The sequence below is a fragment of the Heteronotia binoei genome, chromosome 2 (assembly GCF_032191835.1).
Source record: "Heteronotia binoei isolate CCM8104 ecotype False Entrance Well chromosome 2, APGP_CSIRO_Hbin_v1, whole genome shotgun sequence".
NCBI classification, from domain to species: Eukaryota; Metazoa; Chordata; class Lepidosauria; order Squamata; family Gekkonidae; genus Heteronotia; species Heteronotia binoei.
Window position 1 is genome coordinate 18,162,223 of NC_083224.1, and position 71,370 is coordinate 18,233,592.

The following is a 71,370-nucleotide window of genomic DNA, read 5'->3' on the forward strand; positions in this document are numbered from 1 at the left end:
AGAGGACTGTTCTACGACTCATGTCTTGAAAATAGCGAACTTGTTCGAGAACTGAATTGAAATCTCCAGAGTGCGTTGATTATTGATGAGTTACGAGTCCTCATGAAGGCCGAGGCTTGGACTAAAGATGCCTGGCAGCTGTATACATGATTAATATCCTTCTTGACGTCAAGAGTCTCATTCTTGGACTTTGCATCCATCTCCGAAATGCCCGGCAATGGCTCTGCCCCCAAAGCCACTTCCAGCTATGTCTCTCTAATGACATCATTGTTGTGACTGGAAACAGGGCTCTGGTTTTTGCTCTCCGGTGTCACTTCCTGAGCATCGTCTGGAACCTGGGAAATTTTGCCATACCTTCTGTCTCTTACTGATTTCTTACAGGCTGCAAAGGAGAAGAGAAATGTAAGTAGCGTCACACATGAAGCTGCCTTCTACAGAGTCAAATCATTAGTCTATCAAGGTCAGTATTGTTGACCCAGACTGGCGGCAGCCTTTTGTGCCTATTCAGCATCTATAATAAGAGAAGCCATGCTAGGTCAGGCCAATGGCCCATCCAGTCCAATATTCTGTGTCACACAATAGCCAAAAAACCCCAACAGGTGCCATCAGGAGGTCCATCAGTGGGGCCTCATTCATTCACCCATCTCTTCAGCTTCTACTGTTTCATCTACATACTTTCAAGGATATCTTTGTAATCATGAGGGCCAGAAACTTGATGTCCCCTGCCCCACAAAAAGGGCACAAATAAATGCAATCTATTTATTTAATTCAATTTCTAGATCTCATAAAAACATAAGAGAAGCCATGTTAGATCAGGTCAATGGCCCATCCAGTCCAACACTCTGTGTCACACAGTGGCCGAGTGCCATCAGGAGGTCCACCAGTGGGGCTAGAAGCCCTTCCACTGTTGCCCGCCCCCCCCCAAACACCAAGAATGTAGAGTATCACTGCCCCAGATAGAGAGTTCCATCTATACCCTGTGGCTAATAGCCACTGATGGACCTCTGATCCATATGTTTATCCAACCCCGTCTTGAAGCTGTCCATGTTTGTAGCTGCCACCACCTCCTGTGGCAGTGAATCCCATGTGTTAATCACCCTTTGGGTGAAGATGTACTTCCTTTTATCCATTCTAACGGGACTGCTTAGCAATTTCCTTGAGTGCCCCTGAGTTCTTGTATTGTGAGAAAGGGAGAAAAGTACTTATTTCTCTACCTTCTCTATCCCATACATAACCTTTTACCTCTATCATGTCACCTCTCAGTTGACGTTTCTCCAAGCTAAAGAGCCCCAAGCGTTTTAACCTTTCTTCATAGGAAAAGTGTTCCAACCCTTTAATCATTCTAGTTGAGTTTTAACCCCAAAGCATTTTAACCCCAAACGTTTCTCCAAGCTAAAGACCCCCAAGCGTTTTAACCTTTCTTGGAGAGTCACGTTTGGTGTCATGATTAAGTGTGCGGACTCTTATCCAGGACAACTGCATTTGATCCCCCACTCCTCCACTTGTAGCTGCTGGAATGGCCTTGGGTCAGCCACAGCTCTCGTAGGAGTTGTTCTTGAAAGGGCAGCTGGTATAAAGCTCTCTCAGCCCCACCTACCTCACAGGGTGTCTGTTGTGTGGCAGGGGAGAAGGTAAAGGAGATTATGACCGCTCTGAGACTCTGAGTATAGAGCGGGATATAAATCCAATATCTTCATCATGATCTTCTTCATAGGGAAAGTGTTCCAACCCTTTAATCCCTTTAAATTGCCCTTTTTTGCACTTTTTCCAATGCTATAATATCTTTTTTTGAAGTGCGGTGACCAGAATTGTACACAGTACTCCAAATGATGCCGCACCATCGATTTACACAGGGATGTTATAATACTGGCCTACTGTGGTGCACTGAATAGAGCATTGGACTAGGATCCTGGGGATCTGGGTTCAAAGCTCCATTCCACCATCAAGCTTGGGATAGTTGCTTTCCCTCAGCCTAACCGTCCTCACAGGGTTGCTGTGAGGAAAAACTGGGGAAAGGAGAACCAGAAGGAAAGGTGGGATAAGAATGGGCAAGAGAGAAATGACTCTCTTGCCACACTCAGCCCTTTAAAGCTGGGATATAGACAGGGTTGCCAACTTCCCCATGAGGCCTGGAGATCCCCTGAAACAGGGGTGGCCAAACTTGCTTAATGTAAGAGCCGCATAGAATAAATGTCATATGTTTGAGAGCTGCAAGATATGAATGTCAGATGTTGGAAGGAAGGAAGGAAGGAAGGAAGGAAGGAAGGAAGGAAGGAAGGAAGGAAGGAAGGAAGGAAGGAAGGACGGAAGGAAGGAAGGAAGGAAGATGGGGAGGGAAGAGGTAGAGGTAGAAAGAAAGCAGCTTAAACTTTAAATGCCTTCTCCAGGCTGGCCAACTGGGTGGTGGGGACTTTGAGAGCTGCATGGTTTGTGTGAAAGAGCCATATGTGGCTTCTGAGCTATGGTTTGGCCACCCCTGCCCTGGAATTACAACCAATTGCCGGATGACAGAGATCAGTTCCCCTGGAGAAAATGGCTACTTTGGAGGGTGGACTCTAGGGCATTGTACCAAGCTGAAGTCCTTCCCTTCAACCTAACTCCGCCCTCCCCTGGCTCCACCCCAATTTCCAGAAATTTCCCAGTTCGGAGTTATAGAACTGGGCTTCTGGAAAGGGCAGAATGGAGCTGGTGGGTTGGCTGGGGTTAACCCCTGCTTGTCCCCTGAACAGCCAATTGCATCTTGGCATAAACATCTCGGCATAAAGATAATGCATGGGATGGAGAAAGTAGAGAACTCGTGGGCATTCGATGAAATTGCTGAGCAGTCAGGTTAATACGGATAAAAGGAAGTGCTTCTTCACCCAAAGGGTGATTAACATGTGGAATTCACTGCCACAGGATATATATAATTGGCCTGATCCAACATGGCTTCTCTTATGTGACACAGAGTGTTGGACTGGATGGGCCATTGGCCTGATCCAACATGGCTTCTCTTATGTTCTTATGTGACACAGAGTGTTGGACTGGAGGGGCCATTGGCCTGATCCAACATGGCTTCTCTTATGTTCTTATGTGACACAGAGTGTTGGACTGGATGGGCCATTGGCCTGATCCAACATGGCTTCTCTTATGTTCTTATGTGACACAGAGTGTTGGACTGGAGGGGCCATTGGCCTGATCCAACATGGCTTCTCTTATGTTCTTAAGTGACACAGAGTGTTGGACTGGATGGGCCATTGGCCTGATCCAACATGGCTTCTCTTATGTTCTTATGTGACACAGAGTGTTGGACTGGAGGGGCCATTGGCCTGATCCAACATGGCTTCTCTTATGTTCTTAAGTGACACAGAGTGTTGGACTGGATGGGCCATTGGCCTGATCCAACATGGCTTCTCTTATGTTCTTATGTGACACAGAGTGTTGGACTGGATGGGCCATTGGCCTGATCCAACATGGCTTCTCTTATGTTCTTATGTGACACAGAGTGTTGGATTGGAGGAGCCATTGGCCTGATCCAACATGGCTTCTCTTATGTTCTTATGTGACACAGAGTGTTGGACTGGATGGGCCATTGGCCTGATCCAACATGGCTTCTCTTATGTTCTTATGTGACACAGGGTGTTGGACAGGATGGGCCATTGGCCTGATCCAACATGGCTTCTCTTATGTTCTTATGTTAACCAAGAATGCCCAATGGCACCGTTTTTTATTGTATCTTCCTTGACGCTGTCAGATTGACGCCTTCAAAGCCTGACCCTTGCAGGGCAGGGCTGAGGCTTTTGACAGCTCCATTTTCTTGTTCTGTCAACATTTCATTTCCGGATACATCAGGAAGGTAGAGCACTGGGAACAGGCGTTTGTTAAACAAGCCGCCTTTATACACTTTAGCGACACCCAAGGATATCTCTTACAGGGGGTCACACTGGTCTCGGTCTCTCTCTCTTACACACACACTTTTTTGGACTGGGCAAACAGAGCTGGGAGCAGTGCTCTTGGGGACGGAAGGATTGTTTAAACTGGGAGCAGGCAGGCTGCTTTTAGGCCCTGCCTTATCAGTTTCCTGGTGAGTCACCTGTAGGAAACAGCGGAACAAGACATTCCATTGTTCACAGGCTGCCACCTCAGACAGGCTTCAAAAGTAAACTCTTCTTGTGTGTGAAAAGCTTTTGCTGCCTGTCGATAGCTCTCGCTGGGAGTGTTTGACCTGCTTTCGCAGTCAACGTTTCTCGGGAATGGCTCAACAAACACTCCGATGAATACCTGGAACACTTATTCATGTTAAATAGGGTGAAGGGCACCCATCCCGAGTCAGGCCCAGGTTGGCACGGCTAACAGCAGAAAGCCCACAATTCATGAGTGCCAAACCCAACAACATTTCCATGGACAGACTGCTCTGGCTAGAGTAACCTTTTATTATTGGATTTGAAAGGGCTATGATTAAGGTGCTTGCCACTCAAAATGGCTACCTGCAAGCCACAACATAATACATGTAACTGGGACTTTTTTTGTAGCAGGAACTCCTTTGCATATTGGGCCACACCCCCATGATGTAGCCTATAATATAGTGGGTTCCAAGCATTGAAGAGGCGTGGTGGTAGTAAACAATAGCTCTTTATTAGGTACACAGCATTGTAAGTGGCTGCACTGTAAGTCTGGAGAACTGGCCCCACGGGCCCAACTATATACAACTCAGTTCTTTTGCAAGCATGTTATTGGGTCATTCAAACTGGCGGGGGCCTTGTGATTGGTGTAGGGCAGCTGAGATTTGGATCCTACGACCCATTGTTCCCAAGTCCCCAAGCTGATTCCAATGATTCCAATAAGCCAGGCAGGAATTCAGTCCTAATTCAGTCCTCTATTGAGTCCACATACACAACACAGCCAATCCTCCAAGAGCTTACAGGTCTCTTCGTACAGGGCCTACTGTAAGCTCCAGGAGAATTGGCTACATCAGGGGGGCGGGGCCTAATAGGCAAAGGAGGTCCTGCTAGAATTCCTTACAGGGCTCGTCGTACAGGGCCTGCTGTAAGCTCCAGGACAATTGGCTACATCAGGAGGGTGTAGCCTAATATGCAAAGGAGTTCCTGCTACAAAAAAAGCCCTTGTCTTACAGGAAGGAACCAGCAGATTAATTACCATAAATTAATTTGTGGGATTCCCTGGCAGAAGGTAGAGTGAGAGTCACATTTTGAGTTCACAGGGTTGCCACCAGCAGGACGATTGGGGACAGGGACATATGTGATGGCCACAGTAACAAACAGCTTTAAAAAGGGGATTAGATAGAATCATGGAGGAGAGGTCTATCAGTGGCTACTCGCCGTGGTGACTAAAGGGAACCTCCACATTCAGAGACACTAAACCTTTGACTCCTAAAGCCAGGAGGCAACATCAGAGGAAGCTCTTGGTCTCCCTGCCCTGTTCTCGGTTATCCGGAAGAACTGCTTGGTCACTGTTTGAGACAGGATGCTGGACTACATGGACTACTAATCTGATCCAGCAGGGCTCTTCTTATGTTTTTTTGTTATGCTGTTGTGTGATGATATCCCTTCTTGTGTAAGCCCAAAAGCAACAGCAGTAACTCTAGGAATCACTGGAAACTCTATGGGAAAACCATAGAATTTCCAGCGATGCCTAGAGCTACCACTGTTGATTTCCTCGGAAGTGAAGCTGTCATACTCACAACACTGGGGAGTTTTTCAAATCCCCCCCATTACTACTTGGAATGGCGGTGAGTAATGAGGTCACAGGGCAAGGAATCTCCCACCCTGACTGGTGGCTCAGCAGGCCTGCTTCAAAAGGGGACGAGACAAAACCATGGAGGAGAGGTCCACCTATGACTATTAGCCATGATGACCGAAGACCTCCTTCTTCTGAGGCAGGCAGTGGTTCTCTATCAGTGCTGGAGGAGGTGGGGCCATGGGAAATGAAATCCAGTTGTCAGTTGCAGGGTGAAACTAGCTGTTTAGCAATCATCTAAAAAAGGTGTTTGTTTTATTTCAGGGGAAGTGCATACTTAGTCTTTCCCACTCTCACAGGCTTGCCAGCTTTGGGTTGGGAAATACCCGGAGATTTTGGGGGTGGAGTGTGAGGAAGGCAGGGTTTGAACTGTAGAAGAAGACGAATAGCCGATTTATACCCCACCCTTCTCTCTGAATCAGTCTCAGAGTGGCTTACAATCTCCTTTATCTTCTTCCCCCACAACAGACATCCTGTGAGGTGGGTGGGGCTGAGAGAGCTCTCCCAGAAGCTGCCTTTGCAAGGACAGACTCTCAGAGCAGCTTAAAATCTCCTTTCCCTTCTACCCCCATAACAGACACCCTGTGAGGTGGGTGGGGCTGAGAGAGCTCTCCCAGAAGCTGCCCTTTCAAGGACAACTTCTGCAAGAGCTATGGCTGACCCAAGGCCATTCCAGCAGCTGCAAGTGGAGGCATGGGGAATCAAACCTGGTTCTCCCAGATAAGAGTCCGTGCACTTAACCTGGTTTGGGGAGTGGAGGGACTTCAATGGGTATAATGTCATAGAGACCACCTTCGAAAGCAGCCATTTTCTCCAGAGGAATTGATCTTTGTCATCTGGAGGTTGGCAGTAATCCCAGGAGTTCTCCAGCCACCACCTGGAGGTTGGCAGCCCTATCTCCACCACCTTTCCCCTACATTCCCCTTCGCTTTTCATCCAAAGATGGGGCCAGTTTGGGAATTCCAGCAGGGAACAATCAGCAGGGGAGTGGAGAGGAAGGGAGGGGAGAAATAGGGACATAAGAACATAAGAGAAGCCATGTTGGATCAGAAAAAAGGTTAAGTACTCCCCCCCGGTCCCCTACTCCGTCTGTTGCTTTCCCCCTCCAAACTGAGCCATCCCCATCTTCTTTTCTAGATGTTCAGCGGAGAACTGGATTCTCAGACAAATGTCTCTCTGGTGTCTCCCTGTCATTAATAAAGCAAGAACGGCAGGGTTTGTTGCGAGGATGAAAAAAGGGAATACATGAGCTAAGCTTCAGAGATATGGGTGCCATACACCTACTGAACAAATACTGAGATAATCCCATTCCCACCCCCCCGGCCACACGCAACTAGTTTAAATCTGGTTTATCAGGGTTACGCCATGATGGAAGGGCAGATCTGATTCAGTAAAGAGGTGCAACTTGCCAGCATTGAGTTCTGTTGCAAAACCAGAGGTTCTCTGGCGGCAAAACTGGGCACAATTTGCAATGCAGAATTAGTGGGGGAGGGAACCTTCCCCTTTGTACCTTTGTGCCACGAATCTTTTCCCCGCTTCCTCTTCTTTGCCAGTGCCTGGTGGTTCTCCTTTAGACTGCAATATTTTTCTTTCACGGAAGCACCTTGGAAGCTTTCGTCGTCCCCCATACCAGTCACCTACACAAACATATGGGAAGGGGGGATTAATTAATGAATTAATTAATTAAATTCACATCCCACATTTCTGCCCTCACAAGGTGTTCAGATGTTGTTCAGCTGTGTGGCTGTAAGTTGCCAACAAGTTTTGATTTATTGGCATTCATTACTGAAATTTCATGGTCAATGCTTTGCGCCTAAGACCCAGGGAAAACATGAAATGGCTGGGCATTGTGAGCTTTGGTACATCAGTTGCTTCATATGCTCGTCAGTCAATGGAGAAAAGAGAGACTCTGCTCCGTAGCTCCTGTGCGATTGAGCAAACCTGGCAAAGCGCGCTGTGATGCAGAAGGAAGAGCGAGAGAGAAAGAAGCAGATGACAGTCAGTTGCTCGTGGGCATGATAGGAGCCCTCTGGGGCCTGATCCAGCCCTCAAGCTGCACATTTGACACCCCTGTTCTAGTGAGAGCTGGTCGTAAGCTAAGTAGGTGGGACAGGCTAGGCAAGATATGAGCTAAGGGCCAGTGGAGGTTGAAGGATGGGATACTGAAAATAAGACAAACCTCACTGTCCGATGTGCTGGGTTCATCAGATTCTTCCTTCATGGATTCTGAATCGGCATCATCTAAAGAAAACAAAGAACAGTGAAAGATGTATTTATTTTAAACACTTATTACCTGCTTTTCTTCCTTATGGTGCTCAAGGTGATTTACAATAGAAATAGAATACATAAAACCGAGTACAGTACATAAAACCAAAATTTAAAATCATAGTTTAAAACTTCTTTAATCAAACACAGTCCTAAAATAATACTGTCTTCAGCTGCCTCCTGAAGATCAGAAGCGAGAGGGCCAGGCACACCTCCTTGGGGAGGCTGCTCCATTACTCTGGGGCTATCACTGAAAAGGCCCTTCCTTGCCTATTTCTTTGACTGATTTTAGTGCAACCAGGGGTGGAATTCTAGCAGGAGCTCCTTTGCATATTAGGCCACACCTCCTGATGTAGCCAATCCTCCAAGAGCTTACAAAAAAGAGCCTTGTAAACTCTTGGAGAATTGGCTAGATCAGATCTCAGAAGCTAAGAAGGGTCAGAAGTGGATGTAACCCTTGCAACAGATCAACACCTTTCTCATAATATCTCCCCAAGTCATTGCTCAAGTGGCTCGGCCCCACAACTGGCCCTGGCTAGAATGTAAGAGAAGCCATGTTAGATCAGGCCGATAACCCATTCAGTCCAACACTCTGTGTCACACAGTGGGCAATAAACCAGGTGCCATTAGGAGGTCCACCAGCGGGGCCAGGACACTAGAAGCCCTCCCACTGTTGCCCCCCCACAAGCACCAAGAATACAGAGCATCACTGCCCCAGACAGGGAGTTCCAACAATACCCTGGGGCTAATAGCCACTGATGGACTTCTGCTCCAGATGTTTCTCCAATCCCCTCTTGAAGCTGTCTATTCTTGCAGCTTAGGGCTACCAAGTCCCCAGTTCAGGTGGGGGTTCCCCCACCCTGGAGGTTTCCAACCCTCAGGCCCAAGGCGGAACCTCCCCCAACATTGCCGGCATGATGACATCATCCGGAAGTGATGTCATCATGCTGGCGACGTCATGCTGCGGCTGTTCTAGGTGTTTCTGGGAAAACTCTATAGTTTTCCTGGACGCTCTAGCCATTTGGGAGGGGGGAAACGCTGAGGGCTTCAAGGTACTTGGCAATCCTATTGCAGCTATCATCACCACCTGTGGCAGTGAATCCCATGTGTTAATCACCCTTTGGGTGAAGAAGTAGTTGGGTGAAGTAGTAGCCACCACCGCCATATCTTGCGACAGCCTATTCTGTAACAGCATCGTGTGTGGTATGCAGAAGGGCTAGGAATGCCTCACGGACCTGTCGAAGCAGGTTTTGTGGAAGCCTGCGATCTCTGGAATTTGACTGAGAAAACCAGTGAATCCAGGTGAGGCATGAGAACCAGATCAACGAGCACCCAAAAAACGCCAATTTGGAGATGACCCAAGGGCGACGGAAGAACAATGTGAGGCCGGCAAGGGAGGAGAAAGCAAAGAAGGTGGCGAACGGAAGCAAAGCCAAGATGCCAGCTGAGACATGGGCTGGCAGAGATCCTGGACCTTCTCGGCCAGCAGATAGCCACCAAACGAGACTGAGGCAATGGCTGAGCTCAAGTCTTTCAGCAGAAGTCTTCCTAGCAAGAAGAGACTTGTACAGGGCAGATAAGAGGCTACAAACAGCACTGAGTACTAACTGCCGCCCTGCAACCATTCAGTGTCCTTCCATTAGCACCATCACAGTGCTAATGAGCATGTGCTACAGAGCCCCAGCATGGTTCAGTGCAGGGGTGGCCAAACTTGCTCAATGTAAGAGCCACATAGAATAAATATTGTATGTCTGAGAGCACAGATATCTGAGAGCCACAAGACATGAATATCAGATGTTTGCGAGTCACAAGACAGAAAGAGAGGGAGGGAGGAAGGATGGAAAGGAAATAGATGGAGGAGGGGAGGGGGAGGTAGAAAGAAAGCAACTTTGACTTTAAATGCATTCTCCAAGCTTCCAGTTGACTTAGATTGGAGAACTGATTTAAAAAGACAAATGCCTTCTCCAACCCAACCAGTTGGGGCTTGGAGAGCCACAGTTTGGCCACCCCGGTACAGTGGCGGGATTCACATCCAAGAGATTCAGATTTAAATCTCCACTCCACTGTAGAAGCTTGCTGACTGACCTTGGGCCAGTCACACACTTTCAGCCTAACCTGCCTCACAGGGTCGTTGTGAGGATGATGATGATGATGATGATGATGATATTGGATTTATATCCCACCCTCCACTCCAAATCTCAGAGTGGCTCACAATCTCCTTTATCTTCCTCCCCCACAACAGACACCCTGTGAGGTGGGTGGGGCTGAGAGAGCTCTGACAGAAGCTGCCCTTTCAAGGACAACTCCTGCGATAGTTAAGGGTAACCCAAGGCCATTCCAGCAGGTGCAAGTGGAGGAGTGGCGAGTCAAACCCGGTTTTCCCTGATAAGAGTCCACGCAGGTAACCACTACACCAAACTGGTGGAGAGGGAAAACTGTAGGAGAGGGAAAAGATGTCAGCTGCTGGAGAGAAAGGCAGAGTAGAAATGAAGTGGATAAACAGGACTGCTCTGTGTTGCTATTCTCCAGTGTAGTATATATAGAATCCACCTCTTTAGTGGAACTCCCGCTCTTCACATGAATGGAGATGGATCAAGATGGGTAGATTGAAGAAATGAGCACTGACTCACGAAAACTCCTCCCCTGTCCAGGCCTGTAGCTACGGGGGGGCCCAGTGGCGGGCAGACCACTCTATTTAAACCCCCCTTCCCTCTGTAGGGCCCCTCCATTGGAGGGCCTCCGATATGTGCTAATTCAGCCAGCAGGACCCAAGAAAAAGGGAGGGAAAGAGAGCGTGTGAGAGAGCAACAAGCACAAGAGCGGCAGTGAAAGCTACAATGAGGAGGAGAGCGAGAGAGCGACATTGAGGGAGAGAGAGAGAAAGCGAGAGAGAGAGAGTGACAGTGAGAGAGAGAGAAAGCGAGAGAGAGAGCGTGACAGTGAGAGAGAGAGAGAGAGCGTGAGAGAGAGCTGGGGCCAGGCGGGCTGGTTGCTGGAGGGAAGAAGCAGCCAAGCCCCATGCTCCCCTCCCCCCATTTTAAAAAATCTCCTGGGCCCTTCCACCCAAAATTTTCTGGCTACAGGCCCCTGCCATAAATGGTGTTAGTCTTTTAAGGCGCGACTTGATTCTTGCTCTTCACACGAACGGGTGTATCTTCTGGAATACGTTATTTAGAACAGGGCTGTTGATCGTGGGGGGTCCAGCCCTTGCGAAGTTCTTTCCTGCCTGGCTGTTCTCCCCCTGGAAGCTGGCAGCCCTACAAAACAACTTGGTCTGTTGTATCCAGTTATAGTTGTGGCCCTCCCTCCCTCTTTTCCCCTCTCTTCCTGGTTTATTTAGATTTTTTTCCATAGAGGGCTTCTGGAGTTCTGGCCTTGCTAGTAGACCTCCTGATCATAGAATCATAGAGTTGGAAGGGACTTCCAGGGTCATCTAGTCCAACCCCCTACACATGCAGAAAACTCTAAAATACCTCCCCCTAAATTCACAGGATTGTCATTGCTGTCAGATGGCCATCTAGCCTCTGTTTAAAAACCTCCAAGGAAGGAGAGCCCACCACCTCCAGAGTGAGTCTGTTCCACTGAGGAACCGCTCTAATGGTCAGGAAGTTCTTCCTCATGTTGAGCCAGAAACTCTTTTGTCTTAATTTCAACCCATTGGTTCTGGCCCTACCTTCTGGGGCCAAAGAAAACAATTCCACGCCAACCTCTACATGACAGCCCTTCAAGTACTTGAAGATGGTGATCCTATCACCTCTCAGCCGCCTCCTCTCCAGGCTAAACATCCCCAGCTCCTTCAACCTTTCCTCATAGGACTTGGTCTCCAGACCCCTCACCATATTCGTCGCCCTCCTCTGGACCCGTTCCAGCTTGTCTATATCCTTCTTAAAATGTGGTGCCCAAAACTGAACACAATACTCCGGGTGAGGTCTTACCAGAGCAGAGTAAAGCGATACCATCACTTCACGTGATCTGGACACTATATCACAGTATTGACTCATGTTCAGCATATGGTCCACTAAGACCCCTAGATCCTTTTTGCACATACTACTGCTAAGACAAGTCTCCCCCATCCGATAAACATGCATTGGATTTTTCCTACCTAAATGCAGAACTTTACATTTATCCCTGTTAAAATTCATTTTATTGGTTTTAGCCCAGTTTTCCAGCCTGTCAAGGTCATCCTGTATCTGTTTTGTTTTTTTCCTCTGGTTGGAACATTGCCATCTCATGATGGTTTCATCTTTTATAATAGATACATAAATTATCATATGGTTTTGTTTTTGTTCTGTTTTGTTTCTGGTTCTTGTTTTTTGCATGTGTATAGATTTGATTTTTTTTTTCTAAAAAAGAACCACAACAAGAAAAGTCTGCTCTGGGTGTTCATCTGCTTTGCTGCTGAAATTGGAGACAACCCAGGAAACAGTTCTTGAAATATTCTGGTCTTAGAGCATGTCAGTCTTTATAGGCACTGTGTCTGAAGCAAATTTATAACCGGTGGAAATTTGGCTATCAGTTTGTTTCTTGGCACAGTGCCTACAACGACTTGACAGGCCGGCAAGATATGATACCTAGAGCTCATGCTTGATTGCATTTTTTTCAAGCTGTGATTTGGACCAACTGGGCTGCTTAGCTTCAGTAAAGTTGATCTATCAGAATCAGAGTGGGAAAGGACCTCCAAGGTCATCTAGTCCAACCCCCTGCATAATTCCTTCCTCCCACACCTCTAGTGACCCCACACCTCCATACCCAGAAGATGGCAAAAAACCTCCAGGATCCCTGGCCAAACTGGACTGGAGAAAAATTGCTGCCTGACCCCAAAGTGGTGACCAGCATTTCCCTGGGCGTGTAAGAAAGTAAGAACTGGAAGACTGACCAAGAGAGAGATCTTGGGGTTGCGGTAGATAACTCACTGAAAATGTCAAGACAGTGTGCGATTGCAATAAAAAAGGCCAACGCTATGCTGGGAATTATTAGGAAGGGAACTGAAAACAAATCAGCCAGTATCATAATGCCCCTGTATAAATCGATGGTGTGGCCTTATTTGGAGTACTGTGTAAAATTCTGGTCACTGCACCTCAAAAAGAATATTATAGCATTGGAAAAAGTCCAGAAAAGGGCAACTAGAATGATGAAAGGTTTGGAACCTTTCCCTATGAAGAAAGGTTAAAACGCTTGGGGCTCTTTAATTTGAAGAAACGTCAACTGTGGGGTGACATGATAGAAGTTTACAAGATTATGCATGGGATGGAGAAAGTAGAGAAAGAAGTACTTTTCTCCCTTTCTCACAATACAAGAACTCCTGGACATTCGATGAAAGTGCTGAGCAGTCGAGTTAAAACGGATAAAAGGAAGTCCTTCACCCAAAGGGTGATTACATGTGGAATTCTCTGCCACAGGAGGTGGCAGTGGCTACAAGCATAGCCAGCTTCAAGAGGGGGCTAGATAAAAATATGGAGCAGAGGTCCATCAGTGGCTATTAGCCACAGTGTGGATATCTATCTATCTATCTATCTATCTATCTATCTATCTATCTATCTATCTATCTATCTATCTATCTATCTATCTATCTATCTATCTATCTATCTACCTACCTACCTACCTATCTATACTTTTTTCTTTTTGGCCACTGTGTGACACAGAGTGTTGGACTGGATGGGCCATTGGCCTGATCAAACATGGCTTCTCTTATGTTCTTATGAACCTCCTGATGGCACCTGGTTTATTTGGTCACTGTGTGACACAGAGTGTTGGACTGGATGGGACATTGGCCTGATCCAACATGGCTTCTCTTATGTTCTTAAAGGACCACGAGAGCTAAGCACTGATGCAACCCTTCTTGCCTTCCTTCTCATGATCTGCCTAAGTTCACAGAATCAGCATTGCTGTCAGATAGTCATCTAGCCTCCTCCAAAGAAGGAGACCCCCACCAAGGTTCCTTTGGACCATTCCCTGGGGCTTTATTTGGTAGCAATGGGAGCTACAAACTTGGGGAAAAAATGAAACGGGGTCGTTTTGTAGAAAAATAGGTGGTGGAGCTCATTAGCTTAACTCATTAGCATATGCCACCCCCAGCCAAAAGCAACCCGATGCAAGAAAGGAGAGCCCCGGGCAAGCGAGGCGTACTTGGGCTGGCTAGAGATCCAGCCAGCCCAAGCAGGCCTCACTCACCTGGGGCTCTCCTTGGCTGCCACCCCACCACAGTCAAAAGGCCAGCAAGCCACCTGCCACCCAAAATCACATCAGAAGTGGAGAAAGGGTGGCATGGGCTTCTCCAGGGGTTAATGAGGGCTGCTGGGGATGTGACAAAAGCCTCTGGTGGCTGGCTGGCTGCCCGCTCTCCTAATCCAGGGATTGTTATACAGCTGCACCTACTATTCAATGGACAAGGTAGGTAGGTTTGGGGGGGGGGAAGAGGGGGAACCCTCAGAAAGGTTCAGGAGCTAATCTGAGGCCTGGCAGTATTTATTTACCTGGTTCATCTGTTCCTTGCTTCTCTGCACCAAAAGGTATCTTCATGTCTAGATCAGCAGCCATGTCACTCGATGCCGTCTTGGAAACGGGAAGTTCTTGTACCATAGAAATCTGCAGGACATCAAAATGGACTTATCTGTCTGAGGATGATTCCCAACAAAACATGTTGCACGTTCCCATCCTGTATAAATACGGTTGCCGGTTTGGGGCTAGGAAACACCTGGAGATTTTGGGGAACGGAGCCTGGAGAAGGCAGGGCATTGGGGAGGGAAGGGACTTCAACGGGGTATAATGCTATAGAACCCACCTTCCAAAGTAGCCATTTTCTCCAAGGGAACTGATCTTGGCTATCTGGAAATCAATTGTAATAGTGGGAGATCTCCAGGTCCTACTAGGAGGTTTGCAACCCTAGCTGGGCCAAGTGGGCGGCCAAGTGTGATAACTAAGCCTTCTGAGGAAACCCAAACATATCCTGAGGAATATGATAGTGACGCTCACTAGGAACTGTTTTAGGAAAATGGCATGCAGAAATGGCTGAAACCCCTTAAGAACTTAAGAGAAGCCATGTTGGATCAGCCCAATGTTCTATCTATCTATCTATCTATCTATCTATCTATCTATCTATCTATCTATCTATCTATCTATCTATCTATCTATCTATCTATCTATCTATCTATCTATCTATCATCTTTCCACACACATATATATGTGGCTAATAGCCACTGATGGACCTTTGCTCCATATTTTTATCTAACCCCCTCTTGAGGCTGGCAATGCTTGTAGCCGCCACCACCTCCTGTGGCAGCGAATTCCACATGTTAATCACCCTTTGGGTGAAGAAGGACTTCCTTTTATCCGTTCTAACCCAATTGCTCAGCAATTTCATCCAATGCCCACGAGTTCTTGTATCGTGAGAAAGGGAGAAAAGTACTTCTTTCTCTACTTTCTCCATCCCATGCATAATCTTGTAAACTTCTATCATGTCACCCCGCAGTCGACGTTTCTCCAAGCTTAATGAATGCATAAGAAAAATGCATGGTACCCAATTTGGATCAGGAGAACCATGGCATGTATGTAATTAATGCGAGGAATTCACAGTGGTGGCAGCTACAAGCATAGATAGCTTCAAGAGGGGATTGGATAAACATATGGAGCAGAGGCCCATCGGCTGTTAACAACAAGGAATAGAGGGAACACTCTGTTTGGGGCAGTGATGCTCTGTATTCTTTGTGCTTGGGGGGCATCAGTGGGAGGGCTTCTGGAGGTCTGGCCCTGGTGGTGAATATCCCAACAGTACCTGGGTTTTGGCCACTGTGTGACACAGAGTGCTGGACTGGATGGGCCATTGGCCTGCTCCAACATGGCTTCTCTTATGTTCTTACACTGGTCCCTCATTTTATACAATGATTACTTGTTCACTAGACATAATGAGATGATCACCTAGGGTGCCAGAAGTGGAAGGGCAGGGACCAGTTCTGTGGCCTCCACCTGACTACCCACTGGCCTCTCTACAGTAGCAAGTGGCAGCCCCCAGAGATGCCCCCAGCCCAAATGAGTGGTCAGTGGGGAGTCTCCTCTATCTCTCCCTTGTTCCATCACAGGCACCCAAAAGCCTTGGGCTAGTCCAGACTTCATAGATGTGATTGTTACCCCCAGGGCTGTTTTTTGTAGAAAAAGCCCAGCAGGAATTCATTTGCATAGTAGGCCACACCCCCTGACACCAAGCCAGCTGGAACTGCATTTCTGTGTGTCACTGCTCAAAAAAGCCTTTGTTACACCATCAATTGTGTCTGCCATACAGTGTGCGGGATTACCACTGGAGGTGCATTGCGTATCAGATTTTTATATCAGTCAAGCTGCAATGAATGTGACTCACATTCACTTGCAAACAGGAGGTTAGGCAGGAGCTGGGACTGGCTGTAGCTCCTGCTCAGTACCGGCCCAACCTCGCATGGCGCCCTAGGCAGACTCGCTGCCTGCTGCCCCCCTCCACAGTGCCCCCCCCGGTGCCTCCCCCCCGGCTCCACGCCCCCTGCGACTCCCCTCCGCGTGCCTCCTTCCCCCTCCCTTCCCCACCCCATGTCTATTTCAATGCCGGAATGGGGCTCCAACTCCACGTTCCCGGCTGTCTAAGGATCAGCTGATTGGTGGGTAAAACCGTGCTGTGTGGCCACGCTCACTGTCTGTCAGGACCAGCGTCCTGAAAGGGCGGCCCTGCTGCTGCTAACTCCTCCCCACTTCCCGGATGGGAAGGAAGTAGTGAGGAGTCAGCAGAGCGGGGCTACCCTTTCAGGACGCTGGTCCTGACAGACAGTGAGCGTGGCTGCACGGTGCGGTTTTACCTGCCGATCAGCTGATTGGCAGGGGGGGAGGGCACATGCGTTTAGATAGTCAGGAACATGGCGTTAAAGCCCTGTTCCGGCGTTGAAATAGACATGGGGTGGGGAAGGGAGGGAGGAGGAGGATGGGGAGTGGGCAAACTAGGTGTTTCCCTTGGGGAGGAAGGAGGAGGCTGAATTTGGCTCCCTGTCCTGCTGGCGCCCTAGGCAACCGCCTAGTTTGCCTAGTGGGTGAGCTGGCTGTGCTTCTGTTGAGCGTTTTTCAGCATTCTCATTTTCCTTGCTTGTAAATTCCTGTTTCTTTGGAGGGTTCCCCCCCCCTGTTTTGCACGGGTTTTGCTCTTTCTAGTGGTCAATTCAATATCACACTGATTTATTTCCAGCATAAAACCCTGCAGTTTAAATCTCCATGGAGGTATGTCAGACATAAACCTGTGTGATATCGAATCGATCACTAGAGGGAGCAAACCACATGCAGAACTAGGGGTGGCCAAATTCGCTTAACGTAGCAGCCACATAGAATAAACATCAGATGTTTGAGAGCAGGCAGGCAGGCAGGCAGGCAGGAAGGAAGGAAGGAAGGAAGGAAGGAAGGAAGGAAGGAAGGAAGGAAGGAAGGAAAATAGATGGGGAGAGAGATGTGGAAAGAAAGCAACTTTAACTTTAAATGCATTCTCCAAGCAGCCAGCTGGCTTGGCTTGGAGAAGTCATTTAGAGAAGCACCTTCTCCAAGATAGCCGATGGGATGGTGAGGGCTACAGGAGAAACAAAATATGTGTGAAAGAGCCCACATGTGGCTCCTGAGCCACAGTTTGGCCACCCCTGTGCAGAACAGACACAAACAAGCTGGGAAAATGAGAATACAGAAGAGCCCTGTGTGTGCAGTTTGCTGCTGCAAGAAATAACATCAGCTCCTAGCAACCTAGAAGAAAAAAATAGAAGAGCAAGAAGAAGAAGACTGTAGATTTATACCCCATCCTTCTCTCTGAATCAGAGACTCAGAGCTGTTTACAATCTCCTATATCTTCTCCCCCCACAACAGACAGACACCCTGTGAGGTGGGTGGGGCTGAGAGGGCTCTCACAGCAGCTGCCCTTTCAAGGCCAACCTCTGCCAGAGTTATGGCTGACCCAGCAGGTGCAAGTGGAGGAGTGGGGAATCAAACCCGGTTCTCCCAGATAAGAGTCCGTGCACTTAACCACTACATCAAACTGGCCCTCTGGAAATAGACATTGTTCTTACCAAAGATGCTGCTATGTCCTCTTGGGCTTTGATAATGAGCTTCTCTGACTCTTTGCTCTCCTGGAGATGCCTAGCTACTTGGAGCTGGTTGGAGGAGCAGGTCTTCTGAAGACTAGGGCTTCCCTGCGGCTCTCGACTGGGACTCTCAGCCTCACGTTTCATAGGGAGCTGTTGCCATTTAGCCGCCTTCTGGTTCTCCCTTCCTCTTCCATAATCTGATAGGTCCAGAGGTGCTTCAGTGAAATACTCCCTCATGGCTTCCGCCTTCTCTGTTTGCTCCAGGTCTTCCCTATTAGCTAGGCTCAATTTCTCTCTAACCCCATCGTCGGGATCGTCCCAAAACTGCTTCTCCTTTTTGCATTCCTTATCCCCTGTCAGCGACGGAGAGGGGGATCTGTCTTGGGAAGGATTGAAGCTGACCTCCATTCTGGCCTTCAGTTCTTCTTGTTGCGCCAGTAGATACTGGAGCTTCTCTTGGTGATGAAGAAAGGGGAGCCTGCTCTCAAGATGGTGGTCCTTCATGTACATCATAGCCCCCGGGAGATCCAAGATGGAGGCCTGGTCTTCCCACTCGTCCTGCAGCCGCGTTTTGCCTCCCACTTCCCTGGCCATGAACAAGTGGTGAGGGAAAGCGCCATCCCGGCTTCCGGAGTTTTTCCGAAGACCAAGATGGTGGAGGGCAAGGTGCTGATTGAGGAGACAGAGCTGCTCTTTCCTGGCGGCCAGCTTCAGTGTTTCGTAGGATGCTGCGATGTCGTGGGCATCTATTTTGTTTGCTCTTGCATAACTGAAAGAAAGATTTACTCGCTTATTAAAAATACCCAGACTGGAGAATTTCTGAGAGCTCAAGTAGGTTTATAGATGTTGCCTCAGCCACCCAAATATCTGAGTCTCATTTTCCTATAGCTCAGGGGTGGCCAACTGTAGCTCTCCAGATGTTTTTTGCCTACAACTCCCTTCAGCCCCAGCCAGCATGGCCCATGGCTGGGGCTGATGGGAGTTGTAGGCAAAAAAACATCTGGAGAGCTACCGTTGGCCACCCCTGCTATAGCTCATTTGCGGTATCAGCAGGGCCAGAACTCCGGAAGCCCTACTGCTATTACCGCCCCCCCCTCCCAACAACAAGGATATGGAGCATCACTGCCCCAGACAGAGTGCTCCCTCTATACCTTGTGGCCAGTAGCTGCTGATCGACCTCTGCTCCATGTTTATCCAGTCCCCTCTTGAAGCTGCCACCATTTCCTGTGGCAGTGAATTCCACACATTAATTTAAAAAAAGAGCCTTGTAAGCTCTTGGAGGGTTGGCTACATCAGGGGGTGTGTGGCCTAATATGCAAAGGAGTTCCTGCTAGAATTCCACCCCTGACCAGAACTGTACACAGTATTCCAAATGAGGCTGCAGCACAGATCTCTACAGGGGCGTTCTAATAGCGGCCATTTTGTTCTCATTCCCTTTCCTAATAACCCCCAACATAGAGTTTGCCTTTTTACTGCCACAGTATACTGGTTGACACTTTCCCTGAACTATCCGCTAGGATCCCAAGTTCTTCCCCCTTCTCGGTCTCAGCAAGCCCAGAATCCACTAGCCTATACCTGATGTTGGGAACTCTGCTCCCTTCTTACTTACGCTTCAAAGCTGGGACTTCGAGCCGGCTGAGGGGAGGGCGGGGTTTTGTTCCCGGGGGGTGGGCTTGCATTTCCGGCGCAGTCTCTTTCCTGAGAGCTGGACCTCAAGGCGGGACTTAATAAGGCAATTGTTCCATGCAGCTGGTTTGCTATCTTCTGAGAAGTTTCCAGAAGAGAAAAGAGATGGGGAAAAACAAATACGTTAACTTCAATATATGTTTGTGGAGTTGGGATGATCTGGTATAAGAAAGCAGCTCAAGGAAGTAATAAAGTCATGCTGAAAATTTCTGTGATGCTGGGAGATTGCTTAGGGTTACCAAGTCCCTCCGCTGCTAAGGCGAGGGGACTCCGGAAGTGATATCACCGCACTGGGCACATTGCGACGGGGGCACTCTAGGATTCACAGTAATACTCTATGATACCATTGAGTTTCACCACGAATCCTAGAGTGTCATTGGCGCGATGTGCCTGGCATGATGCTGTCACTTCTGGATGACATCACTGCACTGGGCACATCATGCAATGACGGAGCTTTGGGGGTGGGGCTCCCCCCATTGGCCTGTCCGTGCCAGTGTGTTGGGACTCTCCAAACCAAGGGATTCCCTGTCCCTGGTGGGAGCCTGGCATCCCTAAGATTGCGGGAAATCTGGGGGTGGAGCTTGGGGAGAGGGTGGGAATGGGAGGGACCTCAGCAGGGTATGACGTCATGGGGTCCGCCCTCCGGAGCACAGAGACCTGGAGATAACCGTGTACTACGTTACTAATATATATTTGCTATTTGCTACATTCACTACTTTAGCATTGACCACTAGGTTGCATACAAGAATCACTTTATATAATGAAAAAGGATTGTAATTACAGCTTAACAGCCACTCATAAGAGATGCATAACAACTTGATAAATACACTTTACATAAAGAGGAACAACACATAGGTTCCATAGAGTGAATGTGCACCTAGAGTCCACTAGCACTGGGGAAATAATCCTCTTCTTGATGCACTCAATAGACAAGGTGCTGGCGATTCTTCCAGAATGAAGAAAAAAGCGACACATTTCTGGTAAAAAATAGGCATGTTTTGGTAAGTAATGTCCTTCATCCAACTAATAGGCTGAGCAAAGGTTTTTGGTTTTGTTTTAAGCAATTTAAATTTTGACCATGCACACCTTTGCATCTTTTGCCTACATTTTCCGTACTTTGGCCAGTCAACGCTGGGCGAAAGAGTTATATGGGACCACAGAAATCCGACTTGGCCCTCCCCTTCAAGTACTGCTCACCCCATTCTGGGTCTCTGCTTTGAAAGCTTAAGGACTAGAAACTTACTTAAAAAAAAATATTAATGCACAGAATCTGATGAACACGGAACTCTTTCCCCATGCCAGCTATTGCGTTCTCACTGTCCAGTCACTGTAGGGTTGTCAGGTTCTCCTTGGTCACCGGTGAGGGGATCGGGTTGCCAGATCCAAGTTGGGAAACTCTTGGAGATTTGGGAGTGGGGTCTGGGGAAGGCAGGGACCTCAGTGGGTTACCATGCCATAGAGTACACCTTTCAAAGCATCCATGTCCTTCCTTCCTTGAGAGACAGTTTGGTGGTTAAGTGTGGTTAAGTGTGCAGGCTCTTATCTGGGAGAACTGGGTTTGATTCTCCACTCCTCCACTTGCAGCTGCTGGAATGGCCTTGGGTCAGCCATAGCTCTGGCAGAGGTTGTCCTTGAAAGGGCAGCTGCTGTGAGAGTTCTCTCAGCACCACCCACCTCACAGGGTGTCTGTTGTGGGGGAGGAGGATAAAAGAGATTGTAAGCCGCTCTGAGACTCTGAGATTCGGAGTGGAAGGCGAGATATAAATCCAGTATCTTATCTTCTCTTCTCTTCTCTTCTCTTCTCTTCTCTTCTCTTCTCTTCTCTTCTCTTCTCTTCTCTTCTCTTCTCTTCTCTTCTCTTCTCTTCTCTTCTCTTCTCTTCTCTTCTCTTCTCTTCTCTTCTCTTCTCTTCTCTTCTCTTCTCTTCTCTTCTCTTCCCTTCCCTTCCCTTCCCTTCCCTTCCCTTCCCTTCCCTTCCCTTCCCTTCCCTTCCCTTCCCTTCCCTCCCATATCTGATGTTCATGTCTTATGGCTCTCAAACATCTGATAATTATTCTTTGTGGCTTTTATATTAAGTAAGTCTGGCCACCCCTCCGCCAGAACATCCATTTTCTCCAAGGGAACTGATCTCTGCAGTCTGGAGTTGAGCTGTAATTCCAGGGGATCCCCAAGTCCCACCTGGAGGCTGGCATCCCTAAATCACTGAATCTGCACAATACTGACTATAATCAGTGCAGTGTTTTACAGGTCTTTTAATTGGTGTTTGCCCTCGCATTGTCTCGTCAGATAGGGGCCAAATTACTATCATCTATCTATTCGATCGGTTTGCCTCCCCCTACTGCACTGCCTTGTGGTATTATTTTGTGTGCTAGTCTGTTGTACCAGTCTGCCATTCTGCAGTACCATCTTGCTATATTATTCTATCATATCGTCCTGCTGGACCATCCTGTTGTACTTTACTGAATGTTGAAATTGGTTTTATTATAAAGTTATTGTAATTTTATTGTGATTTTATTACTATTTTGATATACTCCGCTCTAAGCCTCCAAATGAGGGAATGGGTGGAATATAAATAATAATGATGATGATGACGACGATGATAATAATAATAATAATAATAATAATAATAATAATAATAATAATAATAATAATAATAATAATAATATCACTGACTGAAGTGGAAAAGGTGTGTGTGTGCGGAACTCTTTCTCTGCATTATGGAAAGTGTGTCCATAACAGGTTCATGTTCAGGCCTCAAATTCAGCGGGAGCTGCGCTCCTGAACCTTTCTGAGGGTTCCCCCTCCTCCTCCCCACCTACCTTGTCCATTGAGTAGTAGGTGCAACTGCATAACAATCCCTGGATTAAAAGAGCAGGCAGCCAGCCAGCCCCCCGGGGCTTTGTCACGCCTCCAGCAGCCCTCATGAACCCCTGGAGAAGACCACACCACCTTTTCTCCACTTATATGATTTTGGGTGGCGGGTGGATTGCTTGCGTTTTGACTGGGGGTGGTGGCGGCCCAAGAGAGCCCCAGGAGAGCGAGATTTCTAGCCAGCCCAAGCAGACCTTGCTCACCCAGGGCTCTCCTTTCTTGCATGGGGTTGTTTTTGGTGATGGCGGTGGGAGGGGGGGCGCGGCATGTGCTAATGAGTTATGCTAATGAGATCCACCACCTATTTTTCTACAAAACGACGCCTGTTCATGTGTGTATCTTGCCTTCTAATTCTGTTCTGTTGATCAGGAAAGGTCCAGAATTAAACTTGATGGGGAAAGATCAATACGGACAGGTTAGTGTGGGATATTCTTACCATCTCTGGAACATATTCTCCCTGGAAAATGGTGTTCGGAGACATCCTGATACCTGGAGAGCTTCTCTGTCTTGGTGACTGATCTGCAAGAAGGGCAACAGTTTAAAGTTCAGGATATTCCTTCCTTCCTTCCTTCCTTCCTTCCTTCCTTCCTTCCTTCCTTCCTTCCTTCCTTCCTTCCTTCCTTCCTTCCTTCCTTCCTTCCTTCCTTCCTTCCCTCCCTCCCTCCCTCCCTCTTCTAGGTGGTGAGCAGGGGTGGAATTCTAGCAGGAGCTCCTTTGCATATTAGGCCGCACACCCCTGATGTAGCCAATCCTCAAAGAGGTTACAAGGCTCTTTTTTGAAAGCTCTTGGAGGATTGGCTACATCAGGGGTGTGTGGCCTAATATGCAAAGGAGCTCCTGTTAGAATTCTACCCTTGGTGATGAGTGAGTTTTTTCTTTAAATGTCAGGAATTCCATACACATGAACACCTGATGTTGCAGTCAGAGCACTGGTATATCAAAGTCAGTCTTGCCCAGTCTGACCAGCTGTGGCTCTACAAGGTTTCAGGTGGAAGTCTCTGACCTCACCTGCTACTTGATCCTTTTAACTGGCGATGTGAGGAAGAAAATCTGGGACATTCAGCATGCAAATCACAGAATCATAGAGTTGGAAGGGACCTCCTGGGTCATCTAGTCCAAACTGGTCTGGAGAAAAATTGCTGCCTGACCCCAGAGCGGTCAGAGGCTCTACCACTTCAGCCCCACCTGAGATTCACAAGTTATGCGGGGATGGACTAGATTGGTATAGTGATGCAATCCACAAGAACCCATGAAGTTGAATCAGACTATTGGCCCATCAAGGTCAGTATTGTCTTCTCAGACTGGCATCAGCTATCCAGGGTCTCAGGCAGAGTCTTTCAAGTCACCCACTGCCTGGTCCTTTCAACTGGAGATGCTGGGGATTGTGTTGGGTCTGGTTTAGGATGGCTGGACAGGACAGGCAGCCATCCTTACCTGCACTTAGCAGAGTGCTCCTTCTGAGCTTCAGCTCAGCAGCGTGGCCTAGTCTAATGGTTACCACACTATCTCACAAACCGCACAGAGAGCCTTGCTTTAAAGTTAAGAAACCAATAGTGGTGGATTTATTAAAGAAACATAACATATAAGTTATAACTGTAGTGGAGAGAAAGAGTGTCTAAACTATTCTAGCTAACTGGATGGCTTTGGATTGTAGTAGGCCATCTGCTTAATTCAGAGCAGCAGGAGAGACACCATGCTGTTCCTCCTGATGCATTCAGAGAAGAAGAAGAAGGAAGAGGAGGAGAACAGGGAAGGAGGAAGTTCTCTGAGTTACATCCTACTGGTTAAAGAGGGTGAGTGAAAGCAGACAGGCTGGAAAGAAACGGAGATGAACTTATCTATCTAGCTTGCTCTATGGCGTTTGCAGTGGTGGAGGACTGAGCAAGAGACATCATCAGTCTGTTCTTCTAACAGATTGAACCTGGGACCTTCTGCACACCAAACAGATGCACTGTCACTGAGCCATAGCCAATCAAAAATGGGCCTTTGTAGCAACAGGCTTTCAGAAGTATGTCGGCTTGCATCCATTCAGCAAAAGCCCAGACATAATTACATTTTAATTGGTATTTGTGTTTGTTTTTAATTGCTGCAAGCTGCTTTGAACGCCAGTCCTTTTGGCTGGAAAGAGAATAAATAAATGCTGTTTAGCTAGCAAAGCTAATTGCTGCCAATAGATTAATCCTCTGCAAAACCCATCTGCCTGTTTTCCTGCCACAAATGGAAGCAATGTGGGACAGGAAGAAACAGGGATGCACAATTCTCTGGTTTATTAGGTGAGTCTTAAGAACATAAGAGAAGCCATGTTGGACCAGGCCAGTGGCCCATCCAGTCCAACACTCTGTGTCACATAAGAACATAAGAGAAGCCATGTTGGATCAGGCCATTGGCCCATCCAGTCCAACACTCTGAGTCACATAAGAACATAAGAGAAGCCATGTTGGATCAGGCCAGTGGCCCATCCAGTCCAACACTCTGTGTCACATAAGAACATAAGAGAAGCCATGTTGGATCAGGCCAGTGGCCCATCCAGTCCAACACTCTGTGTCACATAAGAGAAGCCATGTTGGATCAAGCCAGTGGCCCATCCAGTCCAACACTCTGTGTCACATAAGAGAAGCCCTGTTGGATCAGGCCAGTGGCCCATCCAGTCCAACACTCTGAGTCACATAAGAACAGAAGAGAAGCCCTGTTGGATCAGGCCAATGGCCCATCCAGTCCAACACTCTGAGTCACATAAGAACAGAAGAGAAGCCATGTTGGACCAGGCCAGTGGCCCATCCAGTCCAACACTCTGTGCACATAAGAACATAAGAGAAGCCATGTTGGATCAAGCCAGTGGCCCATCCAGTCCAACACTCTGTGTCACATAAGAACATAAGAGAAGCCCTGTTGGATCAGGCCAATGGCCCATCCAGTCCAACACTCTGTCACACAGTGGCCAAAAAACACAGGTGTAACCAGGAGATCCATCAGTGAGGCCAGGACACTAGAAGCCCTCCCACTGTTGCCCCCCCACCAAGCACCAAGAATACAAGAGGATCACTGCCCTAGACTGAGAGTTCCATTTTAGGCTTTCCAATCCCTAGGTCCCAGGTGGGTTCTCCCGCTTTCCCAGGCTCCTTCCCGCCCCCAGTCAGCTGGCTGGCGGTGGAAAGCCCCGCCCCCACAGCCACCATGTGCCCTTCCACCTCTGGAGGCTTCAGTCTCTACTTGAGAAAGCCTTCCTCTTGGGATGGTGTGTCTGCGTCTTTAAGGCTGAAGGGGAGCGGGGGGAGGAGGCAGAACAACATGGCTGTGAAAGGAGCCCAGACCCTCCGTTTGTTGCACAATCCTTGCAGAGGTCGTTTGCATAGTGCGAAGGTAAACCTGAACCTTTGGTTGCCCTGTGGTACTGTGAAAAACTTGGAAGTTCAGCAACTCGTGAGTAGAAATGCCAATCCCCAGGTGGGGGCAGGGGAGCCCCGTTTTGGAGGTCCTCCAGAGCTTCAGGGTCATCAGAAACAGGGTGGGGGTGGGGAGGGAGGTAAATGTCTGCTGGACCATAGGGTATAATGGAGAATTAATCCCAGGGTATCTGGGGCTTTGGAGGGGCGGTTTTTTGAGGTAGAGGTACCACATTTTCAGTGTAGCATCTGATGGGTCTCATCAAAGAACTCTCCAAGTTTCAAATAGTTTGGACCAGGGGGTCCAATTTTATGAGCCCCAAAAGAAGGTGCCCCTATCCTTCATTATTTCTAATGTAGGGAAGGCATTAAAAAGGTATGTGGTCCCCTTAAATGTGATGGCCCGAACTTCCTTTGGAGTTCAATTGTGCTTGTCATAACTTTGCTTATGGCTCCACCCCCAAAGTCTCCTGGCTCCACCCCCAAAGTCCACAGATATTTCTTGAATTGGACTTGGCAACCCTATTCCATCTATACCCTGTGGCTAATAGCACTCGGTCTTAAAGGTGCCATTGGACTCTTAACTTTGTCACAAAGATAAAGGAAGTAACATTAAACAGGGGTCATTTTGTAGAAAAAGAGGTGCTGGAGCTGATTAGCACAACTCATTAGCACAACTCATTTGCATATGCCACACACCCCTGACATCACCAGAAGGTGCACTAAATTATATCAGCTCAGCATCTACCTTCAAATGCTTCTTGAATTAGAATTGTCATAAGAAAACCTTAGTCCCATCATACTTTTTAAACTACTGTCTCCTACGTAGCCACAGTGGCATGAGGAACATTTCCATCTGTCTGCTTTACATGTTTTTGGTCATTTTCCCATTTTTTTGTGGGGAAAAATATTAGAAAGTTTGTCAGATCTTAGAGGTCAGCAAAATTCTCACAGGGGGGGGTTGAACAGTGGAGCCCAGATGCAATTATGGGGGGGCGGGGAAGAGAAAGAAAGAGCACAATGAAATTTAGAGGTTCTGGAGCCCTGCTCCTGTGAGCTCCTGCCCAAAATGAGACCTGAATGTTAAAAAACAGAGAGCACAAATCTCTCGTTGATTTGTGCGGCCCACAAAAGATACCAAACCTCTTTGCATTTTCCCATGGAACCGCAGGTGAGAAACTCCTTTACCTGCCTCGACAAGGTCCCACTGGTGGACCTCCTGATGGCACCTAGGTTTTTGGCCACTGTGTGACACAGTGTTGGACTGTATGGGCCAATGGCCCAATCCAACAGGGCTTCTCTTATGTTCTCTCTGTCTCGGGCAGTGATGCTCTGTATTCTTGGTGCTTGGAGAGGGGGGGGCACAGTGGGAGGGCTTCTAGTGTCCTGGCCCCACTGGTGGACCTCCTGATGGCACCTGGGTTTTTTGGCCACTGTGTGACACAAAGTGTTGGACTGGATGGGCCATTGACCTGATCCAACATGGCATCTCTTATGTTCTTATGACTTCCTGATGGCACCTTGGTTTTTTGGCCACTGTGTGACACAGAGTGTTGGACTGGATGGGCCATTGGCCTGATCCAACATGGCTTCTCTTATGTTCTTATGTTCACAAGCCATTCATAGGAGGAAACTTTCCCAGCTATATTCAGACACCTCTGGGGATACATTTTTCTGAGGAAACCTAGGAGGAATGCAGAAATCCAAGATGAAATTAAATCAAAAGTGTTTCTGGCTCAACATTAGGAAGGACTTTCTGACTGTTAGAGTGGTTCCTCAGTAGAACAGGCTTCCTCGGGAGGTGGTGGGCTCTCCTTCCTTGGAGTGTTGAACTCATCTGTTATGAGGGCCAGATCTGTCATAAATGAGACCTTGTTGGGCTGAGCCATGTTGCACTGGGCTGTATGTGTACCTATTTAAGATTAAGTAGCAGAGATATAAACTTTATAAAGGACACAAACAAACACAATTAAAGGGTTTTTTAAAAAACAAACCTTAAAATAAAACATGCTTAAAACATTACCACTCATTGGCCTTAAAGGTGCATTCTTTGTATCTCTCCCACAGGATCCCGGGTACTGGGCAAAGGAAGCTCGGGCTCTTTGCTCCCTTCCCCAGGAGTCCAGGAAAGGGAGGAGCCTCAGCCAACAGAAGGAAGAGAGGCTTGGCTCAGTAGCTCTGCTGTGTGATTGAGAGAGCCTGGCAAATCAAGCTCTGCCTGTCCCCCTTCCTCCCCAAGGGAGAAGCCTCAGCCAATGAAGAAAACAGAAGTTTTGCTCTGTAGCTCCTGTGCGATTGAGCAAGTCCAGCAAAGCAAGCTGTTATGCAGAAGGAAGCAAGAGAGAGGGAGAAGGAAGCAGATGACAAGCCAGTTGTTCGGAGGCCTGATAGGAGCCCTCTGGGGGCCTGATTCGGCCCCCAGACAGCATGTTTGACTCCCTGGTTTATGGGGTTGGAGCACTTTCTCTATGAGCAGAGGCAGAAGAATCTGGGACTTTTTGATTTAGGAAGAGACAACTAAGGGGGGGGGGGGGACACAGGAAATACATTTCTAAAATTTTGCACGGGGTGGGGGAGAATTGACAAAGAGAGCTTTTTCTCCTCCCCAAATACTAGAACTCAAGGGTATCCCATGAAGCCAATGAGTAATAGATTCAGGATGGACCAAAGGAAACACTACTCTGCAGAGAGAGTGATTGAAATGTGAAATTTACTGCTGGAGGAGGTATAGATGGCTTTAAAAGGCAATTGGATTCATTCCATCAGTGGCTAGCAGCCATGGTGACTAAACAAAGCCTCCGCATTCAGAGGCAGTCAGCTTCTGAATCCCAGAGCCAGGAGGCGACATCAGGGGAAGGCCTAGGCCTCGATGCCCTGTTGTAAGGCCTACAGAGGAACCAGCGTGAGACAAGATGCTGGACTAGAAGGACCACTGGCCTGATCCAGCAGGGCTTTCCTTATGTTCTCATGAAGGCCTCAGCCTCTATACCCTGTTGTTGGACCTCCAGGGGAACTTGTTGGCCACTGTGTGAGACAGGATGCTGGACTAGATGGACCACTGGACTCATCCAGCATGGCTTTCTAATGTTCTCATGAAGGCCTTGGCCTCTATGCCCTGTTGTTGGACCTCCAGAGGAACTGGCTGACCACTGTGTGAGACAGGATGCTGGACTAGATGGACCACTGGTCTGATCCAGCAGGGCTTTCTAACGTTCTCATGATGGCCTTGGCCTCTATGTCCTGTCGTTGGACCGCCAGAGGAACTGGCTGGCCACTTTGTGAGACAGGATGCTGCTTATCCAAGGTTCTAGTTTCATGCTCTAATTACTATACCCGCACCAGCCCATAATATATAGGAGTAGCCAACTGCAGTCTGACATATTCCTGCAAATTTGCGGGGGGGGGGGGGTGAAGCTTGGGACGGGTGGGGTTTGGAGGATGAGAGGGATCTCAGCAGGTTTTTGTTGTTCAGTCACACAGTTGAGTCCGACTCTTTGCAACGCCAAGGACCAAGTCATACTAGGTCCTCCTGTCTTCTACCATCCTCTGAAGTCCACTCAAATCTCAGCAGGTATAATGCTATAAAACCAGGGCGCTTTTTTTGTAGCAGAAACTCCTTTGTGTATTAGGCCACACCCCCTGATGTAGCCAATCCTCCTGGAGCTTACAGCAGGCCCTATATGAAGAGCTCTGAAAGCTCTTGGAGGATTGGCTACCTCAGGGGTGTGTGGCCTAATATGCAAAGGAGTTCCTGCTACAAAAAAAGCCCTACATGGAACCTATCCTCCAAAGTGGCTGTTTTTCTCCAGGGGAATTGGAGTCTGTGCTCTGGAGATCAGCTGCGGTTCTGAGATAGCCACCGGGAGGTTGGCAACCCTACACATGCAACAAACAAGCCGGGCCCCAGCTCAGAAGAACTTGCCTTCTCCCAGCGGATGGCTGATTGGTTCACGATACGTCTCTTCTAGTTCGAGATTCGCAGCTTTCTCGGGGCTAGATTTTTGGTTCCGTGGGGACAGCAAGGGCAAAGGCGATTCGGGGGTGGAGCTCCCATCTCTGGATAACACCCTTGGGGGCTTTGGCCTGCCCCTGCAGTAACAAAAAAAGGGAACAACAATAATGATCCTTAGCATCTGTATGGCGCTTGCACATGTTCCAAGCGTCACCCATCGTGATTGCTACACCAACCCAGTAAGGTGGGCCAGTGAGTATCTATCCAGCGTATTTTTATCCTGCCTTTCCTTCAAGGAACTCAAGGCAACGGACATGGACTGCCCCACCTTTGTCTTCACAATGGCCTTGTGAGGTAGGCCCAGGGATCTTCCATGATGGTCGTCTCCCATGAAAGAGCACAGTAGCACCCTGACTTGGGTAGCCCAGGCAAGCCAGGCTATGTAAGTAGGGTTGCCAAGGCCAATTCAAGAAATATCTGGGGACATTGGGGGTGGAGCCAGGAGACTCTGGGGGTGGAGCCAGGCGCAAGGGTGTTACATGCATAATTGAACTTTAAGGGAGCTCTGGCCATCACATTTAAAGGGACTGCACATCTTTTAAATGCCTTCCTTCCATAGGAAATAATGAAGGATAGGGGCACCTTCTTTTGGGGCTCATAGAATTGGACCCCCCGGTCCAGTCTTTTTGAAACTTGGGGGGTATTTTGGGGAGAGGCACTGGATTAGGCTTCCCAACCCTCCCGCCCTAGAGGGGGACCCCAGGATTTCCAGCCTCTTTCCCCGCTCCCCAAAAAAACAGAAGCGGGGGGAGGGGGGGGAAACGGCGCCAAGGAGCGTGGCGAACCGCCCCATCTCGGAGAGGGCGATGCCGCTGCGTGGCTGCCGCCTCTTCTCCGCTTCACCGTGGCTGCTCCTCCGAGATGGGCTCAGGCTGGGCCCATCTCGAAGGAGCGGCTGCGGTGGGGAAGAGGCAGCAGCTGCGCGGCGGCGTCGCCCGCTCCGCTCCGCCTCTGGGGTGGAATTGGAGAAGGGGAGGGTGGAGGGAAGGAAGGCATTTAAAAAGTTGTGAGGTCCCTTTAATTTTGATGGACAGAACTCCCTTTGGAGTTCAATTGTGCTTGTCACACCCTTGCTCCTAGCTTCACCCCAGTGTCTCCTGGCTCCACCCCCAAAGTCTCCTGGCTCCACCCCCAAAGTCCCCAGATATTTCTGGAATTGGACTTGGCAACCCTACACTGGATGCTATACTGAAAATTTGGTGCCTCTATCTCAAAGAGCCCCAGATACCCACGGATTAATTCTCCATTATTTTCTATGAGAATAATAGAGTTCTCAGCAGACATTCCCCTCTCCTCCCCCCGCTTTCTGATGACCCTGAAGCAGGGGGAGGGCCTCCAAACCAGGGGATCCCCAGCCCCCACCTGGGGATTGGCAACCCTATATGTAAGAGGGGTATGGCCTAATATGCAAAGGAGTTCCTGCGACCAAAAAAAAAGCCCTGCCGCCCACACAGTGACCTATGGGCAATATCGAAACGCCGAAGGATAAAGGGGAGCAAAGGCTGAACTTACTCCGTGCTGCAGCACCGCTTCAGCTCTTCCTTCAGCCTCTTGTTCTCCTCCCGCATCTTATTCAATTCATTGGCTGTTCATGGGGGAAGGAAAGAAAGAAAGAAAGGGCGGGGTTAGGGAGAGCCGGATGTGTTCGTGGATGGATGCTGATAGGAGGAAACATGCATTTCAGAGGGCTGAGCGGAATCTGGCAGTTCCCAGACGAAATGAACTCAAAGGACTGTTAGGTCCAGGGCTTTTTTTTTGCAGCAGGAACTCCTTTGCATATTAGGCCACGCCCCCGGATGCAGCCAATCCTCTAAGAGCTTATAGTAGGCCCTGGACTAAGAGCCCTGTAAGCTCTTGGGGGACTGGCTACATAAGGGGAGTGTGGCCTAATATGCAGAGCAGATCCTGCTACAAAAAAAGTCCTGGCTCAGGTCACACTTTTAGGTGTGCGTAATCATTTAAACGTGTGTGTAAAGTGCCTACACAACTGACTCACGGCGACCCCAGCAAGGGGCTTTCTAGGCAAGTGAGAAGCAGCGGTGGTTGGCCATTGCCTTCCTCTGCAGAGCCTTCCTTGGTGGTCTCCCTTCCACGCACTGACCCTGCTTAGCTTCTGACTTAGGGTGACCCCAGCAAGGGTCTTTCAAGGCAAGGGAGAAGCAGCGGTGGTTGGCCGTTGCCTTCCTCTGCATAGCGACCCTGGATTTCCTTGGTGGTCTCCCATCCAAGCACTAACCAGGGCTGCTCCTGCTCAGCTTCTGAGATCTGATGGGATCAGGCTAGCCTGGGCCATCCAGGTCAGGGCAGATAAACAGAAGTGGTTTGCCATTGGCTGCCTCTGCACAGCAACCCTGGACTTCCTGGGCGGTCTCCCATCCAAGAACAACCAGGGCTTAGCTTCTGAAATCTGACAAGATCAGGCTAGCCTGGGCCTTTCTGTGCAGAGGAAATGTTGGCTTCAACATTAGGTGTAAAGGAACACGTTACCATCTTGCTCCCTCTAGCAAGGGGCTTTCAAGGCAAGGGAGAGTCTCTTTGGTGTACTGGTTAAGTGTGTGGACTCTTATCTGGAAGAACCGGGTTCGATTCCCCACTCCTCCACTTGAACCTGCTGGAATGGCCTTGGGTCAGCCGTAGCTCTGGCAGAGGTTGTCCTTGAAAGGGCAGCTGCTGTGAGAGCCCTCTCCAGCCCGACCCACCTCACAGGGTGTCTGTTGTGGGGGAGGAAGGGAAAGGAGATTGTAGGCCACTCTCTGTCCTTGAAAGGGCAGCTGCTGTGAGAGTCCTCTCAGCCCCACCCACCTCACAGGGTGTCTGTTGTGGGGGAGGAAGGGAAAGGAGATTGTAGGCCACTCTCTGTCCTTGAAAGGGCAGCTGCTGTGAGAGTCCTCTCAGCCCCACCCACCTCACAGGGTGTCTGTTGTGGGGGAAGAAGGGAAAGGAGATTGTAGGCCGCTCTCTGTCCTTGAAAGGGCAGCTGCTGTGAGAGCCCTCTCCAGCCCCACCCACCTCACAGGGTGTCTGTTGTGGGGGAGGAAGGGAAAGGAGATTGTAGGCCGCTCTCTGCCCTTGAAAGGGCAGCTGCTGTGAGAGCCCTCTCCAGCCCCACCCACCTCACAGGGTGTCTGTTGCGGGGGAGGAAGGGAAAGGAGATTGTAGGCCGCTCTCTGCCCTTGAAAGGGCAGCTGCTGTGAGAGCCCTCTCCAGCCCCACCCACCTCACAGGGTGTCTGTTGTGGGGGAGGAAGGGAAAGGAGATTGTAGGCCGCTCTCTGTCCTTGAAAGGGCAGCTGCTGGGAGAGCCCTCTCCAGCCCCACCCACCTCACAGGGTGTCTGTTGTGGGGGAGGAAGGGAAAGGAGATTGCAGGCCGCTCTCTGTCCTTGAAAGGGCAGCTGCTGGGAGAGCCCTCTCCAGCCCCACCCACCTCACAGGGTGTCTGTTGTGGGGGAGGAAGGGAAAGGAGATTGTAGGCCGCTCTCTGTCCTTGAAAGGGCAGCTGCTGGGAGAGCCCTCTCCAGCCCCACCCACCTCACAGGGTGTCTGTTGTGGGGGAGGAAGGGAAAGGAGATTGTAGGCCGCTCTCTGTCCTTGAAAGGGCAGCTGCTGTGAGAGCCCTCTCCAGCCCGACCCACATCACAGGGTATTTGTTGTGGGGGAGGAAGGGAAAGGAGATTGTGAGCCGCTCTGAGACTCTTCGGAGTGGAGGGTGGGATATAAATCCAGTATCTTCATCTACCTCACAGGGTGTCTGTTGTGAGAGGGGGGAAGGTAAAGGAGATTGTGAGCCGCTCTGAGACTCTTCGGAGTGGAGGGTGGGATATAAATCCAGTATCTTCATCTACCTCACAGGGTGTCTGTTGTGAGAGGGGGGAAGGTAAAGGAGATTGTGAGCCGCTTTGAGACTCTTCGGAGTGGAGGGCGGGATATAAATCCAATATCTTCATCTACCTCACAGGGTGTCTGTTGTGGGGTGGGGGGAGGTAAAGGAGATTGTGAGCCGCTCTGAGACTCTTCGGAGTGGAGGGCGGGATATATATCCAATATCTTCATCAACCTCACAGAGTGTCTGTTGTGGGGGAGGAAGGGAAAGGATATTGTGAGCCGCTCTGAGACTCTTCGGAGTGGAGGGTGGGATATAAATCCAATATCTTCTTCTTCTTCTCTAGTGAATTATCAGCTTCCCACGGCCTGGAATTCCCAGCTTTATTTCAGCAAGCTTCTCTAAGCGAAGAATAAACTTTCAGAGCCGAGAAAAGCACTCACGAACACGACAAACGGGTTCACGCCAAGTTCCACTGCAGGCTGGCACATGCTCCAGGCGCGTGACACGTCACGCTTGACTTTTTCTTTTGACAGCACTGCTCTCGCCAACCGAGGAGGTAAGTGACCAAATTGCCGTCTGCATAGGTTGCAGCGGGCAAGTTTGGCTGAAGTTTTGCACTGCCTTCTGAGGGGCTAACTGGGTTTGTTTATTTCATTATTGATTTGGGAAAACAGACACGCTGCCTTTGCAAGAGACCTGCTCAAGGTAACTCACTAAGCTTAAAAAAAACGGTAACACAACAACAAAAGAATCAGTATAAAAACAAGCCATGGCGCCTATATAAAGCAACTCCGGGCAGCTTAAAAGGGGAACCATAAAACAGGGGCAGCCAAACTGTGGCTCGTGAGCCACATGTGGCTTTCCACCACATATTGTGTGGCTCTCAAAGCCCCCACCACCTTGGAGAAGGCATTTGTCTCTTTAAATCACTTCTTCAAACCAAGCCAGCCAGCAGCTTGGAGAATGTATTTGAAGTTAAAGTTGCTTTCTTTCCAACTCTCCTCCTTCCTTCCTTCCTTCCTTCCTTCCTTCCTTCCTTCCTTCCTTCCTTCCTTCCTTCCTTCCTTCCTTCCTTCCTTCCTTCCTTCCTTCCTTCCTTCCTTCCTTCCTTCCTTCTCTCAAACCTCTGACGTTAATGTCTTGCGGCTTTCAAACATCTGTTGTTTATCCTATGTGGCTCTTATGTTAAGCAAGTTTGGCCACCCCTGCCATAAAACAGTCCTCAGACCATTAAGAACAGCTAAAATACTTTTCCAGATGAGATAACCACGGGCCCTTTGGGCAACAGATAAACAAGCTGCCTCCCCCCTGCTGTGATTTGGTATGGGGATCTGGGGAGTGGTTCTTGTGCATGCATATAAGCGGGGTCATGGCCTCGCCATTTTGTCTTAGTATGTAGAGAACAATAAAGCATGATTCCTGTTTTACCATGATGCATCGAACCCAGTATTTTACAAGAACATAAGAAGAGCCTTGCTGGATCAGACCAGAGGCACAGAGGCCGAGGCCTTCATAAGAACATAAGGAGAGCCTTGCTGGATCAGACCAGAGGCACAGAGGCCGAGGCCTTCATAAGAACATAAGGAGAGCCTTGCTGGATCAGACCAGAGGCACAGAGGCTGAGGGCACAGAGGCCGAGGCCTTCATAAGAACATAAGGAGAGCCTTGCTGGATCAGACCAGAGGTCCATCTAGTCCAGCATGCTGTCTCACACAGGGGCCAACCGCAGGGCACAGAGAACGAGGCTTCTCCCTGATTTTCCTTCCTGGTTCTTGGATTCAGAGGTTTAGTGCTTCTGAATGTGGATGTTCCCCTCAGTCACCATGGCTAGTAGCCATTGATGGACCTCTCCTCCATGAATGTGTCTCATCCCCTTTCAAAACTCTCTGTGCTCATGGCCATCACTACATCCTCTGGCAACAAATTCTTGTGAGGTAGGTCAGTCCAAGACATTGTGATGGGGCCCAGAGTCACTTGGCAAGCTTTCAAGGAAGAGCAGGGATTTGAACCTGGTTGTGTCAGGTCCTTGTCTGACCACTAAGCTATGTTGGGTCTCTCACCCTCTGCTACAACAAACAGACCAACCAGTTGCTTTCTCGTTTGAGTTGGCGGCATCCCCTCTGAAGGCTTCCACATTCTCTGAAATGTATTCTCTGAATTTTGTCTTTGTCCCAGTTAGACACAATTATTATCTGTGTTTGTATTTCTGTTCTGATCATGCAGGCTGTCAGTTTCTGACACTTAAAATATAACAGAAACTGTGGAGCTGACAAAGCAAGACCAAAAATATCTCGCTTGGTACTAGTTTGGTGTAGTGGTTAAGTGTGCGGACTCTTATCTGGAAGAATTGGGTTTGATTCCCCACTCCTCCACTCGCACCTGCTGGAATGGCCTTGGGTCAGCCAGAGCTCTGGCAGAGGTTGTCCTTGAAAGGGCAGCTTCTGGGAGAGGCCTCTCCAGCCCCACCCACCTCACAGGGTGTCTGTTGTGGGGGAGGAAGGGAAAGGAGATTGTAGGCCGCTCTCTGTCCTTGAAAGGGCAGCTTCTGGGAGAGCCCTCTCCAGCCCCACCCACCTCACAGGGTGTCTGTTGTGGGGGAGGAAGGTAAAGGAGATTGTGAGCCACTCTGAGACTCTTTGGAGTGGAGGGCGGGATATAAATCCAATATCTTCTTCATCTTCTTCTTCTTCTACAATGCCAAAAAGTTCTGATTTTTCAGAAGCAAAATAAGTTCCCATTTATACCCCACCCTTCTCTCTGAATCAGAGTCTCTGAGCGGCTCACAATTTCCTTTATCTTCTCCCCCCACAACAGACGCCCTGTGAGGAGGGTGGGGCTGAGAGAGCTCTGACAGAAGCTGCCCTTTCAAGGACAAAGTCTCAGAGCAGCCTACAATCTCCTTTATCTTCTCCCCCCCTCACAACAGACACCCTGTGAGGTAGGTAGGGCTGAGAGAGCTCTCACATCAGCTGCCTTTTCAAGGACAACTCCCACGAGAGCTATGGCTCCCACGAGAGCTATGGCTGAAAGTGGAGAAGTGGGGAATCAAACCCCTTAGCTAGACAGAGTGTCCAACTCTCTCACTATCAGACACATGCAAGAACTCCAGATCTCTGCTCGGCTTACTGAGAATGAAGATGTGTTGGAGGCTCTGGAAATGGGCCTTCCCAAATTCGTGCTGCTTCTTCTTCGCGAGCTCTTGAGTCACTTGGCATCTGTCACAGAGACCAGCTCGTAACCTGAAGGAAGGACGAATAATGAAGGGTGAAGACATTTTAAAACCAGAGGTGTACTCTCTATATGAAGACAGGTGTAATGCCTTTAGAGCAGAGGGCTTCTCTCTAGGAGAAGTGAGATGTAACTTTTTTAGACAAAGACAGATGCAAAGAGAGATGCAATATTTTTTAGATACAGATGTTCTCTTGATATGACAACTTGTAATATTTTTAGAGCTCAGAGGCCCTCTCTGAACGTCCCACCACTAAATTCAAATCTGAATAGATTGTTCGTTTCTGTAGCTCCTGTGCGATTGAGCAAGCCTAGCAAAGCAAGCTGTGATGCAGATGGAAGCCAGAGAGAGGGAGAAGGAAGCAGATGACAGTCAGTTGCTTGGGGGCCTCATTTGACCCCCTGGGACGCATGTTTGGCACCCCTGTTATAGAGTACTGAAAGTATTGCTACATGTGCTAATGAACCAGAGCCCATATGGTGATAAAGAAAAGTCAGATATCTGCTGGGCTTAGCTTACATGGGGATGCATATGATTTACCTGTTTTCCAACACCTTCACATTGTCTTTTAGGACTTTCTGCTGTTCTCGTAGCTGGTGGTTTTTGGCGAAGAGCTCTTCTATTCTCTGGGTATCTCTAATTCCAGGGAGAACAAAGGAAGCAAAATGAGAAGGCTGATGGATTCTAACTCCCCCCCAAAAGAGACCCCCTTGCTTGTCCTATACTATTAATGTCATGAACGAATAGATTTAGCAAAACCTGGCTGTGAGTGTCGAAATTATCTGTGCAAGCGGAATAGAGTTGTCAACTTCCAAGCGGGACCAGGAGATCTCCTGGAATTACAACAGATCTCCAGATAGCAGAGATCTGTTGTAATCATAGAATCATAGAATCATAGAGATGGGTCCTCCAGGGACATCATAGAATCATAGATAATCATAGAATCCTAGAGGTGGGACCTCCAGGGACATCATAGAATCATAGATAATCATAGAATCATAGAATTCTAGAGGTGGGACCTCCAGGGACATCATAGAATCATAGATAATCATAGAATCCTAGAGGTGGGACCTCCAGGGACATCATAGAATCATAGATAATCATAGAATCCTAGAGGTGGGACCTCCAGGGACATCATAGAATCACAGATAATCCTAGAATCCTAGAGGTGGGACCTCCAGGGACATCATAGAATCATAGATAATCATAGAATCCTAGAGGTGGGACCTCCAGGGACATCATAGAATCATAGATAATCATAGAATCCTAGAGGTAGGACCTCCAGGGACATCATAGCATCATAGATAATCATAGAATCCTAGAGGTGGGACCTCCAGGGACATCATAGAATCATAGATAATCCTAGAATCCTAGAATCCTAGAGTTGGGACCTCCAGGGACATCTAGTCCAAGTCCCTGCACAATGCAGGAAACAATTGATGGACCTCTCCTCTTGGCTGCTTTGGAGAGTGGACTCTATGGCATTATACCCTGCTGAGTTCCCTCCCCTCCTCAAAACCCAATATCCCCAGGCTCCCACCCCCACAAATCTCAGAGATGGCAGTTTTAAGGCTGGCTCAGAAAAAAGGGTTTACCCCCCTGTCCCAGGAATCCCCTTATTGGTGCATTCAAACAGACCTTCATACAAACCCGGCTAAGACGGTCCAGTCCCAGCTCCTAATTTCCCATAGCTATTGTCTGGAGGAACGCCTTATGCACGGGCGTGACCCTGAATATTCTAACACGAACAACCGAAAATCCACCTTTGCCCACAGAATGCAGAACAGAACAGTATCTGCTTCACTCACCGGCATTTCTCGTTGGTTAGCTCGTTCAGTTTTGTTTGCAGGCCTGAAAGAGTTAAATAAAGAACATTTGGACAAGATGCTAGAGCAGGAGTGGCCAAACTTGCTTAATATAAGAGCCATGGAGAATAAACATCGGATGTTTGAGAGTCATCAAGACATTAGTGCCAGATGTTTGAGAGCAGGCAGGCAGGAAAATAGATGAGGCAGAGAGAGGTGGAAAGAAAGCAACTTTAACTTGAAATGCATTCTCCAAGCCAGCTGACGGTGTGGTGGGGGCTTCGAGAGCCACACAATATGTGAGAAAGAGCCACACGTGGCTCCTGAGCCACAGTTTGGCCACCCCTGTGCTAGACCCTTGGTGTAGATCACTCGACAGTGCAAATGTCACATGACGCTTCTAAGGAATCGGGATGTTTTGAATGACATCCTTGTCTGCAAAGTGCAGTCCCAAAACCACTTGTTAGTGTAGTACTGTTTGCCAAAATGGGGCTATCCAGAGTCCTGAAGCGGCAGAACAAAGTTTGAATCCAGCAGCACCATCAAGACCAGCAAAAGTTTTATTATAGGTTTTTGTGCGCATGCACACTTCTTCTGATACATGGAAATGGAAGTTGCCAGTCCATCTTACCCATCTCCCCCCACCCCCCCCTTCTGGCATTGCCAGAAGGGGTACTCAATTCTATCAGCTCAGCATCTACTTTAAAATGCTTCTTGAATGATCGTTATCAATCATCAATCAATTATCTCATCATACTTTTAAAATTCCTTTCTCCTATGTGGCCACAGTGGCATGATGAAGATTTCCATCTGTCTGCTTTGTATGTTTTGGTTATTTTCCCCTTTTTTGGCGGGGAAAAATATTAGAAAGTTTGTCAAATCTTAAGAGTTCAGCAAAATTCTCACAAAATTCAACAATGGAGCCCAGAAGCAAGTATTTTTTTGGGGGGGTGGGGGGAGATGGGTAAGAAAAAAAAGAGCACCATAAAATTTAGAGGTTACAGAGAAGGTAGAAAAAAGAACTACTTTTCTCAGTTTCTCACAATACAAGACCCTCAATGAAATTGCTGAGCAGTCAGGTTAGAATGGATAAAAGGAAGTCCTTCTTCACCCAAAGGGTGATTAACACATGGAATTCACTGCCACAGGAGGTGGTGGCGGCTACAGGCATAGCCAGCTTCAAGAGGGGATTGGATAAACATATGGAGCAGAGGTCCATCAGTGGTTGGAACTCTCTGTCTGGGGCAAGTGATGCTCTGTATTTTTGGTGCTTGGGAGGGGCAACAGTGCAAGGACTTCTTGTGTCCTGGCCCCACTGATAGACCTCCTGATGGCACCTGGGTTTTGTAGGGCACTGTGTGACAGAGTACTGGACTGGATGGGCCACTGGCCTGATCCAACAGGGCTTCTCTTATGTTCTTATGTGACACAGAGTGTTGGACTGGATGGGCCATTGGCCTGATCCAACATGGCTTCTCTTATGTTCTTATGTTGCCGAGCTCCTTTGAGCTCCTGCACAAAATGAGGCCTGAAGGTGTGTAACAGCTGCAAGGATCAAACTGGAATAAAAGGCTGCATCTTTTATATAGTTTATATGGTCCCCATTTGGGTTTAATTCTGGGGTGGGTAGGTGGCGGTGAAGGAAACAGCAGAGTCCTATCAGTATGGAGACCTCCAAGGCAATGCCATTTGATCCCTCAACAGGCTATGCCAGGGATCAGATGACCTCTGTGTAGGGTTGCCAAGTCCAATTCAAGAAATATCTGAGGACTTTGGGGGTCGAGCCAGGAGACACTGGGGGGTGGAGCCAGGAGCAAGGGTGTGACAAGCATAATTGAACTCCAAAGAGAGTTCTGGCCATCACATTTCAAGGGACTACACACCTTTTAAATGCCTTTTCTCCATTGGAAATAATGAAGGATAGGGGCACATTCTTTTGGGGCTCATAGAATTGGACCCCCTGGTCCAATCCTTTTGAAACTTGGAGGGTATTTTGAGGAGAGGCATTGGATGCTATGCTTCAAATTTGGTGCCTCTACCTCAAAAAACAGCCCCCCTCCAGAGCCTCACATACTCACAGATCAATTCTCCATTATACCCTATGGGAATCGGTCTCCTTAGGGAATAATGGCGCATCCAGCAGACATTTTCCTCCCCTCCCCTCACTTTCTGATGACCCTGAAGCGGGGGGGGAGGGCCTTCAACCTGGGGAATCCCCTGCCCCCGCCTGGGGATTGGCAACCCTACCTCTGAGGGCAAAAAGCCATACTGAGGAACTAAGACTGCCTGTCTTGCACCAGTGGAAAAGTGGTACGATCAGGCCTCAGGTTCCGCAGGAGCTCATAAAAGTGCAGGTCCTGAACCTTTCTGAGGGTTCCCCCTCTTCCTCCGCACCTACCTACTTTGTCCCTTGAATAGTAGGTGCAGCTGCATAACAATCCCTGGATTGGGAGAGCGGGCAGCCAGCCAGCCAGCCACCAGGAGCTTTGCCATGCCCCCAGCAGCTCTCATTAACGCCTGGAGAAGCCCACATCACCCTTTCTCCACTTCTTATGTGATTTGGGGTGGTGGGTGGCTTGCTGGCCTTTTGACTGGGGGAAGGGCAGCCCAGGAGAGCTCCAGGCGAGTGAAGCCTGCTTGGGCTGGCTGGTGCTCTAGCCAGCCCAAGCAGGTCTCGCTTGCCTGGGGCTCTCTTTTCTTGCATCAGGTTGCTTTTGGTGGTGTGTGTGGGTGGTGGTGGTGGGGGCGGCATATGGTAATGAGTTATGCTAATATGCTCCACCACCTATTTTTCTACAAAATGAACCCTGGGTATGATCCAACCCTTTGTGGTGTTGTGCCAATAGTTAAGACTCAGCCTCTGAGTCCACAAGCTTCTGAGGGTAGCTTCCCGGCTGTGGGCATTCTTCCTACCTTGGACTTCCTTCTCATGCATTTCCTTGAGTTTGTTCAAGAATTCAGCAAAATTCTCATTCGCCATTTTCTGCGTGTTGTCACATGGGAATGGTCAAGCTTGCGAGAATCAGATCCTCCCAGATCAATTTGATATCGCCATTTAGTTTGCAGTCTGCAACATCAAAAAAATGAAAAAGAAGAAAAAAAGGAACAATTAACATAAGAACATAAGAGAAGCCGTGTTGGATCAGGCCAAAGGCCCATCCAGTCCAACACTCTGTGTCACATAAGAACATAAGAGAAGCCATGTTGGATCAGGCCAATGGCCCATCGAGTCCAACACTCTGTGTCACATAAGAGAAGCCCTGATGGATCAGGCCAATGGCCCATCCAGTCCAACACTCTGAGTCACATAAGAGCATAAGAGAAGCCATGTTGGATCAGGCCAATGGCCCTTCCAGTCCAACACTCTGAGTCACATAAGAGCATAAGAGAAGCCATGTTGGATCAGGCCAAAGGCCCTTCCAGTCCAACACTCTGTGTCACATAACAACATAAGAGAAGCCATGTTGGATCAGGCCAATGGCCCATCCAGTCCAACACTCTGTGTCACATAAGAACATAAGAGAAGCCATGTTGGATCAGGCCAATGGCCCATCCAGTCCAACACTCTGTGTCACATAAGAACATAAGAGAAGCCATGTTGGATCAGGCCAATGGCCCATCGAGTCCAACACTCTGTGTCACATAAGAACATAAGAGAAGCCACGTTGGATCAGGCCAATGGCCCATCCAGTCCAACACTCTGTGTCACATAAGAACATAAGAGAAGCCATGTTGGATCAGGCCAATGGCCCATCCAGTCCAACTCTCTGTGTCACACGGTGGCCAAATAAAACCAGGTGCCATCAGGAGGTCCACCAATTCATAAATCTTTTTAACCCCATCCATTTGGTTCATAAGAGCATAAGAGAAGCCATGTTGGATCAGACCAAAGGCCCATCCAGTTGGACACTCTTACGTTACAAAGGCGTCAAAACTCAGGAGGTCCAGCAGTGGTCCAGAAGCCCTCCCACTGTTGCCTCCCAACCATCAAGAATACAGAGCATCACTGCCCCAGATATAGTGTTCCATCTACATCTTGTAGCTAATAGCCACTGATGGACTTCTGCTCCTTATGTTTATCCAATCCCCTCTTGAAGTTGTTTATGCTTGTGGCTTAAAGCTGTCTATACTTGTGTTCTTTGTTTTGCTCTGGCCCGCTTTGTTGTTTTTTTATCGCTTTGGAATTCTCTGCCGCTTGAGTCTCTGATGTATTTTTTTAAATTAGCTTTTGATGCCCGTTGCTCTTCAACTTTTTAAGCTGTTTTGAACAAAGGTAGATGACTGGGGAAGGCAATGGCAAACCACCCCTTAAAAAGTCTGCCGTGAAAAGGTTGCGAAAGCAACATTGCCCCAGAGTCCAAAGCGACTGGTGCTTGCGCAGGGGACCACCTTTACCTTTTTAATATTTGGAAAGGAAGATTAAAAAAACAATCCAAATAAATCGAAATAATATGAATTCATTTATATCCAATTTTCCCAAGTGAGGATTTCCATGGCTCAGTTGCAATGGATTATTCCCAAGTTTATCTCTGGATCCAGCCCAGAAACTGTCAAGTAGACGTGTGCTGGGCATTCCCACATGCTGCTAATTTTGTTTGGTGTAGTGGTTAAGTGTCCACTTAATTTTGTTTGGTGTAGTGGTTAAGTGTTCTCCCAGATTCTCATCTGGGAGAACTGGGCTTGATTCCCCACTCCTCCACTTGCAGCTGCTGGAATGGCCTTGGGTCAGCCATAGCTCTCACAGAGCTGTCCTTGAAAGGGGAGCTTCTGTCATAGCTCTCTCAGCCCCATCTACCTCACAGGGTGTTTGTTTTGGAGGAGGAAGCTAAAGGAGATTGTAAACCACTCTAAGGCTCTGATTCAGAGAGAAGGGCGGAGTATAAATCTGCGGTCTTCTTCTTCTGATCCAACAGTGGAAATAGGCATCCCAGACCAATTATAAAATGACCGCTTGAAGCCTTAGAAAAGATGTAGAGGAATAAATTAATAGTTGGGGCTCATCACAGAAATGGGGCAATAGTATTTGGTCAGTTTTTCCTTACATATTTGGTGGGATATCGCAGGATTGGATCCTGTTATGTTTACGTAATGTGTGTACTAAACAGCAAATTTAGAAAAAGAACCCCCTTTTTCCCCAGTTTATAAAATGTTTGCGCTTAGTCCCTTGGGGATGATTTTTAATTGCTCCAAGTGAACTGACAAGTGTCTGTTTAGAAGCTAATTGCGGAAGGCTGTGAGGAGCTGGAAGGACGAGTGGATCATGTTCCAAACTATCACTGTCATGGGCAATTATCACATTTGCAGCTGTCCTTTGGACACCTGCCTTAATCATGAACCTGAAGTGGGTTTCCCTGGCGGTTTATTAAAGGTGTCATTAGTTTCAGAGAGGAGGGCATTCAGGAGAAATGGCAGGGTCCTCTGGGGAAAGCATTATGGGGAGAAATCTTCTCACAAGCTCAGATTACAATTCATGCCCATGCCTGGAACTCTCCCTCATTAGACCGCTGACTCTCTCTCCAATTCTCAGTTTTTATGGAATTATAGCAAGATATACAGAACAGCAGAGCTTTTTTGGTAGAAAAGGCCCAGCAGGAACTCATTTGCATATTAGGCCACACTCCCTGACATCGCCATTGTTTCATACAGGGCTTTTTTTGTAGAGAATCCCCAGCTGGAACTCATTTGCAAATTTGGCCACACACTGCTGACACCAAGCCGGCCGGAACTGCATTCCTGCTCAAAAAAACTCCTGCAGCATATGCAGAATTATGCTCACAAGATACTAAAGAAGAAGACTGCAGATTTATACCCCACCCTTCTCTCTGAATCAGAGACTCAGAGCGGTTTACAATCTCCTATATCCCCCCACAGCAGACACCCTGTGAAGTGGGTGGGGGTGAGGAGGCTCTCACAGCAGCTGCCCTTTCAAGGACAACCTCTGTCAGAGCTATGGCTGACCCAAGGCCATTCCAGCAGCTGCAAGTGGAGGAGTGGGGAATCAAACCCGGTTGAACATATGAACATATGAAGCCTTATACTGAATCAGACCCCTGGCCCATCAAAGTCAGTATTGCCTTCTCAGACTGGCAGCGGCTCTCCAGGGTCTCAAGTTGAGGTTTTTCGCACCTATTTGCCTAGACCCTTTTTTGGAGATGCCAGGGATTCAACCTGGGACCTTCTGCTTCCCAAGCAGATGCTCTACCACTGAGCCACCGTCCCTCCCCAATAAGAGTTTCCCAGATAAGACTCTCCCAGATAAGAGTCCATGCACTTAACCACTACACCAAACTGGCCATTCTCCTTTATCTTCTCAAGAGCGGTTTACAATCTCCTATATCTTCTCCCCCCCACCCCACAACAGGCACCCTGTGAAGTGGGTGGGGCTGAGAGGGCTCTCCCAGCAGCTGCCCTTTCAAGGACAAATCCTACAAGAGCTATGGCTGCCCCAAGGCCATTCCAGCAGCTGCAAGTGGAGGAGTGGAGAATCAAACTTGGTTCTCCCAGATAAGAGTCCACACACTTAACCACTACACCTAACTTACTCTCCTATAACCCATAACCCCCTTCCCAACAGAAACCTAGACAGAATATAACTTTACAATCTACCTAGTATCAGAATCACACGGGCACCGTTCATAAAGGAGGTTTGTGGAGAAACGCCATTTTAGTCAGTGGTGGTGCTTCATTTGGCAGGGGTCAGTAAATCCCTCAGCAGGCTTTGTAGCCTTCCCCTCACTCCCCCCCTCCCTTCCAGAGCCAAACCAACAACGCTAGGGGGAAAATCTCCTAGAGAGGCAGGAAGTGCTTTTGTTCTTGGCATGTGTGTTAGCAGGAAGAGAAGGGCAGTTGGAAGCCGGCGCTCGAGCGAGCATGTGGTGAGCAATGGAGGCTCCTGCCTGGGAGGCCCCAGGCAGGCAGACCAAGTAAGTAATTCACAAGACAGGGCAAGGTTAGACCAGGGACAGTAGAAAGCGTTTATAAACACCTTTCCTTTGTCATGCTGTTTGCTGTGCTGTGCTAAGTTTGTAAATGCAACTGTTTTTGTTTTGTTTTTCTTTTCCTATCTTTTTCTCTTTTTGAATAAATATATTTTTACTGTTTAAATGCTGGCAGTCAATCTCTGTACCACATAGATCCCCAGACCGCTTTAGACCACGCTGTGTTAGGAAGGGGGCCCCGGGGAAGGGGGAAGGCATGCAGTTGGATAAGGTGCCAATCCTCCAGGGGTGCCCCAAAGAAGCGCTGAGGTCTCTGTGAAACCCAAGTGCAGGGTGGCAGAGGACCTGGAGGCCTAGCCTCACAGCTGGAGAGGGGGATTGGGAGTCCTGTTCCTCTCAATCTGAACCCCGGGACTGAGCAGGTGGTGGCAGCGAGCCCAAGGGGCAGGAGGAGAAATAGCTCCCTCCAGGAGTTGGCGACTCAATAGGGAGCTGACGGGACCGGGTCTGAAGGCAGAATCGGGCCGGTTCCGCCACAAGGTTCAATACAAAGGTAATATCTATTCAAATAGGCATAGCATGCTAATAACGTACATAGTGGCTCAGAAGGCAGTAAGAATCGTCAGCGTCTGACAAAACATATTACACAGAACATCACATTCTTCTTTAAAATAGCATCAATACAGGTAATATCTGCTAACTCTCTCAGAAGAACAGAGTATCTCCGAGTTCAGTTCGGCGAAGGGGCGTGGGGGTTCCTCAAGAAGGGGGAGGGAAATCTCTTTGAAGTTTAACGGGATCTGAAGCATTTAATCCCACTCAAAACGATCGTTTCATTGCATTTTCTCCAGGAGTTTCTGCCAGTCATGGTGCTCTCTGAACTGTGAATAAAATGTCTGTGTCACAAAAGAGAAGCCGTTCAATACCCGGTTGCCAAACAGGAACTTCTGCTCACAGCAGCCAAAGAAAATTCCATCATAAATGCCAAAAAGGCAGCTTGAGCTGCCAAGAGGGCCCAACGTTAGCCTGGCGCATGCAAGCTCTCCCTAAAATGCTAAGCGGCAATGAACCGACACCTGTTGTTGTTACAACAATCCGTTTTATTGTTTGCTTGTCATTGCAACACGGACCCGGGTAGTGCCTTTTCAGGGCTGTAAGCAAAAAGGAAGGGCCTTGCCCTGAGAAGATAACAAAGAGGGGATTGGATAAACATATGGAGCAGAGGTCCATCAGTGGCTATTAGCCACAGTATATTGCTGGAACTCTCTGTCTGGGGCAAGTGATGCTCTGTATTCTTGGTGCTTGGGAGGGGCAACAGTGTGAGGACTTCTAATGCCCTGGCCCCACTGATAGACCTCCTGATGGCACCTGGGTTTTTTGGCCACTGTGTGACACAGAGTATTGGACAGGATGGGCCATTGGCCTGATCCAACATGGCTTCTCTTATGTTCTTATGGCCCCACTGATAGACCTCCTGATGGCACCTGGGTTTTTTTGGCCACTGTGTGACACAGAGTGTTGGAATGGATGGGCCATTGGCCTGATCCAACATGGCTTCTCTTATGTTCTTAAATATTGGGAACAGTGAGCTGAGGGGCGAGAAGATAGTAGAAGCTAGTGGAACTAAGATAAACTGTTGTCGTGGCAGTTACTAATAGGCAGCTTAGTTTCGGCACCGGAGGAGGTCTAAGTCAGATGTTTCATACAAGAGGTAGGTTTTGAAGCTGGGCTAGTGCAGTGCAGAAGTTAATGCTGGAATAAGAGCTGGGAGGTCTGAGTTCAAGTCCTTTCTTTGCCATGAGACTTCCTGGGGGACATTGGCTAGCCGCTTTCTCTCATCTTCTTTCTCAGGATTATTGCTGAAGAAAATGGAGGATGACAGAACCGTTAAAGTATGCTGTCCGTAGTGGGCAGGATAAAATGAGATTGATGATGGCTGGAAGGGAGGCTGAGTGGATTATGTTCTACACTTTCACCGTCATGGGTCATTATCACATTTGCAGCTGTTCCTTTGAGAGGGAGAAGATGGGCTGTTGTGGTGGCAAACTAGGGTTGCCAGTCACCTGGCGAGGGCAGGGGTTCCTCCTCCTCTTGTTTCCCTCTGCCAACTGAAGCTTTCACAGGAGGAAAAGAAATTAAAAGGTCATGGGGCCGGTAGCTTGATGTCACTTCCAGGAAAAACCCAGAAGTGACGTCAGTCCTCTCTAGCCAGTATTGCTGTTTTTATCATAGAGTTTCTGGTGATTCTGACAGAAGAGCGTGACGCGTCTAGGTTTCTCTCTGGAAGAGATGTCATGTAATAGTCAACGGCTGACCTGTCCCCAAGCTCCTGCTTGTTGTTAGGCCAGGCTTGGTGGCCCTTTGACAAGATGAACAACAACAAATACAAGTTGATGGGGTGTGAACTGGCAGAGACTGACCAAGAGAGAGATCTTGGGGTCGTGGTAGATAACTCACTGAAAATGTCAAGACAGTGTGCGTCTGCAATAAAAAAGGCCAACGCCATGCTGGGAATTATCAGGAAGGGAATTGAAAACAAATCAGCCAGTATCATAATGCCCCTGTATAAATCGATGGTGCGGTCTCATTTGGAGTACTGTGTGCAGTTCTGGTCGCCGCACCTCAAAAAGGACATTATAGCATTGGAGAAAGTCCAGAGAAGGGCAACTAGAATGATTAAAGGGCTGGAGCACTTTCCCTATGAAGAAAGGTTGAAACGCTTGGGACTCTTTAGCTTGGAGAAACGTCGACTGCGGGGTGACATGATAGAGGTTTACAAGATAATGCATGGGATGGAGAAAGTAGAGAAAGAAGTACTTTTCTCCCTTTCTCACAATACAAGAACTCGTGGGCAGTCGATGAAATTGCTGAGCAGACAGGTTAAAACGGATAAAAGGAAGTACTTCTTCACCCAAAGGGTGATTAACATGTGGAATTCACTGCCACAGGAGGTGGTGGCGGCCACAAGTATAGCCACCTTCAAGAAGGGTTTAGATAAAAATATGGAGCACAGGTCCATCAGTGGCTATTAGCCACAGTGTATGTGTGTATATAAAATTTTTTGCCACTGTGTGACACAGAGTGTTGGATTTGATGGGCCGTTGGCCTGATCCAACATGGCTTCTCTTATGTTCTTATGTTCTTAAGATGCCGGACAGGTGTTGGAAATGTAAAAAGCATGAAGGTTCTTTCTATCATATGTGGTGGACTTGTGAAAGAGCTAAAATATTTTGGCAAATGATTCAGCAAGAGATTTCTAAGATTTTGGGATATGAATTAAAAAAGTTGCAGAGACTTTTCTGCTTGGATTACAAATGGAAAAATTTCCAAAAGAAGATAGAATTTTAATATGGTACTTGCTCTCAGCTGCTAGGACATTTTATGCGCAGCTGTGGAAGCAAGAAAAAATACCAGAGAAATGGGATTGGATTATAAAAGTTATGTCATGGAGTGAAATGGACAAATTAACAAGAAAATTAAGAGACTATGATTTGGAGCTCTTTAAGTTGGAGTGGAAGAAGTTCAGAAGATGCGTAGAAAAAGAGTGGAAAATAAAAGGACATTGGACAATCTTTGATAATGATTAAGTTTTTAAAACAAAAATATAACTTTTGTTTTTTTTAATAGTTAAGGGTACCTTTAATACTTGTTTCTTTTAAGTAAATAACACTGGCGGGGGTCAAGTAACGGGGGGAGGGGTGGGGGAAAAGTAAGATATGGGGTAGAAATTTTTTTCTTTTTAAAAAGTTTTTATAAGATGTTGATATAGTTTTGCTACCATATATTACTAATAAAATTGTTTACCACAGACAAGCTCTTGGGTATCCTAGGGCAGGATAGACTGTCTGGCACCCTAGGTGAGGCTAACTTCTGGTGGTCCCCCTGTACTGATAATGTCTCCGAGTCACATGGGGGGGTGCCCCATTCGGCACCCCCCAAAGGCCAGCGCCCTAGGCAGTTGCCTAGTTTGCACAGCGGCAGGGCCAGCTCTTTCCTAAGGTTGCCAGGTCACCCCTGGCTAATGGCAGGGAATGGAGGGGTGGGATTGCCTGCTCCAGGCTGGGAAACTCCTAGAGCAGAAGTGTCGAACTCATTTGCTATGAGGGCCGGGATCTGACATAAACGAGACCTTGCCGGGTCAGGGCATGTCTGTCATGAAATGTAATGCCAGGCAGCAGAGATATAAACTTTTTAAAGGACACAAACACAAAGATTTTTTTAAAAGCTTAAAATAAAACATGCTTCAAACATTAGCACTCATTGACATTAAAGGTGCTTTCTTTGTATCTCTCCCATGCTAAGGAGCCAGTTTGGTGTAGTGGTTAAGTGCGTGGACTCTTATCTGAGAGAACTGGGTTTGATTCCCCACTCCTCCACTTGCGCCTGCTGGAATGGCCTTGGGTCAGCCATAGCTCTGGCAGAGGTTGTCCTTGAAAGGGCAGCTGCTGTGAGAGCCCTCTCCAGCCCCACCCACCTCACAGGGTGTCTGTTGTGGGGGAGGAAGGGAAAGGAGATTGTGAGCCGCTCTGAGACTCTTCAGAGTGGAGGGTGGGATATAAATCCAATATCTTCATCTACCTCACAGGGTGTCTGTTGTGGGGGAGGAAGGTAAAGGAGATTGTGAGCCGCTCTGAGACTCTTCGGAGTGGAGGGCGGGATATAAATCCAATATCTTCTTCTTCTCTTTCCTTCCTTCCTCGGGTGCCAGGAGGGGGAGGAACCTCAGCCAATAGAAGGAAGAGAGGCTTGGCTCAGTAGCTCTGCTTTATGACTGAGTCAACCTGGCAAAGCAAGCTGTGATGCAGAAGGAAGCAAGGGAGAGGGAGTAGATGACAGCCAGTTGCTTGGGGGCCTGATAGGAGCCCTCGGGGGAGGGGGGGGCTGATTCAGCCCCTGGGCCACATGTTTGACACCCCTGTCCTAGAGATTTAGAAATGGAGCCTGGAGACCTCACCTTGGAACAATGCCCAAGAGTCCACTTTCCAAAGCTTCCATTTTCTCCAGGGGAACTGATCTCTGTGTCTGGAGATGAACTGTAATTCTGGGGGGGATCTCCAGGTCCCACCTGGAGACTGGCATCCCTAATTGTGGCAAGGCTAAAGTTGTGAGTCCTTTGGTTGGGGTGGGGAAAACATATTTTAAAAGTCTTCTGGGGATGGAGGCCCTGGAGATTGGCAATCAGCAGATGTTCTAAATAGAGATCCCAGTTGTGGGTGGTAACATAAGAGAAGATTACTGAAGAAGAAGAAGAAGACTGCAGATTTATACCCCGCCCTTCTCTCTGAACCAGAGACTCTGAGTGGCTTACAATCTCCTATATCTTCTCCCCCCACAACAGACACCCTGTGAGGTGGGTGGGGCTGAGAGGGCTCTTACAGAAGCCACCCTTTCAAGGACCTCTGCAAGAGCTATGGCTGACCCAAGGCCATTCCAGCAGGTGCAAGTGGAGGAGTGTGGAATCAAACCCAGTTCTCCCAGATAAGAGTCCGCCCACTTAACCACTACATCAAACTGGCTCTCTTACCTTTGTAAGGGCCACAGACAGGTATATATTAGGGCGGTGGGAAGGGGAACAAGTGGAGGAAGAAAAGCTTTTCTTTTGAGGCATATAAGGGCAATTTACAAATACAGGGCATGTTGGAACCAAGAGCAAAGCACCTGGCAAGTGTACAAAACACCAAAGTGGATTGAATACGTTATTGGCCCGCTGATAGACAAGAGCTTCATCAGTTCAAAAGAAGATCTCTGAAATGCAGTTTCCTTTGTTCTACCTTCTCCCTTTTTCCCCCATTCTCTAAACAGAGATTAAAGGATTGCATAATGAAGAGGAAACAAATTATCTCCGGAAATGAATTGCAGCGATATCACCATAAACTTGCAACCGCCCCTGAGCGATGATGGGGGTCAATGCTCCTCCGCTTGGTATAATGATCATGCAAATAAAGAGAATTTATTTATGACTTCTGGGCACGGAGCAAATAATGAGGTCCTTAATTGAGTCGGCCTTTGTCTTAAGCATTATTTATAACAACGGCTCTCGGATAAGCAGGATACAGGACTCCAGAAAAACAAAGCTAGGCTGTTTTGTTTCACTAACTCCTCGAAGCTTAGATGGCTTTCTTTCCCCCCATATTTGGGGAATTAAAAAAAAAAATGCAAAACAATGTTGCGCCAACACTCAGCCATTCAGAAAACAAATAAAAGCAACCACCGTTCCCACCCTTAGGGGAAGAGGGCAATTTGGATTTTATCGTTCGCACACAGTTTTATGGATTGTCATAATTAGCATTGCAATTTCACCGTTCAAAGCTCTTCACGGGCACTGGTGTAGATCCTATTGTGTGCAAGTCACAGCTTCCTGTGCCCACCAAAACTGAGCCCCAGGGAATTGGTGATCTCCTAAAGACAGTGGGGAACCCGCAGTGGGAAGGGGGAACAATCGAAAATGACTTCCTCCTTCTGTGTGCTGAAGTGCTTTTTAGAAGATAGAAAGGTTGGGGCTCTTTAGCTTGGAGAAACGTCGACTGCGGGGTGACATGATAGAGGTTTGCAAGATTATGCACGGGATGGAGAAAGTAGAGAAAGAAGTACTTTTCGCCCTTTCTCACAGTACAAGAACTCGTGGGCATTCAATGAAATTGCTGAGCAGTCAGGTTAAAACGGATAAAAGGAAGTACTTCTTCACCCAAAGGGTGATTAACATGTGGAATTCACTGCCACAGGAGGTGGCGGCGGCTATAAGCATAGCCAGCTTTAAGAGGGGATTGGATAAAAATATGGAGCAGAGGTCCATCAGTGGCTATTAGCCACAGAATATATGTGTGTGTGTGTGTGTGTGTATGTATGTATGTATGTGTGTGTGTATATATATATATATATATATATATATATATATATATATATATATACACACACACACACACACACACACACACACACAGGAAGCTGGACTAGATGGACCACTGGTCTGATCCAGCAGGGTTCTTCTTAGGGGGGCCAAACTCCAGGTGGTGACTGGAGATATCCTGGGATTATACTGATCTCCAGGTGGCAGAGATCAGTTCCCCTTGAGAAAATGGCCACTTTGGAAGGTGGATTCTATGGCATTTTACCCCATTGAGGTCCTCCCCTCCCCCAAACCCCATCGTTTTCAGGCTCCACCCCCAAAATGCTTCGTGTATTTCACAACCCAGAGCTGGCAACCCAAGGTGCAGCTTCACAGCGGTCCCCCATCCCCCACCATAGGGCTTGGGGCAGCTGCCCCAGTTGTCCAGTAGCTAAGATCACCATTGCCTGCAGAGCCGCCTATTGATGTTTTGCCTTCAGATGCAGTGGTTTGTTGTCCCTGTCTGAGGGAATGGCAGTCATTCCTTTGATAGGAGGAGCAGTGCTGAGCAGTGGCGAGTGTGGCATGCTATAGTACTGTCAGAACACGGATATACGGAGCAGGGTAAAGGTACAAAAACCTCCGCGAGAACCAGACTCAGAAATAAACAAATTTAAGTGCAACTTTACGAAAAACTTACAAAGATAGACATATCAAAAGCGAAGTCAATCGCATTTAAAGTGACGGAACACTGACCACAGCTGTGCCCAAAGTACTTGAATACTTAAACACGAAGTACGAAGACTCTCAAATTGAGGATCCGGGCTGTGGTGAAAAAGGTCGATATTCAAACAGAGCACAACGCTCCAGTCGTTCTTGGTGAGAGGTGTAGATTGATGTAATGCAGCAAGTCATCAGAACGCGACAGAGTTGCGCTATTAGCTCTGTTTCACTCAGAGGTTCCACAAGCTTCAAAAGTACATTATAAAAATTTTCCTAGGAGAGAAAAAGCTTCAGGATTCTTAGGCATTGATTCGACCAATCACCAAGTGATTCTGTCACTTTAAATGCGATTGACTTCGCTTTTGATATGTCTGTCTTTGTACGTTTTTTGTAAAGTTAAACTTGTTGATTTCTGAGGCTGGTTCTCGCAGAGGTTTTTGTACCTTTACCCTGCCCCACCCGGGGATTGACAACCCTGCCCTGCACACCCAGCTCCCCCGCTCCCCACTGAGAGACATTTGTGAGTGTTTCACAGACTTGCAAACGCAGCAATACTGATTTCCAGGCCCCAATCAAATACGTATTGGAAAAATGCAGGGAGGCTGAAAGGCGAATGTAAATCAACCTTCTGGCAGGGCCATCAATCCATTTGGCAACTCGATAAAAGCACTTTTAAATCCATCTTCTGTTTTTCACTGTCACAAACCTGTTTGAAGCTGCGGGTTTTATTGGCGGGGTGGGGGGCAGGGGAATTCACATGAGCATGCCAACACCGGGGGAACAGTTGTCCTTCTGTCCATCTTGTAGTCTTCTGACTTCTGGGCAGGACTGGCACTGGGGTTTTGTGCCACCCCAGGCAAGGCTCCGCCCCCTGCACTCCACTGGGGGAGGGTCTCCTGTGCTGGCCCAAATCGGGCCCCAAAATCAGGCCCTCGAAGGATGCTGGGGAAGGGAAACGCCGCTCTTTCAGCTCTGAGGGATTGGAAGAGCTTCTCCGATCCCTCAGAGCTGAAAGAAAACTGGGCCCTCAGAGGACACTGGGGAAGGGAAATGCCGCTCTTTCCCAGCTCTAAAGGAATGGGGGAGCTCCTCCGATCCCTCAGAGCTGAAAGAAAACTGGGCCCTCAGAGGACACTGGGGAAGGGAAACACTGCTCTTTCCCAGCTCTGAGGGATCGGGGGAGCTTCTCCGATCCCTCGGAGCTGAAAGAAAACTGGGCCCTCAGAGGACACTGGGGAAGGGAAACGCCGCTCTTTCCCAGCTCTGAGGGATGGGGGAGCTCCTCCGATCCCTCAGAGCTGAAAGAAAACTGGGACCTCAGAGGACGCTGGGGAAGGGAAACACTGCTCTTTCCCAGCTCTGAGGGATGGGGGAGCTTCTCCGATCAGTCAGAGCTGAAAGAAAACTGGGCCCTCAGAGGACACTGGGGAAGGGAAACACTGCTCTTTCCCAGCTCAGAGGGATAGGGGAGCTTCTCCGATCAGTCAGAGCTGAAAGAAAACTGGGCCCTCAGAGGACATTGGGGAAGGGAAACACTGCTCTTTCCCAGCTCTGAGGGATGGAGGAGCTTCTCTGATCAGTCATAGCTGAAAGAAAACTGGACCCTCAGAGGACACTGGGGAAGGGAAACACTGCTCTTTCCCAGCTCTGAGGGATGGAGGAGCTTCTCTGATCAGTCAGAGCTGGAAGAAAACTGGGCCCTCAGAGGACACTGGGGAAGGGAAACACTGCTCTTTCCCAGCTCTGAGGGATCGGGGGAGCTTCTCCGATCCTTTGGAGCTGAAAGAAAACTGGGCCCTCAGAGGACGCTGGGGAAGGGAAACACTGCTCTTTCCCAGCTCTGAGGGATCGGGGGAGCTTCTCCGATCCTTTGGAGCTGAAAGAAAACTGGGCCCTCAGAGGACGCTGGGGAAGGGAAACACTGCTCTTTCCCAGCTCAGAGGGATGGGGGAGCTCTTCTGATTCCTCAGAGCTGAAACTGGGCGTTTTGCTTCCCCAGTGCCCTCAGAGGACACTGGGGAAGGGAAACACTGCTCTTTCCCAGCTGTGAGGGATTGGGGGAGTTTCTCCAATCCCTCGGAGCCGAAAGAAAACTAGGCCCTCAGAGGACACTGAGGAAGAGAAACGCTGCTCTTTCCCAGCTCTGAGGGATTGGGGGAGCTCCTCCGATCCCTCAGAGCTGAAAAAACCTGGCCCTCAGAGGACACTGGGGAAGGGAAACACTTCTGTTTCCCAGCTCTTAGGGATGGGGGGGCTTCTCCGATCCCTCAGAGCTGAAAGAAAACTGGGCCCTCAGAGGACACTGGGGAAGGGAAACGCTGCTCTTTCCCAGCTCTGAGGGATGGGAGAGCTCCTCCGATTCCTCAGAGCTGAAAGAAAACTGGGCCCTCAGAGGACACTGGGGAAGGGAAACGCTGCTCTTTCCCAGCGCTGAGGGATGGGGGAGCTCCTCCGATCCCTCAGAGCTGAAAGAAAACTGGGCCCTCAGAGGACACTGGGGAAGAGAAACGCTGTTCTTTCCCAGCTCTGAGGGATGGGGGAGCTCCTCCGATTCCTCAGAGCTGAAAGAAAACTGGGCCCTCAGAGGACGCTGGGGAAGGGAAACACTGCTCTTTCCCAGCTCTGAGGGATTGGGGGAGCTCCTCCGATTCCTCAGAGCTGAAAGAAAACTGGGCCCTCAGAGGACGCTGGGGAAGGGAAACACTGCTCTTTCCCAGCTTTGAGGGATCGGGAAAGCGCCTCCGATTCCTCAGAGCTGAAAGAAAACTGGGCGCTTTGCTTCCCCAGTGCCCTCAGAGGACACTGGGGAAGGGAAACGCTGCTCTTTCCCAGCTCTGAGGGATGGGGGAGCTTCTCCGATCCCTCAGAGCTGAAAGAAAACTGGGTCCTCAGAGGACACTGGGGAAGGGAAACGCTGCTCTTTCCCAGCTCTGAGGGATTGGGGGAGCTCCTCTGATCTCTCAGAGCTGAGAAGAAACGAGCAGGAGGCTCAGGGACTGTGCGCGCGGGGAGGGTGCTCTTGCCCTCACCCCTGCTGGGAGCTGGCGCCCTAGGCAATCACCTAATTTGCTGACTCCCATGTGCTGGCCGTGCTGCTTGGGCAAATCCGTCCCTCCGGACCTCCTTTTGAAATTTTGGAAGCTGTGAGTCTGCTCATGAGGCACAAGTGCACACAATAAAGTGAACGGAGTCTGGATTATGTAATGAAGCGGGATGGGGCCAAATGGAAGATAGCAGGAAGGCACTCAATCTTCGCTGCTGCCAGGGCTATCTTTGGTAGCAGGAACTTCTTTGCATATTAGGCCATGCCCCTCTGATGTAGCCAATCCCCTGAGAGCTTACAGGGCATTTAGTGAGAGCCAGTTTGGTGTAGTGGTTAAGTGCGTGGACTCTTATCTGGGAGAACTAGGTTTGATTCACTACTCCTCCACTTGCACCCGCTGGGATGGCCTTGGGTCAGTCATTGCTCTTGCAGGAGTTGTCCTGGAAAGGGCAGCTTCTGGGAGAGCTCTCTCAGCCCCACCTACCTCACAGGATGTTTGTTGCGGGGGAAGAAGATAAAGGAGATTGTGAGCCGCTATGAGATTCAGAGTGGAGGGTGGGATACAAATATCGCCATCTTCTTCTTCTTTGTCGTTTTCTTCTTCTTCTGCCTATTGTAAGTTCCAGGAGGACTGGCTACCTCAGGGGTGTGTGCCCTAATATGCAAAGGAGTTCCTGTTACAAAAATTGCCCTGCACAGAACCCACCCTCCTAGGCTTGCCAATCGCTAGGTCCCAGCCCTGGCTGTTGCAAATTCAGCAACAGTGACATCCGTCAAGCGTTTTCGGAAGTCTGCCAAAGCATCCGCATAAGCAAGCTCTTATCCTCTGATGTAACGGAGCTGCTTCGTTTCAGCTCTAATTATAGCCAAGGCTGAACAAGATACATTGACTGCTTCTGTTGGCGCTGCCTGGGTCTGCCAGTTTTCACGGCAACTAGAGCCGACGATTCAGCAGACTCTGAGGCGGGGCTAGGGTTTCCAGCTCTGGGTTGAGAAACAGCTGGAGGTGTTGGGGGGGCGGAGCCTGAGGAGGGCAGGGAAATAAGGAAACAAAATGGAGTCTGGCCTCCATTAGAGCATAGTGGACAGGTCAGGTATGCTCTGTGCCAGGCTGAAACCCCAAGGCTGCAATTTTCGTGATTGCTGGGCTCCGCCAGGGCTTACCAGGGAAGGGTCAGCTGTTTCCTTCTTTAATAGTTGTTCTCAAAACTCTGCCTTCTAACCATGAACCTCTGATGTCAGCTAGAGCTGTAACATTTCTTTCAAGCAACTTAAAAAGGTAAAGGAAAGGTCCCCTGTGCAAGCAGCAGTCGTTTCTGACTCTGGGGCGGCGTTGCTTTTGCAACGTTTTCACGGCAGACTTTTTACGGGGTGGTTTGCCATTGCCTTCCCCAGTCCTCTACGCTTTCCCCCCAGCAAGCTGGGTACTCATTTGACTGACCTCGGAAGGATGGAAGGCTGAGTCAATCTGGAGCCAGCTACCTGAACCAGCTTCCACTGGGATCGAACTCAGGTCCTGAGCAGAGGGCTCTGACTGCAGAACTGCAGCTTTACCACTCTGCACCACGGGGCTCAAGGAAATTAGACATGCACAATATCAACTTTGTATTTTTCACTATGCATCATTCTTGCCTTTATATACACTGTGCTTTGGGGTTTTTTTTTTGGCTGAGCCCCCCCCCCTCCCAATCCCCCTTGGAAGGACCAGACTAGGGCTGCCAAGTTCTTCCTGGAAAACTCTATGGTTTCCCTGGACACTCTAGCAATTTGGGAGGCAAACTCTATGGTACCTATTGTACCAGAGGATCCCCCCACCATAGAGTTTTCCCGGAAGCTCCTAGAGCAGCCAGCACGTGACGTCACTGGCGCAATGAGGGGGGCCTTGGCAACCCTAGATGAGACTCTCTTGCAATCAACTGAAGAGAAGAAGAGAAGAGATTGGATTTATATCCCACGCTTCACTTGGAGTCTCAGAGCAGCTTGCAATCTCCTTTCCCTTTCCCTCGCCACAATAGGAACTCTGTGAGGTAGGAGGAGGAGGAGGAGGAGGAGAAAAAGAAAATATTGGATTTATATCCCACCCTTCACTCTGAATCTCAGAGTGGCTCACAATCTCCTTTATCTTCTTCTTCCACAACAAACAACCTGTGAGGTAGGTGGGGCTGAGAGAGCTCTCACAGAAGCTGCCCTTTCAAGGACAATTCTGTGAGAGCTATGGTTGACCCAAGGCCATTATAGCAGCTGCAAGTGGAGGATCAAACCCACTCCTCCACTGCTTGGCACTCCATTATTCCCTATGGAGACGAGTTCCCATAGCATATGAAGGATAATTGATCTGTGGTTATCTGAGGCTCTGGGAGGGCTATTGTTTGAGATAGAGGCACTGAATTTGCAGCATAACATCCAATGCCTCTCCTCAAAATGCCCTCCAAGTTTCCAAAGGATTGGATCAGAGGGTCCAATTCTATGAGCCCCAAAAGAAGGTGCCCCTATCCTTCATCATTTCCAATGGAGGGAAGGCATTTCAAAGGCGTGCGGTCCCTTTTGATGTGATAGCCAGAACTCCCTTTGGAGTTCAATTATGCTTGTCACAGCCTTGATCTTGGCTCCACCCCTAATGTCTCCTGGCTCCACCCCCAAAGTCTCCTGGCTCCACCCCCAAAGTCCCCAGATATTTCTTGAATTGGACTTGGCAACCCTACTCAGCACTGTCTGTCCAGGGTCCCCCAAACCGTAGCACTGGTGCTGCCAGCGAGTCCTGCTTGCCACGACGGAAACACGACAAACCTGGATTGTTTATGAGTCGTTTCTGCTTTGAACGCTGAGGCTCTTTGACTGGAGGCTGCGATTCCAAGACACTCTCAAGGCTGCTTCTTGCGCTTCACTTTGACCCACATTACCGCTGCACTCCACGATCTCTCTCGCCAGATCTCACAAGCTCAGTCGGGTCAGCCCAGGACACCCTTGAGCCGGGAACGGACCCAGGAATGCCGAGGTGCTGGTGGATGTTGCATTCCTCGTCCGGCATGTGGCATCTGCGCTTCTGACTCAGCTGTGAACCAGCTCCGGACTGCGGGCTGCCGGCATGGCTCAGCTTCCCCATCTTCCAGACGGAGTACGCAGGGTTAGATGATCCATGACGCTCAGCATGCTAAAGAGAAGGGCCCCTAGACAGCACGAAGGTCCAGCTGCCGATGACTGGATGCCTTTAAAGAAGGGGTGCCAAGTCCAATTCAAGAAATATCTGGGGACTTTGGGGGTGGAGCCAGGAGACTTTGGGGTGGAGCTAGGAGCAAGGTTATGGCAAGCATAACTTAACTCCAAAGGGAGTTCTGGCCATCCCGGTGAAAGGACCGCACGTCTTTTAAATGCCTCCCTCCATGGGAAAGAATGAAGGATAGGGGTACAATCCTTGAGGTTCATAGAATTGGACCCCTTGGTCCAAGTTGTTTGAAACTTGGACGGTGTTTTGAGGAGAGGCATTGGATGCAATGTTACAAATTTGGTGCCTTTACCTCAAAAAACAGCCCCCCTCAGAGCCCCACATGCTCACAGATCAATTCTCCATGATACCCTATGGGAATTGGTCTCCATAGGGAATAATGGAATGCCCAGCAGTACCCCCCTCTAGCCCCCCTAGATCCAGCTCTGGGGGGGAAGGCCTCCAAACGGGGGGATCCCCTGCCCCCACCTCAGGATTTCAGTGGAGATTGGGACGGCTGAGGCAAAGGGAACTGTGAAATAAAACGCTCACACTCCGCATAGAAAAAATGTTCAATATTATCCACCATTTGTTTCTTCCAAAAATTCTCAACAGTGCTACAGACAAAGAAAACCATGTTACACAACACGCCTACAGTCCAGAACTAGCCTCAGCTCAGGTACCGCTCACCTCGGCTTTCCGAGTGATAATCTCAGTGGGGCTCCAACAAGAGACTTCAGATGAGATTATCACTTGGGAAGCTGCGGTGAGCGAGTTCACGAAGCTAGCTTTTCCAGTCTGAATATGTTAATGTATAATTTTGACATTTCTTAGATGTTAAAAAATGGCACATCAACACCGCTGAACCCATAAAAGTAAAAAACGGTCCCCTGAAGAAGGGTCTTCCTGAAACAAAATTGGACCGGTTCTTTTACGACTCGTTGGACTTTAATAATATATGATTTTTCTGGACAGTAGGTGTGTTGTGCAACAGATGGTTTTGGGTCTGTAATGTTGTGGAGAATTTTTGGAAGAAACAAATTGCGGATAATATTGAACATTTTTTTTTTCTATGCTGAGTGTGAGCGTTGTTATTTCACACCCACCTCGGGACTGGCCACCCTACGCCAATTGGACCCCTCGGTCCAAGCCATTTGAAACTTGGAGGGTGTTTTGAAGAGACGCATTGGATGCAGTGTTACAAATTTGGTTCCTCTACCTCAAAAAACAGCCGCCCCAGAGCCCCACATGCTCACAGATCAATTCTCCATAATACCCTAGGGGAATTGGTCTCCATAGGGAATAATGGAATGCCCAACAGACATTTCCCCCCCCCCTCACTTTCTGATGACCCTGAAGAGGGGGGAGGCAGGACCGGATCTACATGTTTTTTGAGGGGGGAGGCAAAATTAAAAAATGATGTTCCCTCATGGGCCATTCCATCTTATGGCCCCATAGAATACAATGGACTCCATACCCAATTTGGGGCCCCCCCTCCATTGGCGCCCAGGGCAAGCACCCCGCTCTAGCCCCCCTAGATCCAGCTCTGGGGGGAAGGCCTCCAAACGGGGGATCCCCTTCCCCCCACCTCAGGATTTCAGTGGAGAGAGGGACAGCGGAGGCAAAGGGAACCGTGAAATAACAACGCTCACACTACCTGTGACTCCTTCTGTTAAACCAGCTGCAAAAATCAAACTTGTCTCTTTCCTGCTAGGTACATTCCAACAGCTCTGTTTTGCCAATACAAGCGCATGGATTTCAGGCTGGAACCTGCAGGTAGGTGGCCCATTAAGAAAATAACCTGGATTCTTGGCACGCAATCGAAGACAAAAGGTGGTGACCGGGCCTCTGTTATAATGGCAAACCTGGGATTACCTGAAGTGACAAAAGAAGGAGATTTCACTCCGATCCAGGCCTGCTGCTACTCATCTCCCTGTTCTACCAGCTTTGTTTGCACTAGGCCAGTTTGGTGTAGTGGTTAAGTGCATGGACTCTTATCCGGAAAAACCGGGTTTGATTCCCCACTCCTCCACTTGCATCTGCTGGAATGGCCTTGGGTCAGTTATAGCTTTCACAGAGCTGTCCCTGAAAGGGCAGCTTCTGGGAGAGCTCTCTCAACCCCACTCATCTCACAGGGTGTCTGTTGTGGGGGAGGAAGGTAAAGGAGATTGTGAGATTGTCAGGAAACACATATGTGTGAATAGGAAGACTGCTTTGTCTCTGGGAAAAGCTGTTTTGACCTGAGCAAACCTGCGTCAAGTAGGTGGGGAAAGAACTTTGATAATGTTTATGGGTAAGGCAACAGAAGTGAAGTCCACCTATCAGTAGGGACAGATTTTTCAGATCTACGAAAAGGTGCTTATTTTATCCTTTCATCTGGCCTGTCTAGAGGGCTGGAAGAGGATAATTGATATTGCAAAAGGTGGCTTATGAGGAAGCTGCAGGAGCAGCGGAACGCAATCAAAGCCGGAGTTTGCGTGAAGGCAAGAATTTTTCCTTCAGAAGCCAACAAGCAACGGAGGGACTCCTGTGGAACTTTATTATTGAGTCTTAGTACTCTATTTGGGAAATTAAGAGACTGTGAGGGGTCCTCCCCGAAATACTGTATTTGAGACTCTTGTTTGGCTTTAATTTCTGATTGCATGAATGTATGCCTACTTTTGTAGGCTGTTCATTATATGACACAATACAATATACTTAATTTTGTATAAACTATTCAAGAGTGTGTGTCTTGCACAATATTTTTGATATTTCTGTATTCCATATATTGTGCTGCCATTGTTCTTTTGCATTGTTTGCACACGCGGTAGAAAATGGAAGGGGTGCCAGACTTGCTCCGGTTCCAACACGATAGCTTCATTTGTTTACATTGATTTCTATACCATCCCAACGCTATCTCAGGGTCATGCAGAAGGATCAAGGGATATGGTAGCTTAGTAATCATTTCAAACAAATAAACAGAGGACTTTATTGAAACGCCCCTGAAACAAAGCAGGAGTCAAGCGCACCTTTACGACCAACAAAGTTTCATTCACAATGTAAGCTTTCGTGTGCTAGAAGCACACTGCATCAGACAATAGGATGGAATGGCAAGCGGTCCTAAATATAGAGAGAGTGGGCAGCGAGTTAGTTTGCAAAATCATGGAAATGTTTTTTAGCAGATTAAAAGAGACGCAAGAGTCACATTCATCTGCTAAAAACATTTCCGTGACTCTGCATGCTAACTCACTGCCCACTTTTTCTATATTCCGTGACTCTGCATGCTAACTCACTGCCATTCCATCCTATTGTCTGATAAAGTGTGCTTCTAGCACAGTGGTTCCTAACCTTTTTGGCCCCAGGGCCTGGCAGGGTGGGGGCACCGAATTCAGCCTCATCTCCCCATGGCGCCGCAGCACCTTTCCCCCTGCCCCTCCATTTATAAACTATTCAGGCCGGGGAAGGGGCCATGAAGTGCCTTCTGGGCTCTGTAAAGGCTGACACACCCCTCACCGAGGACCTGCTCGGCCGGGAAACTGTGCAAAACTGTTTACTTCATGGCCCCTTCCCCAGCCTTAATAGTGTAAAAACGGAGGGAGGAGGAGGCCTGGGGAGGAGGGCAGGGGAAGTTGGGAGGAGACAAGGGTCATGTGGCTTTTTCCGCAGCTGCTGGCTGCCGCCGCCGTGATTTCGCATGGTTTCCTGGCCGATCAGGTAATTGGCAGGAGGGGGGTTGGTCTTTACGGAGCCCAAAAGGCACTTTATGGCCCCTTCTTTGGCCTTAATAGTGTAAAAATGGAGAGAAGAGGAAGTGATATGGGTGGGGGGCGGCAAGGCTGCACGGGGCCACGGGGGGGGGGGCAGCGAGGCTGGGTGGCCCGGTTAAGGGCAGGCCATAGCCCAGTACCAGTCTGTGGCCCGGAGGTTGAGGACCCCTGTTCTAGCACACGAAAGCTTACATTCTGAATGAAACTTTGTTGGTCTTAAAGGTGCAACTTGACTCCTACTTTGTTCTACTGCTTCAGACCAACACGGCTGCCCACCTGGATATAACCACTGAAACAGTCAATTGCCAAAGCAGCAATGAGTATTTTAAATAGAAATGCCAACCTTCAGGTGGGTATAATGCCATACAGCCACACCCTCTGACATCACCAATGTTTCACATGGGGCTTTTTGTAGAAAAAGCCCAGCAGGAACTTATTTGCATATTAGGCCACACCTCCTGACACCAAGCCAGCCGGAACTGCGTTCCTGTGCGTTCCTGCTCAAAAAAAAAGCCCTGGGTGTATGGCTTACAAATTTCCTACCACTTCCAAAGTGGTAGCTTTTTGAGCCACTCTCTGAAGGCAAATGCAATTTTGGGCTGTATCAACAGAAGTATAGTGTCCATCATATGTGATGTGATGGTATCGCTTTACTCTGCTCTGGTAAGACATCACATGGAGTGTTGTGTTCAGTTTTGGGCACCACATTTTAAGAAGCATATAGACAAGCTGGAACGGGTCCAGAGGAGGGCAACGAAGATGGTGAGGGGTCTGGAGACCAAGTTCTATGAGGAAAGGTTGAAGGAGCTGGGGATGTTCAGCCTGGAGAGGAGGTGGCTGAGAGGTGATATGATCACCATCTTCAAGTACTTGAAGGACCATCTGTAGAGGATGGTGTGGAATTTTTTTCTGTGGCCCCGGAAGGTAGGACCAGAACCAATGAGTTGAAATGAAGTCAAAAGAGCTTCCAGCTCAACGTTAGGAAGAACTTCCTGACTGTTAGAGTGATTCCTTGGGAGGTGGTGGTCTCTCCTTCCTTGGAGGTTTTTAAATGGAGGCTAGATGGCCATCTGATAGCCATGAAGTTCCTGTGAATTTGCGGTAGGTATTTGCGGGTTTCCTGCACTGTTCAGGGGGTTGGACTAGATGGCCCTGGAGGTCCCTTCCAACTCTATGATTCTATGATTCTAAGGCTGGAGGACGGGGTGAGTACAAGATGGGGGCGGGCGGCAGACGTTGCCGTTTCAAGGGATTTTTCTGGTCGATCTCAGAGGCGTCTCTGAGTCAGTGCCATTCTGTAAGCAACCGAAGAGACAAGTGCAGCCATGCTAGATCAGATGAACGGCCTGGTATCCTTTTCATACAGTGGTAAAAAAGCTGCCCTCAGAAAACATTCAAGCAGGAACATAAGAACATAAGAGAAGCCATGTTGGATCAGGCCAATGGCCCATCCAGTCCAACACTCTGTATCACACAGTGGCCAGAATACACACACACACACAGTGGCTAATAGCCACTGATGGACCTCTGCTCCATATTTTTATCCAATCCCCTCTTGAAGCTGGCTATGCTTCAAGAAAGGAAAGAAGACTTTCATTATTATTCTCCAACACTGGTATTTAGGTTTACTGCACTTTAACATGGGAGTTCCACTCAGTCATGATCAGGGGTCGTTTTGTAGAAAAATAGGTGGTGGAGCTCATTACACTCATTAGCATATGCCGGCTGCCCACACCAGCCAAAAGCAATCCAACACAAGAAAGGAGAGCCCCGGGCGAGCAAGGCCTGCTTGGGCTGGCTAGAGAGCGAGCCAGCCCAAGCAGGCCTCGCTCACCTGGGGCGCTCCTTGGCTGCCCCCCCAACAGTCAAAAGGCCAGCAAGCCACCCACCGCCCAAAATCACATAAGAAGCGGAGAAAGGGTGGTGTGGGCTTCTCTAGGGGTTAATGAGGGCTGCTGGGGGTGTGCCAAGGCCCCTGGTAGCTGGCTGGCTGGCTGCCCGCTCTCCTAATCCAGGGATTGTTATGCAGCTGCACCTACTATTCAATGGACAAGGTAGGTAGGTGGGGAGGAAGAGGGGGAACCCTCAGAAAGGTTCAGGAGCTGTGCTCCTGTGAGCTCCTGCTGAATTCAAGGCCTGGTCATGATAACTGTTGATGGACCTATCCACTGTGAATTTGCCTAATCAACTATTGGCCATCTCTACATCCTTTGGCAGTGAATTCCACAAGGTAATTGCTCTTGGAGAGAAGTACTTCCTTTTTGTCAGTCCTGAATCTACAATCTACAAATGATGCAATAAAGATCCCATTTAGTGCCAGGTAAACAATCTATAGGCAACAATACAATCTCAGCAAATAATCTCAACTGGGCAAATGCCTCGCCACTGAAAGCTTTGTAGCTGCATTCCACACTTGCTGGAGTTTTGGAACAGTCTTCAAAGGCAGCCTTGCACAGAGCACATTGTAGTAGTCAGGTCTGGATGTGATCACCCCAATGCTGGTTAGATTTCATTTGTCCGAGAAGGGATGCAGCTGATAAGTCAACCAAAGTCCATCCTGCAGACCCTGTATTTTGCCCAAGGAGATGCAGGAGGGAGAGAATGATACATCCTGATGGTTTCTCTGTGGATCTTGTCCATTTTGCACTTCCTTTGACAAATACACTAGGCATTGGGCAGGATGGCACAGCGCTGGTCTCCTACTTCAGTGAGAGACAGATAGGGTCTCTCCTCAGCAGGGATTTTGGGAAGGGGACATGGGACGCTGTGTGACATCACATGCACCATTACATCACTTCTAGTGAAAATCCAGAAGCGGCAAAATGTAGTTCTAGAAATTGCCAGAAACTCTATGATAAGACTGTAGAGATTCTTGCAATTCCTAGAGCTACCTTCTTCACTTCTGGTTTTTCCCCAAAAGTGACATAATGGTGCATGCAATGCCGTTCTCTCCCCACTTGTAATGGCAGTGAACAACAAGAGCTAGGGGTGGGGGGTTGCCCCACCCCGACTGAGGAACTGGGAAGCCTAGTGACAGATGAGTAGGGCCTAGATGAACTCAGGATCAATAGTTTTGAACATGACAATAGTTTTTGAACATTGTTTTTAAAATGACAGAAACTGAGATGCAAGTCTATCTATCATCTCTCTGACCAGGAGACGCATACAACTAAATCCCACCAATGTTAAGTGCTGAGTCCAGATATGATTATTCATTGAAGAGTGCATAGCAACACTATGCAGTATGGATCTGGGGAAATCCTTAAATTAGCAATCCCCAAAGTAAGAACATAAGAGAAGCCATGTTGGATCAGGCCAATGGCCCATCCAGTCCAACACTCTGTGTCACAAAGTGGCCAAAAAAACCCCCAGGTGCCATCAGGAGGTCCACCAGTGGGGCACTAGAAGCCTTCCCACTGTTGCCCCCCCAAGCACCAAGAATACAGAGTATCACTGCCCCAGACAGAGAGTTCCAACAATACGCTGTGGCTAATAGCCACTGATGGACCTCCGCTCCATATGTTTATCCAGTCCCCTCTTGAAGCTGGTTATGCCCACCACTGGCACACAGTGGCTTCTTCCTCAGTCACAAATCAGAAAAAACAGAAGTCCAGTGGCCATAATTATGAAACACTTCCCACCTTCCAGCCATCCCCCTAGCTTCTCTTTCCAACAATGGAGGGTCGTCAAGCAACCAGTAGCGACATTCATGCACAGTATCACAAGTTCCTCCAGATTGTTGTCAGTTCCTGGAAACCCTGTTCAGCGTTTCTCAACACATTGCTATTCTTCCAGCGAATCCCATCATAACACTGTTCTGTTTGCCCTGAGGTAGGATTTTGCCCTATAACTAGGCATTCTCCACAACATGCAGTTGTGTGTTTCCCAGGATCCAAACTGCACACCCAAGATGCTGGACATCTTGCTCTTCTCTCAGACCTTGCCTCTGCTGGACTAATTAATATATGTCCTCCCAAACCCTGCTATATTCTATTTCACTCCTATATTTCTGCTAGCTTGTGTGCTGCCTCCATTGTGCATTTAACTTTTGTATGTGTGTCATTTTTGGTACCATTTTCCTCTTTCAAAAAAACAGCCATGGCTTTTTTTTGAGCAGGAACGCAGTTCCGGCTGGCTTGGTGTCAGGGGGTGTGACCTAATATACAAATATGTTCCTGCTGGGTTTTTTCTACAACAAAAGTCCTGTGCCAAACAATGGTGATGTCAGGGTGTGTGGCCTAATATGCAAATGAGCTCCTGCTGGGCTTTTTCTATCAAAAAAGCCCTGAAAACAACCTTTCTTGCTTAAGCAACTATCCGTTTATTCCTGAGACTTTCTCTAAGGGAAAAATCCCCATAAACTCTGGTAGGAGGATCTCACTAGATTACCCTCCCCCCCCACTTTGCAATCTCTCTGTCTCCTTGCTAATTCCCCCAACAAAACAGGAGACAGCCCTTTTGGGCAACAAATAGTATTTGGGGGTCATAAATTCAACAAGTAGTTTTTCAACATTCTCATTTTCCTTCCTTCTAAGTTCCTGCTTTTCTTGGTTTCCCTCCACTGTTCTGGACATGTGTTGCTCCCTCTAGTGGCCAATTTGATATTACATTGCTTTATGCCTGGCTTAAAAACCTGCAGTTTAAATTTGCAGGGAGATAGGCTGGAAATAAACCTGTGTAATAGAAAATTGGCCACTAGAGGGAGCAAAACATGTGCAGAGCAGTCACCCCCACCCACAAAGAAAACAGGAACTTAGAAGCTAGGAAAACCAGAGTGTGGAAAAGCCTGAGAACGCCTGCCTTAAGTGCACACTTGATTTCCAAATTGTAACGTAACACATGCCCACAACAATGTCCTTCTGTAGACTTCCTTCGCACATTCTCCAAGGTTGGCATGTGACAATTTCTGCACGACAGGCAAGAACAGAATGTACATTCCCATGAGGGTCTGGTGCACCTGGCATGCAGAAACAGACGAGGGTGCAGGAAGCTAAGAAAACCTCCCTGCATCTGCCACCATCCTTCCTCTACAGCAAGTTGCCAGAGGCTGAGGTGTGGTTGATGCACAAGAACGCAAACTGCCAGTTCCAGTTCTGATGCAGGAACTTCTTACTGCTCTAGACAAATAAAGGGCACATTTTGAATTTACAAGCGGGAGAGGGTTGCCAACTGATGAGGGAGGAATAAATTCCAGCCTGGCCTACTCTGTTGCCTTTAAATGAGCCTATAGGGTTGCCTGCTCTGTGTTGAGAAATATCTGGAGATTTTGGGGGTGGAGCCTGGAGAAGACTTGGATAAGCCGAGGTCCATCAGTGACTATTAGCCACAGCTTATCGTTGGAACTCTCTGTCTGGGGCGGTGATGCTCCATATTCTTGGTGCTTAGGGGGGCACAGTGGGAGGGCTTCTAGTGTCCTGGCCCCACTGGTGGACCTCTTGATGGCACTTGGGTATTTTTGGCCACTGTGTGACACAGAGTGTTGGATTGGATGGGCCATTGCCCTGATCCAACATGGCTTCTCTTATGTTCTTATGTCTGGGGCAGCGATGCTCTGTATTCTTGGTGCTTGGGGGGGCACAGTGGGAGGGCTTCTGGTGTCCTGGCCCCACTGGTGGACCTCTTGATGGCACTTGGGTATTTTTGACCACTGTGTGACACAAAGTGTTGGACTGGATGGGCCATTGGCCTGATCCAAAATGGCTTCTCTTATGTTCTTAAGGTGGGATTTGAGAAGGGGAGGGGCCTCAGTAGGCTTGCCAATCCCCAGATCCCAGCAGGGGTTCTTCCGCTTTCCCAGGCTCCTTCCCGCCCCCAGTCAGCTGGCCGGTGGGGGGAAGCCCCGCCCCCAGAGGACCATGTGCCTTTCCACCTCCGGAGGCTTCAGTCTCCGATTGAAAGGCTTCCTCTTGGGATGGGCTGTCTGTGTTACTTTGAAGAAGTTGGCAGCAACTCGTGAGTAGAGAGGCCAATCCCTTGCTTCAGAGTCGCCAGAAACAAGGGGGGCGGGGAGGGAAACATCTGCTGAGCACTTCATTATTCCCTATGTGGAGATCGATTCTCATAGGGTATAATGGGGAATTGATCTGGAGGCTTCAGGGGCTCTGGGGGAGCTGTTTTTTGAGGTAGAGGCACATTTTCAGTATAGTATCTAGTGCCTCTCCCCAAAGTACCCTCCAAGTTTCAAAAGGATTGGACCAGGGGGTCCAATTCTATGAGCCCTAAAAGAAGGTGCCCCTATCCTTCATTATTTCCCATGGAAGGAAGACATTTAAAAAGGTGTGCTGTCCTTTAAATGTAATGTCCAGAATTCCCTCGGAGTTCAATTATGCTTGTCACACCCTTGTTCCTGGCTCCGCCCCAATGTCTCCTGGCTCTGCCCCCAAAGTCTCCTGGCTCCACCCCCAAAGTCCCCAGATATTTCTTGAATTGGACTTGGCAACCCTAGGCCTCAGCAGGGTACTTTATCATAGAGTCCAATCCACCCTTCAAAGTGGCTGTTTTCTCCAGGGGAACTGATCTCTGTCGCCTGCAGATCGGTTGTAATAATGGGGGATCTCTGGGTGCCAACAGGAGATTGGGAACTCTAGCGGAAAGGAAGGAAATCTTTTTAGCTAAAGGGGCTGGCTGAAAATGTGGCAGCTCTACAGGTTTTGGCTGTCACGACCACTGAAATTGTCCTAAAGTTACGTACATGATCCACACCCTGTTAGACTTCATTAACATTCAGGGAATATATGCGTATCCTGGGAGGGCAAGTGGCCCAGGGATGACCAAACTTGCTTAACGTAAGAGCCACACAGAATACACATCCGATGTTTGAGAGCCGCAAGACATGAGCAAATATCACACAGACGTCTTTACGAAAACTCTTAATACTTTCTTTGCACAGAAAGATAAAATACATATGCATGCACTAAATAACATGACCGTTTTAGAAGGAGACTTTGTAAAGAACAAAAGCCGGGAATAACAGTCCCCATAAAACCAGCACAGGGAAGACTCGAGAGTCAGTCTGCATTAGGTTCCTTCTTGACCCCCAGGAGTCGCATAACATGTGTGAAAGAGCCCCATGTGGCTCCCGAGCCACAGTTTGGCCACCCCTGGTATAGCCCAAGCATGCAAGATCTGAGAAGCTAAACAGGGAAGGATGGACGACTCTGCAAGAGAAGACAATGGCAAGCCACCTCTGCTTCTCCCTCTCCTTGAAAGTCCTTGCTGGGACCACCATAAGTTGGGTATGGGTGGTAGGGTTGCCAGCCTCCGGGTATACACACTTTACAAGACGCTGCTGTTGAGATGGAAGGCAATTAACAGCAACGTCTTGTAGAGTGTGTATAGACTGGAGGAAGCCTAGAGCAATGAAAAGGATTGTTGTTATGAGTTTTGGCACTACAGGACCAATGGAAATTTTGTGAATAATTTAAATGGTCCTGAGAAGAGAGATTTCCCATCCGAAATGGCTTTCATAATTGGACCAGCCTGCCGTTGGACTATCTGCAAAGATATAAAACGTGACTTTGGCGATTTTGTCTTGTATGGACCCTAGCTGCGATTTGAAACTGACGTGACTTTCCTTTTGTGTATTTCTCCTATTACGTTTCATGGTGATATATGGTGTTTTTTGATGTCTTATCAGGGAATTCAGTGGCATTTAAATATAATTTCATTGAGGTTTGATACACGGAGAGTTGAATCCCCACGTGGGAGCAGGGGATTCCCCCAGTTTGGAGGCCCTCCCCCCCACTTCAGTGTTATCAGAAAGTGGGGCAGGGGAGGGAAATGTATGCTGGGCACTCCATTATTCCCTATGGAGACCAATTCCCACAGGGTGTAATGGAGAATTGATCCATGGGGTATCTGGGGCTCTGGGCTCCTTTTTTTTTTAAGATAGAGACACCAAATTTGCTGCCTCAATCCCACTGGAGAAGTGCAAAAAACATCTCTAAGACCTATGAGCTTTTTGCCTTGCTTCTCTCTCTCTCTCTCTCTCTCTCATTAAGCTCATTTT

At 48.5% G+C, this 71,370-nt stretch overlaps 1 protein-coding gene across 1 annotated transcript; it reads right to left on the minus strand.

The window, feature by feature from the left end:
- Positions 1-245: 245 nt before the first annotated feature.
- RBBP8NL (RBBP8 N-terminal like) lies at positions 246-41,887 on the minus strand. Its single transcript, XM_060232936.1, has 13 exons — positions 41,798-41,887; positions 38,888-38,930; positions 37,620-37,715; positions 36,977-37,089; positions 31,539-31,611; positions 29,967-30,103; positions 23,068-23,150; positions 19,684-19,847; positions 18,057-18,843; positions 14,475-14,586; positions 7,916-7,977; positions 7,247-7,373; positions 246-382 (listed from the first exon to the last, which is right to left on the minus strand). The coding sequence occupies exons 1-13, from the start codon at positions 41,862-41,864 to the stop codon at positions 246-248; spliced, it is 2,001 nt and encodes a 666-aa protein (XP_060088919.1). The 5' UTR covers positions 41,865-41,887.
- Positions 41,888-71,370: the final 29,483 nt, after the last annotated feature.

Excerpts from the sequence above, each read along its gene's own strand:
- RBBP8NL (XM_060232936.1), bottom strand. The coding sequence starts at position 41,864 with ATGGCGAATGAGAATTTTGCTGAATTCTTGAACAAACTCAAGGAAATG. Across the intron at positions 38,931-41,797 it reads GCATGAGAAGGAAGTCCAAG|GCCTGCAAACAAAACTGAAC; the intron begins GTAGGAAGAATG and ends TAACTCTTTCAG. Across the intron at positions 7,978-14,474 it reads GCAAGGAACAGATGAACCAG|ATGATGCCGATTCAGAATCC; the intron begins GTAAATAAATAC and ends TGTTTTCTTTAG.